This window comes from Gopherus flavomarginatus, chromosome 3 (genome assembly GCF_025201925.1).
Source record: "Gopherus flavomarginatus isolate rGopFla2 chromosome 3, rGopFla2.mat.asm, whole genome shotgun sequence".
Taxonomy (NCBI): Eukaryota; Metazoa; Chordata; order Testudines; family Testudinidae; genus Gopherus; species Gopherus flavomarginatus.
The window spans coordinates 102,912,007-102,984,095 of record NC_066619.1 but is presented as its reverse complement, the minus strand read 5'-3'; the positions used below and the strand labels follow the sequence as shown (position 1 = coordinate 102,984,095).

General features: G+C 41.3%; 1 long non-coding RNA gene across 1 annotated transcript; it reads right to left on the bottom strand.

The window, feature by feature from the left end:
• Nucleotides 1-24,383: 24,383 nt before the first annotated feature.
• LOC127046761 (uncharacterized) lies at nucleotides 24,384-42,716 on the bottom strand. The gene is made up of 3 exons (XR_007773188.1): nucleotides 41,306-42,716; nucleotides 31,044-31,149; nucleotides 24,384-24,484 (listed from the first exon to the last, which is right to left on the bottom strand). It is a non-coding gene; the product is annotated as an uncharacterized LOC127046761 (long non-coding RNA).
• Between the last annotated feature and the right edge of the window lie 29,373 nt (nucleotides 42,717-72,089).

Sequence of the window (72,089 nt, the reverse complement as noted above, 5' to 3'; positions counted from 1 at the left end):
AGGGTCCAGTCGTTGGTCTTCATTGCATCTCCAAGGTAGTGCTATTCACGTGCTGCAATTCTTGATAGGTCATTCATATGAACCCAGACATGTCTCCTTGGATCACATCCGGTCCATTTATCACTTATTCCCCTGCTCCCAGCAAGGGCTCTGGAAAGAACCAAGTAATAGTGGTACAAAAGTGAGTCACCCCTAATTCTCATAAAAAACACAGAAATTTCCCATGTTCACCACAGTTGGTGACAGCTTTGGGGCTCTAGCAACCTTAAACTGGTAACTTAAAGATTCCGTATGTCATTAGCAAATCAGTTATCTATTCTGCCAGAGTTATGCTACTGAATATATTATGACATGCAACTTTCTCTATGACTTACAGATAAATCTGAAGACCACGACTATGGGCTGTCGCCTTACATTAGCTGATACTGTGGTTAGTTCTGCTAAATCTCCAGGCTTCCTTAAAAGCTAGTTAGTCTTTAAAGAGAGCTCTTCTCCTTTCCACAACCTTTTCTCAAACCCACAAAGGCAGCGGATACTCTTACAGGGTTAATTTGCTTAGCTTTAGGTTTAGATTCATAGAGCACAGTGTGTCCAGCCTTAATATTTTACACTGTAAGCCATATCATCTTTTATCTTTTATTTATAATGATCCTCATATTAATTTCTCAATAGCAGCTGGCACAGCAGGAGGGACAAGGCATTGATCTTCCAATTTATCCGCTACTCTTACATGTCCTGAGGTCGAAGCAGCCTAGAGAGATCGATGGAGCTCTGGCATGAGTCCAGCCGCTGTGTGTTTCTCATGCATGAAAATCAACAACAGGAAACTGAAATTTGACAATTGCCAGTAATATCAGCCACCTCTGTAATAAATATAACAGGATGCTCTTCAATAATTTAATGGGGTATCTGGCTTTTCAGTAATGAAAAATCAGCCATGTGAGAGCGTGTGTGTAGCTGTTTTGTGTGTGTGTAAGTAATGAGAGCAGTAGCAAACATAGCTATGCTATTTGTTTCGTGTACAGAACAGAAAGTCATAAAAGCAAACTATATTGAGATTATATACATTATTTCTTTATCAATGCAGGGAAAACTACAGTAAAATAAGAAAAAGATTGCAGTCATGTTTTCAGATGCTAGGTAAGAATATATATTCCCTCTAACCTTACAAAATGAGTCACAGATGCTATATTCTAAGCTGTGACTAGTATCTTAGAATCATTTATAAAGCCTGCTAGGGACAGGCCTCTGAAGGATTACGCAAAGAGAAGACTTTCTTACTCTTAATCATTATATTGCTTGTAGTCGCACAACAGGGCTTGACAGCTCTTGCTGTTTCACTTCCATTTTATGTCTTTTTTTTTTTTTTAACAAAAAATAGTTGATCTGCATTGTTCACAGCTATGAACCACAGACCAATTCCACACACCCTCCAGCCTCCCTTTCCTGTGTGTGGTCAGATGCAGCAGGACAGTTTGATAATCACCATTATGTCTCTGCTCTTTATTTAACCTCCCAGCTCAAGTTCTGCTGTAGACAGTGGTCAATAATATACTACTGCACTCTTGCTACTAAGTACAGTACATCTCAACCCACAACTTCTATTGCAGCTAGAAGAAGGTAAAAAAAGTCACGTGTATGACTGAAGCTTGATTAGACATGCAAAAATTACACTAACCCACCACAACCATGAGGAACTTCATCTACAGGCCACACATACACATTCAAAATAAGCTATGATATGACAAAGTTTAGTTTTCACTGTTATGCATTCAAAAGCCAGGATATCACAAAGTTAATATTGCACATGTAACCTTATCTGCCCCCCTCCTAGGTGCACACTTTAGGCTACAGTATTTAGTTATATGTTCACATGCTCTTTCTCAAGTAATACAATAGAATATCAAATAATTTTTTGACAAACTCCTCTCCTGTGGATTGTAGCAGATCAGAAGGAGAGCAACAGTGGAGCTACACCCTACTTCTGCTATGGGCCTCAGGAGCTCTCCATTAGTGTCTGACAATGGTGAGCATGGACTGAGGCAAGGGCTGAGTTGCATTTTACCATTCTTGATAGAAAGGCATGGTATGACCAGTTGAGCTTTATGTGGTAATGGGGCTATTTGAGAAAGGCGGGTGCTGTAAATGAAATCTCTTACTTCAACTTTGCAGTAAAAGCTATGAAAGGTTCTAAAGTAGAGCAGCAAAATTGCAGGAAACCACTACAAGCTACTTTTCAGTTTTTCTGACTACAAAGCTCCTTTAGTCTCAGAAATTCAGAATCATTAAAAGAAGAAAAAAAAGAGCTAAGATTCAGGGAAGCTATGAAACTCAGCTTTAGCAATTTTCTAAAGTATTTAAATGTTTGTATGACTCTAGAAATTGAAATATAGGGCTATAGGAGGAAATGCAGTGACTAGGAATTCAGAGCCAACTTCCTTCCCCCAATCATCTATAGGTCAGAGGTTCATCCCACATCTCTACTCATTGAGTCCTTGTTCTCAAAGCTGAGATTCTTATGATTGGGGTTAATAAATAATGGCAATTAAGGGTGTGTGTGTGTGTGTGTACACTCATTCAACAGCCTTTCTTCCCTAGACCAGCATCTTTAAGGTTTAGTATCAGTTTTGTTTCTAGACTGTAGTCTGGGAAGATAAATGTTACCAGCTTAGTTGCAGCAAGACTAGGGGTATTTCCTAATTAATATCTTCCCCATTGTTTTCCTAAGGACCCCTGGCTGTACTCTATCTTTGCCATAGTTTCATTTCCTGTTGGTTCTTCCCTAACAGACAGTTTACAAAGTTGACGACTCTGATTGACAGCCCCACCTCAGAATACCCTATAGCCTAATAGTTAGGGCACTCAGCTGGAATGTGGGAAATTCTGATTTAAATCTGTGCTCCCAATCAGGCAGAGCAGGTATTGCCATTAAAACACTGGGCTATTGGCTATGATGAGAGGGCAAGAGGAGGGCCCTCTCTCTTCCCTCTTCTTCCAAGGAAGGTTGAATCAGGCTGACCTGGCTTAGGTGCCTAACTGAAGGAGAGGAATCATAACTGAAAATTCCAAGCAAAGACTGATGGGCCTGAGGGCAACACCTGTCAGATGCCTGAGACCCAGAACAATGGGAGCTAGGTGCCTAAATTCCTTTGAGAATCTGGGCCATACATCCTACCCTTTTCCTCTGTGTTTCGTTGCTGGCTAGCTTAGGCAGCGGCAAATCCCTTTCTTAGGCACCTAAGTGTCCCCATACAATTAACAGAGACCCTGGGCATGTAACTCAGGACTCTGAATTCTACCATGCAGGCAGTCATACTTGAGACCCATGAGGGAGATGGCTGCCTAGTCCCATACCTCCTCACCCCCATATATCAACTCATTTCTAATTACTTTCCTAGCAAATAAGCAATCAGTTTGTCAAAAAAAGTTTAAATGAATCCCCTGGATAAACTTAAAACTATGAATATGGATTCCAATGGAAAAATGAGAGAACAAATGACCTAAGACTGAATCACCTAAGTAGCTGAAGGGGAAGAACTTGAGGCCACAGTCAAACCTAGCCCAAGATATTGCAACAACTTCAAGAATTCCTCACAGACCAACTGGATTCAATCTCAAAAAATATTTATGGCTTCTCTAAAGATCTGTGTGATGTAAAATGCTGAATGGCTCACTTGGAAAATGAGCTACAAAAGATTGCAATTGAAACCAGTGACATTAAAGAGGAAACTGCCTCCTCACAGCTTACACTAGACAAACTGGAAGAAAAACAGGATGACTTAGAAAACAGATCTTGAAGACACAACCTTCGCCTCTTGGGCATTGCTGAGGGTCTAGAGAGGAAAGATATAATCAGCTTTCTTCAGAAGCTGTTCTCTGACATAGTTAAATTGGACTCACAGCTTCTCCCATTAGATACTGAAAGGAGTCACTGAATGCCTAAGTACTAGAAGGCAGGAGTCTGGGGAGCCCAGGCCCACCATCTTCAAGCTGCTGAAGTTCAATGATAAAGTAACATTAATGAATGCTGCCAGAGAAGCTGTACAAAGGCCACAAAATTTCTCTTTTCCTGACTTCTTAGCTGAGCTTAACAAAAAGAGACCTGCATTCAATGGCATAAAACAAATCTTGAGGGGGACCAATATCAGATACAGCATCAAGTACACATCTACTTGCACTATGGAATTATCAGGCTCCACAAAATTTTGCAAACTTCCAAGACTGAGACCAGATTTGACCAAAAATAGCAGAACGTTTTCATCATACAAAGCATACTTCAACAACTTTAAAAATCAGTTTGTTTTCCTATGTATCCTTGTAAATCTAATACTAGTCATTAATATAATCTTCCTGCTCCTAGCCGATGATTGAACTCTTCTCTTGTTCTCCTTTGGACAAGGAAATAGATGAGTTGCAGAGAACTCACAAGACTTACTCAAATTATGAAAAACACCTACATTCTCCAATCAAAACCAACATAAATATAATGAATGGTTATCCAGCCAAGTCAAATTTGCACTCAACAGGGTCAAACAACAATATTATGAATGGAGAGATAAAGGAGATAAACTATTTGCCAGAAGACTTACGATGGAACTAGCCAACAACAACAACGACTCTTCCTTATTACAAGACAATGGGAATGCCATCCTTGAACCAGTAGATATATAAAGCTTGATAGAATTGCTTAATTATTTATAAATCAGACATCCTATTTGACTCTAATAAATTTGATCATTTCATTGATGGCCTATCTTTTAATACTCTAACTTCAGAACAAGTGTTTATGCACAAAGCTATCATAACACAAGAGATCAAACAGGCTCTAAAAATCTGAATTCTGGCAAAGCAGCTGCGATGAATGACTTTCTAGCAGATTTCTGCAAAACATTTTTTAATCAGCTACCTTCTATTCTTTCAAAGGTCTTCACTGAAACATTCCAGGAAGACACCATGCCTTGTGACATGAGAACTGCTTTAATTACTTTTAATAGTAAAGAAGAACAAAAACAGTTGTAACTGTGGCAACTTCCACCCCATCTGTTTCTTGAACACAGTTTGCAAAATAATTGCAAAAATATTAGCGACACAACTGAACACCATCATCCCATCAATTATACATACCGATCAGGTTTGTTTCATTAAAGAAAGATTGGCTGCTGATAATACAAGGAAAGTTGCTTATTAGATCCAGCAAGCTCAGATGTCTGATGTTCTCTCCATAGCCTTATCTCTAGATGCAGAGGAAGCGTTTTATAGGGTTGAATGGCCCTATCTAATGCCTGTTCTTAAATAAATAAATAATTCAGATTTGGAACAATATCCGTGTACGGCGGTTGTGGTTCTCTCTAAAATTTCTTCTATTGAAGTCCCAAAGGCACCTAAATTTCAGTAGTCTTCCATGTTCCAGATGAGTGCCCTAATCACTGGGCCAAAGGTTACACAGGGGCTACCACCTCCTCTGTTTCTTGCACAAGACAGCAACTCCTCCCAAAAGTTAGGTGCTGCTATGCTGAATGTTGCAATGCCTAAGTCCCTTTGTGAATCTAGCCCCAGATTCCTTTTGCTGGGGCTAACCTTCCAATAAATTCTGGCCCAGCTTTGTGTTCAAATGTCTGATTAGCTGGCCTTTAGACCCTGTGGTGGACCAGGATTGGCAGGTGGGGCTGCACAACCTACCATTCATGAGGTAAGTCCAAGTGGAAGCACAGTCCCTTTCCCCTCCTCTATCCTAGTATACCTCTCCATCCACATGCTGGAGTAGAGGCACTGACTACTTCAGTCACTGGTGCATAAGACATTTTAAATTCTTGTGTTGTCTATTTTGTTTACTGATGTACCACATCTTTCCTTTTTGGTGCTGGACACTTGATAGGGCCATTGAGCAGGTTCTTACTGTCTACACTGATGATCCCAACTTTGGTTGTTTACAGGATCATTTTTCTACAGAACATTTGCAAAACAGCTGGCTATTCAATGTGAGGGAGTTAATGGTGTATCCCAATGTGGAGAATGGGAGACAGAGAACGTAAGGGTTCAGGGCAGTGAAACCACTGGCCTACATTGCTTGAAGCTGCCCTTGATCAGCTCAAGCCTGTTTTACAAATTAGAGAGTGTTTTACAGCATCAGGCCAGGCATAGGTAAGTCCTATGGCTGGGTCAGCCAAGGGAATGGCCAAAAGAGCAAGGGGTTGCTGAAGTCGCAGTAAGGACAAGAGGCAGCGCATGGTCAGTAGATTAGCTGCAGCCACCATTTACTGCAAGAAATATGTGTTTCTTGTCCCAGGGTTGATTATTATTGTTACAGTCTTTCCAGTCAGTGTGATCATCCTCAGTACAGTGCGTTTTGAAAAAAATCTGAATAGAGACTTTTCAGAGTCATATGTTACCTCTCTCTGATATATCAACACTGAGTGCAAAAAGTGATAGCTGAAGCTGGAATCTAAAAAATGCAAGGAGGTCTACCTGACCTTATAGGATGAGGGCTGCCACTGGGCATAAAGCACCATCAGAGTTAATGAAAGAAAACTTAATTAACAGAATAATGTTCTAGTACTTCATTTACTCATATTAAACAAATGGTATCAATGGAAGCTGCTGAACGCATGGCTCTTTTGGGGGGAAAAAAATCAAGCCACTTATTTAGATGCCTTAAAACAGATTTAGGGGGTTAATTTAAGGCAACCATTATTTTTTAAATCTTGGCCTCCAATTTAAAAAAAAACAAACAAAACAAAAAAACAGTAGTCACTGTTTCAATGAATATCACAAAATGCAATGTTTTGCACTGCCTCCTGCTGGTCCTTCATTAGCAGTTAACTAACTAGCAGTATTCCCTCAGTGGATATAATCTACCATACTGATGCATAAACCAAGATGCTTTTGTGTGAAAGTGTTACTCTAGAATAAGTTGAAGTTTATGTTATTACTGTTAAAACCAGTATCATCCAAAACCAGCTCTCATTCAAACGTTTGCTCAGGAAACTTTGATTCATTCTCCAAAGAAAGACAAACATGATATGGAAGTAACAAATAAAAGACTAACCTGAATAGAATATTGAAAACAATGTTGGGTAAAAAATAGAATATAAAATGGTATCTCTTCATCTTTCTCCACCTCCTTTTTACTTTCCAGGAAAAAAGCTAGGATCAATGCAGTGTTAAATAGGATTGTTTCAAATGGAAAATTTAGAAGTTAACATTTGAAGCTTGGAATTGTTTCAGAATCTGGCCCCTTCAACTTGAAATACTAAACTTAAACTGCTGAGTTAATTGTCTCCAAACTTAGCTTGTTTTGTAGATCTTACTGAGACTTAAAAATGAGAACATCTCTGATATTGGAATGTACCATATGCCAAGAAATGCCAGTTTGTATAGCATTATATGTTAAGTGAGACATAATTTTTGATATGCATATGTTGTGTTTTAAAACACAAAAAGGAGGGGGCAGGGTCGAGGTTTCAACCTTAACAACACTTGGTGTCCTGATTTCTGAGAAATTAAGTTCTCAATAGTAACACTGTGTGAGGCCAAAAACAAAATTTATGTTACAGTGACATCCTGTTACGTTTTGGAGGGAAATGGTTTTTAAAAAAAAAAAAGAAGAGTTTATCACTTTTGGAGATTAAAAATGGTCATATCCTCTATCAAAATAGGCAAAAATATATATGCCATCAAAAGATAAAGCAGGCAATGAACACAGAACCTAAGAGACCTGTTAATTATCCTCCCACCAATGTTGATGCTAACATTCGCCAATGTTTTGACAAGTCCATTTGAAATTACTCCCATGATGGATTTTTCCACCATTTTTTGTTCTACAGTCTAATGCAGTGCTTCTCAAAGCCGGTCCATCGCTTGTTCAGGGAAAGCTCCTTGAGGTCTGGGGCAGTTTGTTTACCTACTGCATCTGCAGGTTTGGCCGATCACAGCTCCCACTGGCCGCAGTTCGCCACTCCAGGCCAATGAGGGCTGCGGGAAATGTGGCCAACACTTCCCGCAGCCTCCATTGGCCTGGAGTGGCGAACCGCGGCCAGTGAGAGCTGCGATCAGCCGAACCTGTGGACACGGCAGGTAAACAAACTGGCCCGGACTGCCAGGGGCTTTCTGTGAACAACCGGCAGCCTGACTTTGAGAAGCACTGGTCTAATGTATCCCATGTTTAGAACACTGTTCCTAATGTTTGAGTGTACATTTTGTGTTACTTAATTTCATCCTATTACTAATAACGCTCCCTTATGCCACTCTAAACAGTTTTGCTTCCTTTTTTGTTGGTGGTGGAATTTTCATCCCGCAGGAAATTCAGATATATAGAAACTTGTTTTCTCACTGCATTGGGACAAAATATTGAAATAGCAACAAATTTTCACAGAATAGCAAGTTCTGAAAATTTTTGTTCTAAAATTCAAAAGATCTCATTTTGGCTTAGTTCAAAATTTATCTGTCCTCTCAAGGTGCTGCACTGTCTCATAGGAGTAGCAGTTCAGGCACCTCATGCCCCAATTCGTCTCTGTTGGTTTGGCTCCTCAGGGGGACTTCATGATGCACCATGGTCATGTGATTCCCATGATCCAGAGAGGAGGCCATGGTATGTCATGAGAGATTGAGTCAAGCTGTCATAAACAGATAGCTAAGGGTTAATGTCTCTTTCACCTGAAGCACCTGACCAGAGGACCAATCAGGAACCGGATTTTTTCAACTTTGGGTGGAGGGAATTTAGGGTCTGAGTCTTTTGTCTGCCTGCCTGCTTTCTCTGAGCTTTGGAGAAGTACTTTCTACTTTCTAGTCTTCTGTTTCTAAGTGTAAGGACAAAGAGATCAGATAGTAAGTTCTATGGTTTTCTTTTCTTTGGTATTTGCATGAATATAAGTGCTGGAGTGCTTTGATTTGTATTCTTTTTGAATAAGGCTGTTTATTCAATATTCTTTTAAGCAATTGACCCTGTGTTGTGTCATCTTAATACAGAGAGACCATTTGTATGTATTTTTCTTTCTTTTTATATAAAGCTTTCTTTTAAGACCTGTTGGAGTTTTTCTTTACTTCAGGGAAATTGAGTCTGTACTCACCAGGGAATTGGTGGGAGGAAGAAATCAAGGGGAGATCTGTGTGTTGGATTGCTAGCCTGATTTTGCATTCCCTCTGGGGGAATAGGAAAGTACTATTTGGTTCCAGGATTGGGAACAGAGAGGGGGAGTCACTCTGTGTAGTTTCACAGAGCTTGTGTCTGTGTATCTCTCCAGGAGCACCTGGAGGGGGGAAGGGAAAAAGGATTATTTCCCTTTGTTGTGAGACCCAAGGGATTTGGGTCTTGGAGTCCCCAGGGAAGGTTTTTCAGGGGGACCAGAGTGCCCCAAAACACTCTAATTTTTGGGTGGTGGCAGCACGTACCAGGTCCAAGCTGGTAACTAAGCTTGGAGGTTTTCATGCTAACCCCCATATTTTGGACGCTAAGGTCCAAATCTGGGACTAAGGTTATGATATGAGTAGCAGCGGTGGGATATAGACAGAATCCAGAAGCCAGTAGGAATATTATATTTTTCTTTTCTCTGCTAAGGGCTTTTTAGCAGAGAGAGAAGCAGTTGGTTTTAAAAGGGAACCAGAGAGAATTTTTTTTTTCTGCTCTCTCTGGCAGTTTGTGGCTTGCATGTTAAGCAAGAAGCCATTACCAGACCGTTAAGGGTCTTTTGTCATGCAATAGCCCTCCCATTAGGAGGCAAGTACCAGCACTTATATGCATGCAAATAAAGTGGTTTTTCTGGTTTCCTTTCATTGAACATTAGCTAGAGAGAGAAAAGGAAAAAAGCACTGTTGCTAGGCAGACTTCAGGAGGCAACAGAACCTGCAGTTCAGAAGATAAACACCGGAGGGCACCCCAACACAAGAAAACAGGAACCATGACTTCTAAGGCAAAAATTGAGGCCGAAGAACAAATCAAAGAAGCTGAACACAGGCGACAGATGGAGATGAAAGAAAAGGAAGAAAGCATGAAACTGGCAGCCTTCCAAAGAGAACAGGCAGCCCAAGAGGCAGCACACAAAAGAAAACTAGAAGAAGAAGAGGTGGCCTACCGAAGGAAACAAGCAGAAGAAGAGGCGGCCCACCGCCGAGACATGGAAAAACACCAAAAAGAAATGGAAAAACACCAAAAAGAATTGGAAAAACAACAAAAAGAGAATGAAGAGAAGGAAAAACAGAGGAAACATGAACTGGAGATGGCAAAAGCTGGGCTGCATGTGCCAGCCAACCCTAACAACCCGGCGCCAATTATTGCTCCACAGCACAGGAAATTTCCCACCTACAAGGCAGGTGATGACACCGAGGCCTTCTTGGAAAATTTTGAAAGAGCCTGTCTTGGGTACAGCATCCCGAAGACCAGTACATGGTAGAATTGAGGTCACAGCTCAGTGGACCTTTAGCAGAGGTGGCAGCTGAAATGCCTAAGCTGCAAATGAATGACTATAAACTTTTCAAACCAAGGCCAGATACCGAATGGGGATAACCCCAGATCATGCCCGTCGGCGTTTCAGAAACCCAAAAGTGGAAACCAGAGGTGTCATTTCCCAAACACGCCTACTACATTGCAAAAAACTATGAGGCCTGGATAACAGGAAACAACATTCAAACCTTGGAAGAACTGAACCTCCTCATACAAATGGAGCAGTTCTTGGATGGTGTTCCTGAAGACATCACACGGTACATACAAGATGGAAATCCCAAAGATATCGCTGAGGCGGGGGAGATTGGAGCCAAATGGATGGAACTGGCAGAAAGCAAGAAAGCTACTGTCAAGGGGAACGATTACCCCAGGGGGCACACAGACCATAAACCCTACAACCGAGGACAGCCAAAGACCCCACATACCACCCAAGTAAAGCCACAGATACCCTACCCTTCAACCTCACCAGTCTCCAGTAACTCACCTCGGCCCAGTGACCCATCAGATGGAAGATGCTTTAAGTGTAATGAACTGGGACATATCAAGGCCAAGTGTCCCAAGAACACCATGCGAGTGCAATTCATTACACCACCATCACACCAAAGATCCCCAGGCCCGGATGCCTCTCAAATACCCTTGGAGCGAAGGGAAAATTTGAGAGTGGGCGGAAAGAAGGTTACTGCGTGGAGAGACACGGGGGCACAAGTGTCAGCTATCCACCAATCCTTCGTTGACCCCAAATTCATCAACCCAAAGGCCAAAGTTACAATTTACCCCTTCATGTCACAAGCTGTAGACTTGCCTACAGCTCAACTGCCTGTCCAGTACAAAGGCTGGTCAGGAATGTGGACTTTTGCAGTCTATGACAATTATCCTATCCCCATGCTACTGGGGGAAGACTTGGCCAACCAGGTGAGGCGGGCCAAGAGAGTGGGAATGGTTACACGTAGCCAAACCAGGCAAGCTTCCAGACCCATTCCTGTTCCTGAGCCGTCCACAGAGGCCCCGTCTGTGTTACCAGAGACCCAGACAGAGGTAGTGGACCCGGATTCCATGCCTACCACTGAAACAGCCACAGCATCTCCAGTCCCAGGCCCGGAACTGGAACAGCAACCAGCACCAGCAAGTGCAACTACATCTTCAAACTCAACGCCAGTGGGCGCCAGCGAGCCAGAACTGGCAGAAGCACAAGACAGCCATACCCAAAAGGCTCAGCCAGAGCCTGAAATAACCTCAGGTGCACCAGCGGAGAGCGGTTCACCAGCAACGGAAACAACCCCATCACCTACATCGCTTCCAGAGGGACCAAGCCCAAGTCCACAGTCTGAGGAAGAACTGGTGACCCCAGCCTCAAGGGAACAGTTCCAAGCTGAGCAGGAAGCAGATGACAGCCTTCAGAAAGCTTGGGCGGCGGCACGGAGCACCCCACCGCCTCTCAGCTCTTCTAATCGATCCCGGTTTGTTATAGACCAAGGACTTTTATACAAGAAAATTCTTTCTGGTGGACACCGGGAAGAATGGCAGCCACAAAAACAGTTGGTGGTTCCAACTAAGTACCGGGGGAAGCTCTTAAGCTTAGCCCATGATCATCCCAGTGGCCATGCTGGGGTGAACAGAACCAAGGACCGGTTGGGGAAGTCCTTCCACTGGGAGGGGATGGGCAAGGACGTTGCCAAGTATGTCCGGTCTTGTGAGGTATGCCAAAGAGTGGGTAAGCCTCAAGACCAGGTCAAGGCCCCTCTCCAGCCACTCCCCATAATTGAGGTCCCATTTCAGCGAGTAGCTGTGGATATTCTGGGCCCTTTCCCAAAAAAAGACGCCCAGAGGAAAGCAGTACGTACTGACTTTAGTGGACTTTGCTACCCGATGGCCAGAAGCAGTCGCTCTAGGCAACACCAGGGCTAACACTGTGTGCCTGGCCCTAACAGACATCTTTGCCAGGGTAGGTTGGCCCTCTGACATCCTTACAGATTCAGGGTCTAATTTCCTGGCAGGGACCATGGGAAAACTGTGGGAAACTCATGGGGTGAATCACTTGGTTGCCACCCCGTACCACCATCAAACCAATGGCCTGGTGGAAAGGTTCAATGGAACTTTGGGGGCCATGATACGAAAATTCATCAACGAATTCTCCAATAATTGGGACCTAGTGTTGCAGCAGTTGCTGTTTGCCTACAGGGCTGTACCACATCCCAGTTTAGGGTTTTCACCATTTGAACTTGTGTATGGTCACGAGGTTAAGGGGCCATTACAGTTGGTGAAGCAGCAATGGGAGGGGTTTACGCCTTCTCCAGGAACTAACATTCTGGACTTTGTAAGCAACCTACAAAGCACCCTCCGACACTCTTTAGCCCTTGCTAGAGAGAACCTAAAGGATGCTCAAGAAGAGCAAAAGGCCTGGTATGACAGACATGCCAGAGATCGGTCCTTCAAGGTAGGAGACCAGGTTATGGTCTTGAAGGCGCAACAGGCCCATAAGATGGAAGCATCATGGGAAGGGCCATTCACGGTCCAAGAGCGCCTGGGAGCTGTAAACTACCTCATAGCATTTCCCAATTCCTCACTAAAGCCTAAAGTGTACCATGTTAATTCTCTCAAGCCTTTTTATTCCAGAGACTTACAGGTTTGTCAGTTTACAGTCCAGGGAGATGATGCTGAGTGGCCTGACGGTGTCTACTACGACGGGAAAAAAAGACGGTGGCGTGGAAGAAGTGAACCTCTCCACCACCCTGGAACGTCTGCAGCGGCAACAAATCAAGGAGCTGTGCACTAGCTTCGCCCCATTGTTCTCAGCCACCCCAGGACGGACTGAACGGGCATACCACTCCATTGATACAGGTAATGCTCACCCAATCAGAACCCCCACCCTACCGAGTGTCTCCTCATGCCCAAGCTGCTATAGAACGGGAGATCCAGAACATGCTACAGATGGGTATAATCCGCCCATCTACCAGTGCATGGGCATCTCCAGTGGTTCTGGTACCCAAACCAGATGGGGAAATACGCTTTTGCGTGGACTACCGTAAGCTAAATGCTGTAACTCGTCCGGACAACTATCCAATGCCACGTACCGATGAGCTATTGGAAAAGTTGGGACGTGCCCAGTTCATCTCTACAATAGACTTAACCAAGGGGTACTGGCAAGTACCGCTAGATGAACCTGCCAAGGAGAGGTCAGCATTCGTCACCCATGCGGGGGTGTATGAATTCAATGTCCTTCCTTTCAGCCTTCGAAATGCACCCGCCACCTTCCAGAGGCTGGTAGATGGTCTACTAGCTGGACTGGGAGAATTTGCAGTTGCCTACCTCGATGATGTGGCCATTTTTTCAGACTCCTGGCCCGAACACCTACTACACCTAGAAAAGGTCTTTGAGCGCGTCAGGCAGGCAGGACTAACTGTTAAGGCCAAAAAGTGTCAAATAGGCCAAAACAGAGTGACTTACCTGGGGCACCAGGTGGGTCGAGGAACCATAAACCCCCTACAGGCCAAGGTGGATGCTATCCAAAAGTGGCCTGTCCCAGGTCCAATCCTTCTTAGCCTTGGCCGGATACTACAGGCGATTTGTACCACACTACAGCCAAATCGCTGCCCCACTGACCGACCTAACCAAAAAGACCCAGCCAAATGCAGTTAAGTGGACTGATGAGTGTCAAAAGGCCTTTACCCAGCTTAAGGCGATGCTCATGTCTGACCCTGTGCTCAGGGCCCCCGGATTTTGACAAACCATTCCTAGTAACCACAGATGCATCTGAGCGTGGTATAGGAGCAGTGCTCATGCAGGAAGCAACAGATCACAACTTCCATCCTGTCGTGTTTCTCAGCAAGAAACTGTCTGAGAGGGAAAGTCACTGGTCAGTCAGTGAAAAGGAATGCTATGCCATTGTGTACGCCCTGGAAAAGCTACGCCCATATGTTTGGGGACGGCGGTTCCAACTACAAACTGACCATGCTGCACTAAAGTGGCTTCATACTGCCAAGGGGAACAACAAGAAACTTCTTCGTTGGAGTTTAGCTCTCCAAGATTTTGATTTTGAAATTCAACACATCACAGGAGCTTCTAACAAAGTAGCTGATGCACTCTCCCGTGAGAGTTTCCCAGAATTCAGTAGTTAAAAAGTGTTCTTAAAATGTAAAAGTCTGTTAGTTATATACTTAGGAGTATATGTAAAGGTGTATGTGTTGTATTAATCTGTTTTTTTTCAAGTTCTACAAGGAAATCGCCGCCAGTGAGCTTCCCCACTGTCTGCAATTTGGGGGGCGTGTCATAAACAGATAGCTAAGGGTTAATGTCTCTTTCACCTGAAGCACCTGACCAGAGGACCAATCAGGAAACCGGATTTTTTCAACTTTGGGTGGAGGGAATTTAGGGTCTGAGTCTTTTGTCTGCCTGCCTGCTTTCTCTGAGCTTTGGAGAAGTACTTTCTACTTTCTAGTCTTCTGTTTCTAAGTGTAAGGACAAAGAGATCAGATAGTAAGTTCTATGGTTTTCTTTTCTTTGGTATTTGCATGAATATAAGTGCTGGAGTGCTTTGATTTGTATTCTTTTTGAATAAGGCTGTTTATTCAATATTCTTTTAAGCAATTGACCCTGTGTTGTGTCATCTTAATACAGAGAGACCATTTGTATGTATTTTTCTTTCTTTTTATATAAAGCTTTCTTTTAAGACCTGTTGGAGTTTTTCTTTACTTCAGGGAAATTGAGTCTGTACTCACCAGGGAATTGGTGGGAGGAAGAAATCAAGGGGAGATCTGTGTGTTGGATTGCTAGCCTGATTTTGCATTCCCTCTGGGGGAATAGGAAAGTACTATTTGGTTCCAGGATTGGGAACAGAGAGGGGGAGTCACTCTGTGTAGTTTCACAGAGCTTGTGTCTGTGTATCTCTCCAGGAGCACCTGGAGGGGGGAAGGGAAAAAGGATTATTTCCCTTTGTTGTGAGACCCAAGGGATTTGGGTCTTGGAGTCCCCAGGGAAGGTTTTTCAGGGGACCAGAGTGCCCCAAAACACTCTAATTTTTGGGTGGTGGCAGCAGGTACCAGGTCCAAGCTGGTAACTAAGCTTGGAGGTTTTCATGCTAACCCCCATATTTTGGACGCTAAGGTCCAAATCTGGGACTAAGGTTATGATACAAGCACATAGAGAAGACTAGAGGCATGAGATACTCAAACTATAACTGCCATGAGCTACCATGGAAGCTCAGGCTGGCTGATTAATGTTAAAATGATTCCACATGAGATATTTCAGTTTGCTTCAGCAAACCATAATGTTTTGATTTCTGTCATACTGACCAAAAAACACAATATTTTTAGTTTTTCCTGTCCAAAAAATAAAAAATGTTTTCTGCAACATTGAAATTTTCCTGACACAAGATTCTGATTTTGTGGAAACTACTTTCTTTCAAAAGGATACTTAAGAAACTAAGTGATGCAATCTTGGAACCATTAGCAATTATCTTTGAGAACTCATGCAGGATGGGTGAGGTCCTAAAGAACTGGAGAAAGGGCAGACAGTTTTCCTATTAAAAAATAGGTACTAAGAGGACCCAGGGAATTACAGACCAGTCATCCTAACTTCATAGTTGGAAAGATACCGGAACAAACTATTAAACAATCAATTTGTAAGCACTAAGAGGATAATAGGATTGTAAGGAATAGCCAACATGGATTTGTCAAGAACAAAATCATGCCAAACCAACCTAATTTCCTTCTTCGACAGGATTACTGGCCTGGGGGAAGCAGTAGATGTATATCTTGATTTTAGTAAGGCTTTTGACACAGTCCCACATGACATTCTCATAATGAAACTAGATGAATACAGTTTAGATGAAATTACTATAAGGTGGGCAAACAAGTAGTTGAAAGGCCATACTCAAAGTACAGTTATCCAAAGGTTCATTGTTGGACTGAAAGGGCATACCTAGTGGGTCTGGCACGGGTCAGTCCTGAGTGTGGCACTAGTCAATATTTTCATGAATGACTTGGATAAGGGAGTGGAGAATAGACTGATAAAAATTTGCAAATGACACAAAACTGGGAGGGGTTGCAAGCACTTTGGGAGACAGGATCAGAATTCAAAGTGACCTTGGCAAAATAGAGAATTGGTCTAAAAATCAAGATACATTCATTAAAGACAGGTGTATACTTTGCACTTAGGAAGAAAAAAAAATCAAAATGTCCAACAACAGAATGGGGAATAACTGGCTAGGTAGTAGTACTGCTGAAAAGATCTGAAGGTTATAGTGCAGTGGTTCTCAACCGGGGGTACATCAATTCTTCTAGATATTTGCCTAGTTTTACAACAAGCTAGATAAAGAGCACTAGCGAAGTCAATGCAAACAAACATTTCATACAGACAAAATGAGAAAGTAAGCAATTTTTCAGTAATAGTGGGCTGTGACACTTCTGTGTTTTTATCTGATTTGTAAGCAAGTAGTTTTTAAGTGAGGTGAAACTTAGGGCTATGCAAGACAAAGCCAACTCCTGAAAGGGGTACAGTAGACTGGAAAGGTTGATAACCACTGTTACAGAGGATCACAAATTGAATATGAGTCAACAACATGATGCAGTTGCACAAAAAAAATAAAAAAAATAAAAGCAAATATCATTCCAGGGCAGGGTGTATTAACAAGAGTGTAATACGTAAGATACAGGAAGTAATTATTCCACTCTACTCAGCACTCATGAGGCCTCAGCTGGAGTACTGTGTCCATTTCTGAGTGTCATATTTTGAGAGAGTCCATAAAAGAGCAACTAAATGATATAAGGTTTAGAAAAACTGGGCATGTTTAGTCTTGATAAAAGATGACTGGGGATGGGGAGACAGACAACAGTTTTCAAATATGTTAAGGACTCTTACAAAAAGGATTGTGAGCAATTATTCTCCATGTCCCCTGAAGGTAGGACAAGAAGAAATAATGAGCTCAATATGCAGCAAGAGAGATTTAGGTTAGATATTGGGAAGCACTTTAACTATAAGAGTAGTTAAGCTCTGGAACAGGCTTCCAAGCAATACTGTGGAATTTCTGTCACTGGAGGCAGGTTAGATAAACACGTGTTGGGATGGCCTAGGAATACATGGTCTTTCAGTGCAGGTGACTGAACTAGACAACTTCTCAAGATTCCTTCCAGCCCTACTGTTGGTGTCACTAGGCATAACCCTAGGTAACTCGGGTAGGTGGAAGGTCACGAGTGTCGATGAAGCCCTCCTGTTCTAGGCCAAAGCGATCCAAAGCCCCTCCATGTTGTAGTCTACTCGACCTAGAAAGCTATCAGTTGCAGCACAGTTCATACCGGTCTAAAGCAGTAGTGATAAGGCCTCCGTGTTGAAGGACAAGATAACTGGCAGAAGGAAAACTTACTAACGAGCTGCCGAGGCCAAGATTACTTAATGCACCTGCACTTACGTAATTGCTACAGGGAAAGGAGGGGGGCAAAGGAAAAAGAATTTAAAAAGGGAAAAGCCACTTGTGTGTGTGTGCAGGATTTGAGATTGTATTCTCCCTTGCACCTTATTTGAGCTCAAATAAACTTGTGTTTTGCTTCTCCACCCTGGTGTGTTTATTCGAGCCGAGCACACCGGGCCATGAACCGCTGTTGCTTGGCCTCGGGCTCTATCTGTGCCAGCAATAGTTCTTGGCGTCCCTGGGTGGGCTCAAGGCTAAAATTAGCCTTGCCCAGATCCCTCCTGGTGGTCAACAGATCGCGGCGACGACCGACGCCCAGTGCACACCGGTGACTTCACTGGGGGCCTCGGCGGAGATGCAGTTTGACCTACCCCGGAGGGCACAATGGTGCAACGCGCTCAAGTAGTGGAGAAGCAGTTGAGGGCGACGGTGAGGAAACAGTCCCTTGGATAAGGTAGGAACAGTCCGGTTGTCTGGACTTTCTCTGTTAGGACCTGGGGACGCCCAGTGTCTTCCTGTGGAATGGGGCAGGGACAGAGCAAGGTGGGGAAGGCACGGTGTACCCCCCTAGAATGCATTCTAGAAAACTGGAAGGTGTTTGGATCGGATCCGATGACCAAAAGTAGGTTACAAAGGTTTTGTACAGTAGACTGGCCTCAGTACCAATTAGAGGGTCAGGAAAGGTGGCCACCTGAAGGATCAGTAAATTACAGTACGATCCTCCAATGACTCCTGTTTTGTCAGTGAATGGGTAGCTTCCGAAGCTGTTTGTATGAAGAGCTCTTGTAAAAAAAAAAAAAAAAAAAATCCCCCACCATAGTTCCTGTTCTTCCTCCTGTCTGGCGGAGTGCAAGGATTCAAAAGCAGGTTAGGGATAGTGCAGGGACAAAGGAGGGACCTGTCTAGAAAGGGGAGACCCTATGTCCTAGTGCACTTTCTCCCTGTTGTAGTTAAAAAGCAAGATCAGATGCAGATGGGTACTGGGGGCCAGTGTGAGTGACTGTTACCGGAAGACGCCCAGAGTACCCTGTGAAGCAAAAGCTCGTGACCAGGACTACTCTAACACAAGCCCGGTAACTAGTGGATCTTTAGGAGGTCCGACCCATGGTGGGCTGACTCGGCCTGGCATCATCCGGTGAGGAAGCTACCTGGGTCTAGGAGTGTGTGTACCCATCTTCCCGTCCCCTTTCCTTTCCGTGTGGGCTACTGATAGTCCGATCATCTCACTGGATGCAATCAGAGTAAGCGGCGCCGTCTCTCAGAGACTAGCTGACGCTCTTTGCTGAAGGGAGGTGTAGGAGGGTCGTGGCCATCCTTGTTAGCCTCTCCTGTGTGAGTAACCCGTAGGGAAAAATTCTTAGTTTATGAGCCGCTAGCGCGGACAGGGCACCCTCCCTGTGTGTGTAAGTGGAAAATGGGTGGGGGGCAGTCTAAACATTCCACCTCACCCCCTAAGGGTACCCCCCGCATATTACATTACACGCATGAAAATCCATCTAAACAATGCCCACTAGAAGGTACTTCAATCTAGATAAGATCATACATCTAAGAGGAGCGTTTAATCACCAAAAAGCCCTGACACAGCGTAAGCAAATTTGTCTATTGAGGAAAGGAATGGGTTAATTTGAAATTCAGCTTGGCCCGGTGATAAAAAGAAAGTTGCTCTGCGTTCAAGGTCAAGAATCAACGCAGACTATGCTAAGTACAAAGCTTTAGGCCCCAGCTGGCTGTGGAAAAAGGAAAATTGACAGAGGCGAACCAAAGGCAATACAAGTTACAGAACTGAGATTACATTTGCAAAGCTTAACTGTCCAGTAAGATCCAACAGTGTGCCTTTGTGACCCCGGAGCCGGTGTGGTTTGGTGACACCAAAGAAGCCAGAGGTAGCCGACCTGGACTGGAATCTCTGAAAGAGACGCTGCAGGAGATTCCAGGATGTAAAAGAACAGCCCTCCCAAGAGTGGAAGCATGTTGGAAATTCTAGACAAGCTGTATACAGGATAATCTCCCGTCCACCTCTCCCCCTTCTCTGAACATTATACACAGAAGTGGCCAGTCTGGACGTACGTGAGTATGAAAGGTGCTTAGTGACTGGGGCATTAATGTTTTTCCTGAATTAATGAAGCTTTAAAATTCAATTATATGGTGTGTTTTCTTTATCTTCCCCCAACGATCCTGTAGTGTCAGCCTGATCACCTGACACGAGGGATAGATTGGTAACAGAAATTTGTCACAGTTTGGTGAGCAATTAAAAAGGGGGGAGCCCTGCAGAATTTACACCATCTATTTGTTTTATCCTTGTTATTTTATGTTTGCTTTGCTTGGTACTGTTGGTGTTATATGTTGAGAACTGCATGAGTAAAAGTGAGCCCTAACAGGATAAGGAAACGCTATCTGGTTCTGTTCTGTTTAACTGGTTACTGTTGTTTTTCTGCTCTGTTCATTTGGGTGTTAGGAGTGTGGGTGGAACTGAACCTCTCGTTCGTAATTCCTCGGAGTGGAAGCCATGCGTGCGAGGAAGCTCTGAGGTCGAATTGAGGTCTTTCTGTCCCGTCCCCTGTAGCGGTCAGTGTATAGAAGTGGGAAAGCCTGGCTTAGACTGTAAGTTCCTCTGCTCTGTGTAATTCTCTTTTCTGTTTAAGTGTCAGCAGACAGATGGATGGGTCTCTGGGTAAACCCTCTAAAGGGGTTTGGATTATATGTTAAATAAATGGACTTTGCCATTTTTGTCCAGGTGGCAAGCCTCACGAGGAAGGACTTGGGTAGTCTTGTAAGTAAAAATGTTTAAGGGAAGAGACCAGGAGGGGTGGGGGCTAGTTGAGAAGCCCACCCTCCTAGCTAAACTGGTAGTGGAACAAGTTGGTGCCCATGGAAGGGACAGTTCAGCGAGAAAAGCAGGATCGGGCCCAGGCGGGCAGGCAACAGAAAGATTGGAAAACAGGTTGGAAAACTTTGAGGGTGTAGTGGAAGGAAGGAGTCAGTAAGTGTAAGCATGGGGATTTCAAATACCCAGGACATACTTGGAATGGTGAGTTAAGTTGATAAAAGTGGCTGTTGGGAGACAAACAAGTGATTTAAGGGAAGAGTGAGAAGTTAACTCTGTAGTTGCTGGAGGGAACAGCAGTTGAACTTTGTAAAATGCTAAAGAGGAAAGTCATTGGTGTCTTTGAAATGTTTGTAAATAAATTAAGGCAAAGAAATTATTGGATTGCGATCATTTGGCTATGAACAATGTAGTTGAATTAGCTGAAGAATGTATACAGTGCTATGTAATTAAAATTTTATTAGGCTCTAAGGGCACTGTAAGTGGTGATATTTTCTTTCAGTGTTCGAAAGCAGGAGTTAAAAGTAAAAAGTAATCAAAATTCTGGTAACGTTAATTATGTCCCTTTTAAGGTAAGAATCTTTAAGCTGTGGATAGCTTTGGATTCAAAAGGCAAGCCAGAAAGCATCTGTATTAATGCAAATTATCTAACTGATAAGGTAGGAGCCACTGAAAACCTGGGCTGCCTATGAAACAAATACAAGAAAATATGGGGTAATTCCTCTGTTTTGCCTGAGGACAACAAGGGTATTTGTATATTTTAAGCGATGATCGTCTGCCCAGAAGGGGTAGATCTCTGTTTTTTTGTCTTTCAGATAATCAGAGAAAACTGATGCCAGCTAAACAGCATTCAACGTACCATGCATTTGCTGGCACAATAGGAATTATGTTTTGTGTTCTATGTTCTGTCCTGTGGTGTTTGTCTTGTGGCCGGAATTGTTGTGTTTAAGATTTTCATAGAATAGTCTAGTTTAAAATCAAACAGAAAGGTTAAATTAAAATGCAGATACTTGTTTTATTCAATTTGCAATACAAGGTGTTTGAATAAATCTGGAAAATGTGATATACTAAAGTCTAGTACATTTCCTTAAGCAAAAAAAAGAAACTTCATTGGCGAAAGAAGTTGTATTAAGTAAACTCATCAAAGTGGGTATGCTTGTTCGAGCTTGTTGATTTAAAGTTCTGTAATAAAGTTATTGTAGTGGTAGGGTATATGTGGTATACATTGAATAATAAGACTAATGTAGTATATAATGGCAATGTTTGTGTGTTCATTGTAGGGAAAAAGGTGTATGAGTGAAAAGTGGAAGTTTCCTTTGTAGGTTAAAAAAAAGCCAAGAAGGGAAGAAGGACAAAGAACAGAATGAGCTAACTGAAAAATAAAATAAAATAGATAAGACACTGACTCCACTCAAGGACACTGCTCACAGTTAAGACTTGGCTGACAATCAGGAAAAGGAGGGCTTGAAATTGCCCACGCAGCTATAAGATCTGAAAAACACTGCCAGGCATTAATGAAATGTGTTAGGTTTCTTTTCTCACAGGTAAAGAAGCGCTACCCAAAGACCCTAGCAGCCCTGCCACTACTTGGAACCGGGAGACTGGATCAATGTAAAGGTCCACCAATGAAAGACTGCTCTGGCTCCACGCTGGAAAGGCCCTTATAAGTCCTGCTGACTACCAACACTGCTGTGAAGTGCCAAAGACTGACTGCCTGTACCCATGATTCTCACTGTAAAAAGACCCCTCCACCTCGGGAGAATTCTCCTATTGATGCTTAGCCTATTTCTCCTTCTAGCTCCACTGTGCCTTCTGGACAGTAGGGAAAACGCACAAGGTGAAGTGCTAGTAACCTCTCCCTTGTCCACTGACAGATCTACTGTGCCTTTGAATTTTTCTAGAAGAAACAAAACCATTACAGGGTGATGTGCTGGTAACCTCTCCCCTGTAGGATGCTGAACCACGACTGTTTCGGGAAAGAAGAAGGAACACTCACTGCACTGAAATTGCCAAAGTCCAGAAACTCCTGACTAGAAAGGACATTAAGAACTGACCCTGGTGAAGAAACAAAGAATTATACACTGGCAGGAGGACATTTGTGGGACCCATGCTTGGGAATGTGGTATTGATTGGAGTTTGGGGTTTATTTTACAGGCTGCGTCCTGTGTCCTGGAGAGTGACTGATAATGTAACCCCCTCCTATGCTCTTAATGTTAATGCCTTTTGAAAGTACCTGAGAATGGTTAAATAACAGATGTAATATAGTACTACACCAAGGAAAGATGGTATTGAATATCACTGAGGCTGGGAAGGCATTGCAGTGGGATCTAGTATGCGTAGGAATTCAGGATTTCCTGAATGACCAGCTAATGGCCATTCGGAGTGATCTTGAGTACCAGATGTGGCCCACTGCCCTTACAGACGCATCAGAAATACCATCTGATCTGTGATCATGGAGACATATGTGGACACTTCCTGGGTGGAAGTGTGGCTTCCCAGGGCGGGGTGTGCGCCCTTATAGGGGGTGAATGCTGTACTTATGTCCCAGAAAATGCACAGGATATTAACAAGCACATCCTGTCAGCCAAACAGGCTTTTGAACAGGGGAACCCACTATTTCTGATTCCCTTTGGGACTGGTTACCCAACCTGGGGGGATTAGGGGGAGGCATTGTTCGCCTCCTGCTCACTGGTGTGGTGTTGTGTATCATTACTCTCCTTTTGTTTGCTTGCAGTGAAGCACTTCTACATAGAATTTGTACCTCCTGTTCCCCAGGAAATCCCACTATACTCCCTCATTAATGACCCCAGCTCCCTAGAGCTTAATCGCTTTTTGTCCTCAAAGTATGAGAAAACTCAGCCAAAAGTTTGTTGAGTATTCTCAAAGGAGGGAGTTGTTGGTGTCACTAGGCATAACCCTAGGTAACTTGGGTGGGTAGAAGGCCACGAGTGTCAATTAAGCCCTCCTGTTCTAGGCCAAAGCTATCCAAAGCCCCTCCATGTTGAACTCTACTCGACCTAGAAAGCTATCAGTTGCAGCACAGTTCATACCAGTCTAAAGCAGTAGTGATAAGGCCTCCATGTTGAAGGACAAGATAACTGGCAGAAGGAAAACTTACTAACGAGCTGCCGCGGCCAAGATTACTTAATACACCTGCACTTACGTAATTGCTACAGGGAAAGGAGGGGGGGGAGAAAGGAAAAAGAATTTAAAAAGGGAAAAGCCGCTTACGTGTGTGTGCAGGATTAGAGATTGTATTCTCCCTTGCACCTTATTTGAGCTCAAATAAACTTGTGTTTTGCTTCTCTACCCTGGCGTGTTTATTCGAGCTGAGCACACCGGGCCACGAACCGCTGTTACTTGGCCTCGGGCACTATCTCTGCCGGCAACACTACTATTTCTATGATTATATAACAGTCATCCTATCCTCCCCTTCTCAACCAGAATGTGATTTGGCAAACTTCTCCCTTTCTGTTTCTAATGCTATGGAACAATCAGAAGTTTATAAACTAGATGCATCCACTTCCTCTCTTGACATTAAACCTCATTGGAATATCCTTTGCCTATTCTGCTATAGATGACCATGTCACATTCTAATATCTCTTCCTTCCCACACCACTCTAACCATTGCACCACCATTGCATAGTCTCTGTTAAACCATGACTGTGATACCACCTAATGGCTGACAAAATAGTAAGCATAAGACTAGGATCCCTTTTTTCAGTTTCCACAGCCTTTATTCCATCCTTGCATTTCATGCTTCCATCCATAAAAACTAGGCTCGTCATTTCCAGGGTCAGTAATAATGATTCATACAAAAGCACTGTGAGAAAAAGAAGAAAAGCTTAGAAGAAACTCAATAACCTCTTAAATTTGAATCTTAAAGCTAGCATTTCATGGGTTCCTAAGGTATTATACATTATAAGAAACACCTTAAGTCTGAAGTCAAACCACAGGCTTTCATCTATAGGTAATTAAATGACCCTATGTTTCAAGACATAAGTCAAGAAATTTCAGCAGTACAGTAATCCTTATAGACTAATCCTCAAGAATTTTTCTTCACAACATGAGAGAGGTACTGCAAAGAAGCTTATGGACCAATAAGAGAATTTAATGGGCTCTTAACCCCTTTTGATTGATGTACATGATGTGGGATTAGGAAATAGAGCAACTATGTAAGCGTCATTTCGTTTAGCAAGAAGTCCAGCAAGCGTAGTTGTTAAAATTGTATGTGCAGCTGTTCTTCTTGGCACTGAATCTTAGATCTTAAGAGAAAATGTGGGGGAAGCCTTGTTGTATTATAATTGTATCAGAATATCTCATTTTAATCAAATGTCATTTTCTTCTGGGATGATAGCACTCTAAAATTAAAAAGTCCATTTTAAATTAAAAAAGGTTAATTTGTTGACCTCAACTTTGTTTAATTGTTATTAATGCATTTTATGCTAATTAAACAAGGTTTCCCAATAATTATATGAGGAAACTGCAAAGCTTTTAAGGCTTCTGTTAATCCAACACCCTGAGGCTGCTTATTTCTAATTTGTTCATTTTAATACACCAATTATATGAATTAGATAAATAAATATGTCATAAAGAATCTTTCATTTCAGGAACCCTGACCTGCAAATGCTTTACATTTGACGAAAAATACAATGCTACATTATTTCTCAGCAATAATAATGAATTCAGTGAACAAAGGTTTGTTTGGTAGATTGAAACATCAGCATTGTCTAATTGTTAGATTTCACAGGCTCAAAGTTAGTTGACTATGTATAACATTCAAACTAATTTTAAAAAAATTGCACTATGTACCAATAAACTAATAGCTCTAGAAAGACTATATGATTTTAGATATCCTGCCCAAGCAACATTAATTCTGGCATTTTGTAACTGTTCATGCTTGACTTTATAGCCTTAATAATGGTCTTCAAATTTAGTTCATTTTGTACACAATGTTCTTAGGTTTTTTTCCTTAAGACTACATAAAAGCAAAACCAAATTCTATTATGTTCATTTGTACCAATCCTATCCCCATCATCCACATGGCTGGGGCTCTGAACCTTCAAGCACACACCTCTAGTACTTGAGCTACAGAAGCAACAACATTGCCTATTACTAGAAAGCTGCTCATTATTTGTTGACCAGCCATTAAAGGAGGATACTCAATATAGTCCATTATATATGGAAGTTTTGCAATGCTATACAGCATAACCAAGCACAAGGTTTTGGAAGAGTCCCTTCAAGACAGTGTCATCCACTTAGCCATACTAACACTTGTGTCTATACTGGGGGTGGCCAAACTTACTGACCCTTTGAGCCACATGTGACAATCTTCACAAGTTCGAGAGCTGGGGTGTGCCTGCTGGGAGGCATCTGCCCAGGCTCAGGGCTTCAGCCCTGTGAGAAGCAAGGTGGTGGGGGTAGGGGCTTCAGTCCCACTTCTGCTGAATCCCCAAGCCCTGGCAGGCATACCTCATGGGGCTGAAGCTGATGGGCTACTTTAGTCATAAAAAGGTTGGAAAAGACTTCCAGCTGCATAGCTCTGAACACTAGCAAAGCCTATTAGTAAAAGGTGTTATAACACTCTGAGTGGCCACCTCTGAAAAAGAGAGTATGTTAAATGGGTGAAATAGGAATATGGTTACTCAGCTCTTTCCCTCTTTGGAAAAGCCAAGAGCAAGTAAACTTTTCCATTTTATGACGAAGTCCCCCATCCTCAGTCAGATGGAGGAAAAAAGACTACATCTGATATATTCTGTACATAAACAGTAACATAATAGCAGTTTCAAATTTGTCAGGCAATTAAACTTTATGCCAAGCTAATTCAATTTTTCTGTGACTTTATTAAGTTCTATGAAAAAATGAAATCTGTTCTCTCTAGTAAATCACAAGTTTCACAAAGCATTTTCTAACACAGATTCCTTGCTCTGCTATTTTGATATATTAAATATCCAGCAAAGAATTTCCAGGGTCATAAATCTATAGTGATAAAATTAATCCTATTGCTGAAGAGAAATAAATATTTTATTGCAGTTTTATGAGCTTTTGTTCCCTTTTCACTTGCAAGTAGGTGTTGTTTAGCGGTACAAAGACATTTTGCTGCTGAAAAATGTATTAGACCCAATACTGAAGTAACAGAATTCCTATCTACAAAGTTGTTCACTTCTCATGATGAAGATTCGAGAGTATCCCAAAGAACTCTTACAAGGGACTGTTGCCAATACCACCACTCCAATGATTCTTCTCCCCATACTTCAGACTCTGGAATATATTCCACTGATATTAGTGATTATCATTATCATTTCAGTGCCATTTGAACATCTCAGTATTAAAGTCTACTGAGTACAAAAGAAAGAGGCAAACTTGGAGGCTACAAGCATTGATCTAATTAATCTTGGATTTTATTTTCTGCAACAATAACACCCTTGTTTTCCTTAGCAATGAAAGGAAACTTAAAGATGTCCTTTGCCTTGATCATAACTTGGTCTGAGGTGTCTGGTATAGTGACATTTCATAATAAAAAAACAAGTTTATTGAAAACGGAGATAGTATATAATACTTTTATAAGTTAGATCCTCAGCAGCAAAAGAACTTCATGTGACACAATTGAGAAAGGATCAGTGCAAAGATGGGAATTCCAGCTGAGTAGTTTAAGAAGTGAAATTGGGGGCAGGGGATAGGAACATGATCCGGTACTATATTACAGTATATATAAGTTGTGCCACTCTTTAATCAGAGTACAACAGATGAGCATAATAGGCCTGATTCTCCATGGCCTTGGCATCTTGTGCTGTCATTTACACCTGTGCAAAATGAGTCTAATTTCTACCATTCCAATTTGGTAGCCTATTACATCCACTTTGCACAGATGTACACGCCTAGCTATGTTGTGAGGCACGGGAGAATCAGACCAATGTGCCCAAAGGATTTCTATATAGCTTGACAATTCCTCAAGCACAGAAAATAAAAACAAATGGAATCCTGGGGCACTTGTGAGGAAAACTTGACTCACTAAGATATCATGATCTATTTAAAACAAAAACTTTCCACATGCACAATAGTGCATTTCCTTACACGAAAATATTACAAAACTCCAGAGAAGGCACAGGTCACTCAACAGGTTGGGCTTTTGTCAACTAGTAAATGATTTTGCCAAAACACTGTCTGTTTCCTTCAATTCCTTTGGCAAGTTTCTGTTTAGATTAGACACAATAAATGTTTGTGTTTTGGGATTAATTAATTAGCAGATCTATCTTTTGAGTTAGGCTACTCAAAGTAAGTAAAAAGGCAAGAGTTCTCCCTCTCCCTGAATTCTTCCCTTCCCCATTTCGGAGAATGGGATACACAGTATTTTCTAATGAGTCAATTAGTTGATGTGCCAAAATTGCTGCATATATTACTAAAGTAAACTCTGAGGATACCTAACAGACTGTATAATAAACAGCTTTCTCTGTATCTTGCTTCACTATAGTTCGTCTACACTTAAGGATATCTCCAAAGAAAAATTTTCCTTTTAAGATGTTATTTCTGTCTTTTAAATATTTCTCCACATTGCAAGTTTCTCTAAAAAAATACATATTTGTCTTTATGAAGTAGAAGAAAATAGGTGGATTCAAGATTTAAAATATATTCTCTTTGAATATAGATAGTGGAAAGAGGTCTTTGACTATATAAAGCAACTGTCTGTTAGTGCAATACAATTCTGGTTTCCGATTAGATTGGTGGCTCAGAAGCCTAGAAGCGGTTTTTGTCTTGACCTCGAAAATATTAACTTATCTGTATCAGAACCTGTCTGCCTTGATAACTCCTATTAAATCAATAGGATTCTTTCCACTGATTTCAATGAGAGCTATATTAGACCCTTATACTGATACTAAAGTGATGAGCATGATAAGGGCTGGGACAGGCACTATTCTAAGATCAGAAGCTTCTAATGCCAACAGACCCCGGTCACTGGTGGGCAGGAGTGAACCTGGGACCTCTGGAGCTTAGTGCATGAGCCTCTACCACCAACTGGCTGTTAGCTAAGGCTGTAGGGCACTCATTCTCTCTCTCTCCAAGTGGTCTCGATGCAACTAGATGGGACAGAACACCACACCCAGGAGGTGTATGGGTTACATACTTCCCCTAGCTGAGGAAGCATGTCCCAAATTTCAGAGATTTCCTAGCTGAAATCCCGGACAAACCCCCCACTTGTAATGCTGACAGACCCCAGTCAGCGGTGGGCAGGATTGAATTTAGGACCTCTGAAGCTTAGCGCATGAGCCTCTACCATATGAGCTAAAAGCCAACTGGCTATTAGCTAAGGCTGTACAGCAGAATTATTCATTCTCTCTCTCTCTCTTCCCCTCCCCCAGGAGGTGTGTGGGTTACACAGGCACTAGTCTAATATCGGAAGAATTTTACTACCTATCTTGCACCTTTTAATTAAGGCCTCTACTTGACTCCCAGCCACTGCTTCTCCCTGTTGCATTATTTTTCTTACACCCACCCATCTTAGATATTTACAAAGATCCTATCATAGAATCATAGACTTTAAGGTCAGAAGGGTCCATTATGGTCATCTAGACTGATTTCCTGCACAATGCAGGCCACAGAATCTCATTCACACACTCCTGTATCAAACCTGTGTCTGAGCCATTGAAGTCCTCAAATCATGGTTTAAAGACTTCAGGGTGCAGAGAACCTTCCAGCAAGTGACCAGTGCCCCATGCTGCAGAGGAAGGCGAAAACCCCCCAAGGCTTCTGCCAATCTGCCCTGGAGGAAAATTCCTTCCCGATCCCAAATATGGCAATCAGCTAAACACTGAGCATGTAGGCAAGACTCACCAGCTATATCTAAACACTAAGCAAGTTTTTTGATTCCCTGTCACCCTTTTCCCTGCTGAATCATCTAGATATCCATCCCACAAATAGGTCACGTAAACATCAAATTGACAAAGGGTTCACATTTTCCTTCAGATTAAAAAAAATGAAAGAACCCATAAATCACTTATTCAGCAGTAGAGACCGTCGAATTTCATCCTGGATATACAATAAGCTTTTCATTTTGGCCTAGGTGCCAAATGCAGTGAGCAATTACTAATTCATCACTGTAACCGACAAAGCTTTAGCTGATGAGGAAAGGAGAAACTGTACGAACATGAGTTGGAGTATAGCATAAAACAATAGTGTTAAATTTCCAGAATCTCAACAGAAATTTTAAAAATTAGCTAAATCTGCAGAGAGTTATGGAAAATTGTAGGAGCACAAATAATATCTGGATGACATGTGATTAAAATATTTAATTAAGCTAAATACAGACCAGTATCTTAATTCAGAATATATTCTGTGGAATAGCGTTCCATTGAAATGAAGATGAGACAGTTTAATACCTCCTTTTAGCTGATTTTATTTAATACTCATCTGCGTTCTGCTGCTACTTACTGTTGAATCTTACACTTCATCCAAGTCAAAGTCTTTGTTCCACCTTTCTACTGAAAAAGTGAACAAAACCCAAGGAAAAGAACTTCGCTAGTGATGAAATGAGCTGCAACCCACTGGGTCCAAGGGAAATACTCTCCAGCCCCGTACCAAGACTAGAGCAGCTGCATGGCTAACACTGCTGTGTATAGTGTCTGTGGAGAACAGAGGGGGGTGGGGGGGGCGAGGGAAGGACAGTGAGTGTAGCTTATTGTCCCCTCTTAACATTTAAGTCACATGGCTCAACGCTGTTAATGGATCCTCACAGCATTTGTGGCTAACACACCTTTTGCTCCGTTTTCCTCTGCGGACTTGCAGTGGATGTACATTACTGATACTTTCAATGAAGGGATTGTACTTATTACACTTGTCCATTGCATGCAATTTCCGAATAAGGATATTTTATCAATGATATAGAACATAGTCCCTAACTCCCACACATCAAATCCTGCCACCCTCTCTGTGGCTTCAGACAGAGCCCTGTACACAGCTGTAGAATACAAAGAGGCGCAGCAGGATTTAACAGAGTGGCAAGCCTGGATCCTGTGCAGACAGTTTGCTTTCCTGGTGTACAGCAGAGCACTATTTCCATGATGGTTCAATGCACCCCAGTATGGAGAAGTTTGGAGACCAGGCAGGCTAGGGAGGATGGGGGCTGCTGGATCTGCAGCTGGGAGACTCACTGTCGTTCTTCCCTCAATTTAGAGAAGATGCAAAACACATACAAGTGACTGAAGGCTCGAAGCAATTAAGCTGCAATAGTGACTTCATTCAGTTCTGCTTCTTGGGAAAGGAGGATTATTCCTTCTTTATTGAGAACTCCTTCAGCAAGCCCACATATGTCACACTGGAGCATGGTACAAGATTTGCCCTTAGTAGCACTAGGAGGGGGTAAGAATACAATGTAACCTAGTACACACCAACGAAACTGCTTCAAAGTCCACAGGAGTTAACAGGAGCTTTTCCACGGACTTCCATGGGCGTTGGATCAGGCCTAAAGTTTCCAGCAGAATTTGTAAATGGTTCCTGGAAAAAGAGAAGTGATACCACCAAGTAGTATAGCTTGAGGTTTAAACAAGAATAGAAAAGTAAATGAAAAGTGTTAACAGTGCCGTAGATAAGGACTTAAGTCATTTCACTTCCTAGGCAACCCTAAACAAGCTCGTGCTCTCTCTCGACTCTTTCTCCCCCTCCCTCAACAGACCTCTTTTTAGATTGAGTGAAAACGATAACCTGTTAAATTTTAAGCAAACATTCTAAACATGGAAGTAAAAATTGCACACATCCTAGAGAATCAGACCTCTGAATAGTCCCTCCACTGGACAAGGAGAGTCTTTTTTGGAACAGTGCAGAATTTGAACCCATAAGACAATATCTAACTCTGTGCTATATGGATCCATAGATCACTGAAGAGATTACTGCCACAATTTGAAGCAAGTACATTATAATCTCTAATACTGAGGCCAGGATGAGACCTAATGCAGGGGGAAGACTACCCCTCATCTGCAGGGTTCTTGCACCTTCTTCTGAAGCATCTGGTACTGGTCACTGTTAAAGATGTGCTACTGAACTAGATGAGCTTCAGCTTTGATCCAGTTTGGCAATTCCTATTACAATTTGGCCCTTAAAGTAGCATACTACTCTGTACCACATGGGTGCACTTTGAGGAAGTGATAAAAGGGAATCTCTTTCCCAGGCAAATGCAAGACCAGATTGCAACCTAGCACTCAAGAGAGTATTAAACTGTGGAACTGCCAACAGCCATGGTGACTAGACTATTCTAAAATGGCATATTCTGTCACATCATGCATGGCCAGGCCCACAGCTCTATTTGCATATGCCAATAAATCCAAAACACGCTCTACATATTGCCCCACTTGCATGGAACAGTAAGACACACCAATACACAATGTTTCCTGCTTGTTCTGAGCTATCCTGCTTTGACTTGTGTCAGATACAACTGGCTCCCTCTGTTCACCTTCCTGATCCACTGCAGCTCAAGGAAGAGCTTTGCTCAAAATGCGAAAAAATAAGCACTGTGTAGTAAAAAAAAAAAAAAAAAAAAAAAAAAAAGGACCCACAAATTGGAATTTAAACAAGAAAAAAATCTGAATGAGAATATGTCTTAGAAGAAATAAAGATCTTCCAGGCAAAAACCAAGTGTGGTGCTAACAAGATTCAGCACTGTCTGGCTCTCTTGTTTAGGTTAAAAACTCATTTATAGCTCTTCTGGGCTTTTTTAAAAACTGTGAGGGAATTAGCCCACAGTTTCATTCTATCAAAAGAGCTTATATGGGAAAACACAGTGGGGGAAATTGACTAAAATTATGAAAAAGTTCAAGGAAGTGGAAAAATTGTATTACTGGAAACAGGGTAGCAGTATGCAATAGCAGTAGCCTCAGAAGAGAATGGGCACAGATCTAACATACAATAGAGTTGTCTGCTTATGTATTGCACACAAATGCCATGAGAGCAACCAAAACTATGATACGTCCCACTATTTAAATATGGAAGACAAAACAAAATGATACAAGTGTTCATTTGTTGGCTGACTATCCAGATGTGAAATTGCATCTCACTTTCTTTTTTGTCAGGACAGCTTCAAATAGTTTAAACCTGAATGGGGAGATCTCTGAACTCTAAATCAGCAGAACATTTGAGAAACTTTGTTCTTTATGCTAGTGTTTTTTTTTCTACCTGCTCTTAAAAAGCTTGGACAGCAGAATGCACTCAATCTCAGGCACTAATTTTGAATTCCTCCAAACTCAGATTTTCTATTCTTCTTCCATGTGGTACAATACAGTTCATCCATTTTTTATTTACTAATTTATTAAAAAGAAACATGGGCAGGGGAGACCTTTTGCTGAATAAACATGAATTCCCTTCTGTTAAATATTTAATAGTCTTGCAATCATGACAGGGTTGGTTAAGTATTAATATTATTTAGCAGATCAGAGTGCAACTGTCCTGTGCTTTTTGTTAAAAGATAAAAGCAGTGCTTCTATTATCGATTGTCCTTTTTTGCCTAGATTGACAATACTGGGCATAGCAAGAATGAAGTTTGCTACAGTGTTTTCCAAGACTATATCAAACGCAGATGCAACCTAACACAACAGTAAGACTCCAACCAATGATGATGTAGTTTAGTTTCACCATTTCATGAAATAGATTATAAATCTGAAAAATTTGGTCATTTATCTTCCAAACATTCAACTGTGTTTGGATTTACTAAAACTGAGTTCTCAGCCTCTTTGTCCTCCTCCCCGCCCCATTTACTCTTTCAACAGCATCAGGGACAATGGCTGGTGCATCCTTTCCACCACAAATCCTGCTGGCCAGGAAATGATTTCACAGGGCAAACTAGGATGGGACTCCCACTTCTGCTCCTTTGAAAAGGAGTAGCATGCACCCCAACTTAGTCCATGCTGCAGACAGCAGCAAGAGTATTAGCCAGTTGAAGAGATAGTCCAAGTTCATACCATTACATCAGACAACACCCATTCTTTGAGGCATTAATGTATGGAAGCAGGATCTAATATTTCCAGGAACACTGGCTTGGAACCCTACCTGGGAAGAGTCTTTCTTGGCTTACTAGTATATCTACACAGAGCAAGACCTTAGAATTCTACAACAGTATTAGTTCTTTGTGAAAACAGAAATATGCAAGACCAGATGACTGCATAAACAAACAAACAGGATGAAAAGTAAAGATTGCAAATTTAGTCTGAAAGCTGAAATATTTTAAATGCTTTATTGTTTTGTGGCCTCTGAATTCATTATGTAGGGTTCTCTCTGAAAAACAGACTAATGTTCTTCAGTGCTGGAGGGAAGGAACGAACTTCCTAATTGTGAAACCCTGCCTTGCTCAGAAGATGGTCTAGTTGTTCATAGAGCAAACAGTACAGTTTTGTTTTAAATCTACTCGTTTTCAAAATGCATTTGCACTCTGATGAAAGGGTTATGCTGACCCTGCTATTTGTTTCTTGTACTTAGTGGAGTGGGGGGGGATAGCTCAGTGGTTTGAGCATTGGCCTGCTAAATCCAGGGTTGTAAACTCAATCCTTGAGGGGAACATTTAGGGATCTGGAGCAAAAAAAAAAAAGTTGGAGATTGGTCCTGCTTTGAACAGAGGGTTGGACTAGATGAACCTCCTGAGGTCCCTTCCAACCACAATATTCTATGACTGTAATATATATCATCAAATGCTAAAGTAAAGAATTGCCCTTCTGTAAATGGTCAGCAGATACACAGTAACAGTATGTACAGTTCTCCATCATGGGTGGATTTTTTTGTAGAAGACTGTTTTATAAGACAAGTCAGTAAGTTTTTCTTTTCATTGATAAAACAGTTAATGAATGGCTACAGGTAAACTGTATGTCTATATAAACCTGAGTATACAGATATTGTTAGCTCTTGGTAAGTCATGGAACAGAAAATGATTAAGAAAGTTTATGGCAACAAATCTTGCTGTAAAAAGTCATTTATTTGAAACAATTTTTGCCACAACAGCACATTTCAGCCCTTTAAGATATCTCTTTAAAAGATTTAGTGTGTCCAATATAAGTTCCTTAGCATCAGTGGTAAACTTCAAACTCTCAGCACCTGAGCTGAAACTGACTTTTAAATTTATTGCTACTGAACTTGTTTGTAACTAAACAAGCACTATTTTCTCACTTGTAAGAACAATACTTTGCAGATGCATATACACATGTATTTTTGCAGTTGTAATAGTTCTTAAAAATATTCCTTATTAAGAGAATCCAGAAAGATCAGAGTTCATTCTGTATTTTCATGCAATTTAAAATAGAGAAAGAATTATTTCTGAATTAGGATTTTGTTTTTATATACTTTTACCAGTGTTTTACCAGTTCATTACTGTTTAAAAATAAGGAAGTAGAAAGCAATGCATCAGAGATGAAATAAAGTGAGGGTTATATTAATTTTCATTTTGTGATACCTCAGTTGTTTTGTTTTGCTTCTGCATTGACTTCAATGGGAATTGGGCCCTAAATATGTCAGATTACAATTGTGGGGCCTCTATAGTTTAGAAAGCCATTGTCAATGAACTACTCTTGAAACACATCAATGGTACTTTACACACAAGACAGACAATGTAGGAATGAAGAAGACTACCATCTTCTTTCATCTTTTCTGAATTCATATATTCAATAGTCATAAAAAGTTCTCAATTTCCCCTCCAAAGTTTCACATGAAATTTTAGGGGAGGTTTTAATGAAAAACCAATGTATTTCAGGGTTTCAAAAACTATTTTTGATAAACATTTTTCATGTTTGACAACTGAAACTATTTACCCCAGAAAACTTTTGGTTTTCATTAAAAATAAATTCACTAAAATGAATTTTTCCAACAAATTTTCATTTTGGCTGAAAAGTAGTTTTTCTTTAAGGTGTCAAAAGAGAGAAAAAAACAAAACAAACAAACAAACAAAACAGAAAAGCCCACAGTCAGCTAAGTTCTATTCTCTAACTTTTCTGGTAAAGTTATTCCTTTGGGAATATATCTGGCACCTAATTGGCCATATCTGTGTACAAATTCCTAATACTTAGTGAGGTATTCATCAGCATAACTAGGCATGTGGAAGCATATGCATAGTTTGGCCTAAGTAAAGCACAGAACTGTAACCTAGTAGACGTACCTCTGCTCCAAGGTCCACCCCCCACCCCCACGAAAGAGGGCTAGTCTTTTTGGAAAATGCTTCTTTCTAGCCCTGATGTAAGGAAGATAGCTGTCTGAGACTGGGATGGGAGAAACCTAAACATTGAATTATGTGAATCAAATTTCAGTTAAAGAATTTATTGAAACTAAAAAACATGCATGAGGTGATTTGTCTTTGTATATGAAACACAGACTTGGTCAAAGTTCTACTTAAAATATTTAAGTAACAAGCCACTCATTCTTAAAAGTAATGAGATTACATGCTGAGTAAATGCCATGACTACAAGCAATAACTGCTACTGAGTAGTTTACAGGCCACTTTAAGTCATTCTCTGTTGATCTTTCAAATGAAATTTCATGTAGGGAATTTTGAAGACCACAAAGATATTGTTTCTTACAAGTTCAATCCCTGTTTTTGCCAGAAGAACTCTCAATCAAAATCAAACCTGATTGCAGTTTTTTAGAATGGCCAGTGCTGAACTCAAGTTATTTTTATTAATATAAATATATTTAAAATATCAATTACCAGAAGATCTGGAGACTCTCCATAGAATTTATCATGTACAAGGAAGAGAGGTGAATGGTTAAGGTTCTCCCTACTTTTTCATTTAATCTCTGAATTTACATTTATGTTCCTATTTTAGGGGAGTCAGTAGAGATCCCTCAACAAGTAATTGTTAGGACAATGCAATCCTGAGGAGATGCTATTGCACTGTGTTCAAAAGTGAAGAAGCGGGTTAGGCCTGATCTATGGCAGAGGCTAGTTTTAAAGTTTATGGGTCTTCAATTGAGAAAATTCTGTTAACTCAGCATTCCTTTTGATCACAGTGGGATTTGAAGTAGCTGTGCCCCTGGTCCTTCAGGGTTCGATATGGCCTATATCCAAATCCCATTGAAATCACTGGAAAGGCTCCCATTGACTTCACAGTCTCATAGACTCATAGGACTGGAAGGGACCTCGAGAGGTCATCGAGTCCAGTCCCCTGCCCTCATGGCAGGACCAAATACTGTCTAGACCATCCCAGAGAGATATTTATCTAACCTACTCTTAAATATCTCCAGAGATGGAGATTCCACAACTTCCCTAGGCAATCTATTCCAGTGTTTAACTTTTTCCTAATGTCCAACCTAAATCTCCCTTGCTGCAGTTTAAGCCCATTGCTTCTTGTTCTATCATTGGAGGCTAAGGTGAACAAGTTTTCTCCCTCCTCCTGATGACACCCTTTTAGATACCTGAAAACTGCTATCATGTCCCCTTTCAGTCTTCTCTTTTCCAAACTAAACAAACCCAATTCCTTCAGCCTTCCTTCATAGATCATGTTCTCAAGACCTTTAATCATTCTTGTTGCTCTTCTCTGGACCCTCTCCAATTTTTCCACAACTTTTTTGAAATGCGGTGCCCAGAACTGGACACAATACTCCAGCTGAGGCCTGACCAGCGTGGAGTAAAGCGGAAGAATGACTTCTCGTGTCTTGTTTACAAAACACCTGTTAATGCATCCCAGAATCACGTTTGCTTTTTTGCAACAGTATCACACTGTTGACTCATATTAAGCTTGTGGTCTACTATGACCCCTAGATCTCTTTCTGCCATACTCCTTCCTAGACAGTCTCTTCCCATTCTGTATGTGTGAAACTGATTGTTCCTTCCTAAGTGGAGCACTTTGCATTTATCTTTATTGAACTTCATCCTGTTTACCTCAGACCATTTCTCCAATTTGTCCAGATCATTTTGAATTTTGACCCTGTCCTCCAAAGCAGTTGCAATCCCTCCCAGTTTGGTATTGTCCGCAAACTTAATAAGTGTACTTTCTATGCCAACATCTAAATCATTGATGAAGATATTGAACAAAACCGGTCCTTTTATAGGATTTGATCCAAATCCCACTGAACTGGATTCTGTACTATATTTGTGCCAAATGCACCATACAGACCTCTGTGTTATGTTTTCATATAATCATAGAATATCAGGTTGGAAGAGACCTCAAGAGGTTATCTAGTCCAACCCCCTGCTCAAAGCAGGACCAATCCCCAACTAAATCATCCCAGCCAGGGCTTTGTCAAGCCTGACCTTAAAAAACTCTAAGGAAGGAGATTCCACCACCTCCCTAGGTAACCCATTCCAGTGCTTCACCAACCTCCTAGTGAAAAAGGTTTTTCTAATATCCAACCTAAACCTCCCTCACTGCAACTTGAGACTGTTACTTCTTTTCTGTCATCTGGTACCACTGAGAACAGTCTAGATCCATCCTCTTTGGAATCCCCTTTCAGTTAGTTGAAAGTAGCTATCAAGTCCCCCCTCATTCTTCTCTTCTGCAGACTAAACAATCCCAGTTCCCTCAGCCTCTTCTCCTAAGTCATGTGCTCCAGCCTCCTAATCATTTTTGTTGCCCTCCGCTGGACTCTTTCCAATTTTTCCACATCCTTCTTGTAGTGTGGGGCCCAAAACTGGACACAATACTCCAGATGAGGCCTCACCAATGTCTAATAGAGGGGAATGATCACGTCCCTCAATCTGCTGGCAATGCCCCCATTTATACACCCCAAAATGCCGTTAGCCTTCTTGGCAAACCACACTGTCATATCCAGCTTCTCGTCCACTGTAACCCATAGGTTCTTTTCTGCAGAAATGCTTCCTAGCCATTTGGTCCCTAGTCTGTAGCCCACAGTGCATGGTATTCTTCCATCCTAAGTTTATGACTCTGCACTTGTCCTTGTTGAACCTCATCAGGTTTCTTTTGGCCCAATCCTCTAATTTGTCTAGGTCCCTCTGTATCCTATTCCTACCCTCCAGTTTATCTACCACTCCTCCCAGTTTAGTGTCATCTGCACACTTGCTGAGAGTGCAATCCACGCAATCCTCCAGATCATTAATGAAGATATTGAATGAAATGGGCCCCAGGACTGACCCTTGGGGCACTTTGTTTGATACTGGCTGCCAATTAGACATGGAACCATCGATCATGGAGCCCGACGATCTAGCCAGCTTTCTATCCGCCTTATAGTCCATTCATCCAGCCCATACTTCTTTAACTTGCTGGCAAGAATACTGTGGGAGACCATATCAAAAGCTTTGCTAAAGTCAAGGAATAACACATTCACTGCTTTCCCCTTATCCACAGACCCAATTATCTCCTCATAGAAGGCAATTAGGTTAGTCAGGCATGACTTGCCCTCAGTGAATCTATGCTGACTGTTCCTGATCACTTTCCTCTCCTCTAAGTGCTTCGGAATTGATTTCTTGAGGACCTGCTCCATGATTTTTCCAGAGACTGAGGTGAGGCTGACTGGCCTGTAGTTCCCCGGATCCTCCTCCTTCCCTTTTTTAAAGATAGGCATACTAGCCTTTTCCCCGTCACCAGGGACCTCCCCCGATTGCCATGATTTTTCAAAGATAATGGTCAATGGCTCTGCAATCACATCCACCAACTCCTTTAGCACCTTCAGATGCAGTGCATCTGGCCCCATGGATTTGTGCTCATCCAGCTTTTCTAAATAGTCGCGAACCACTTCTTTCTCCACACAGAGCTGGTCATCTCCTCCCCATGATGTGTTGCCCAGTGCAGCAGTCTGGGAGCTGACCTTGTTCGTGAAGACAGAGGCAAAAAAAGCATTGAGTACACTAGCTTTTTCCACATCTTCTGTCACTAGGTTGCCTCCCTCATTCAGTAAGGTGCCCACACTTTCCTTGACTTTCTTTTTGTTGCTAACATACCTGAAGAAACCCTTCTTGTTACTCTTAACATCTCTTGATATCCGCAACTCCAAGTGTGATTTTGCCTTCCTTCAGCCTGTCCTGCCTATCAGATGGACTGCAGTGTGCTTTCAGGTGGTTACTTTACACTGAACTGAGGTTTTAGGGTCCTATGCCAGATATTTTTGCATCTGTAGTTTCCAGTGTGATTTCCTGTGATTCAATAAACATTAAATGAATGGGATTGTTCTGATGAGTTGTGTGGCAAGATCAGTGTCCTCAATGAACTTGGAAGTTAATAGTCTAAATGCACACCCTCTTGTGGCTTTGTTATTAGAGCATCATTCTTTAAAATACATAAAAATATAAAGCCCATTGTTAGGGACTACGGTTCTGCAACATTTGACCAGTCCGAATTATAAACATCTAACTTGCGTAATTACAAAGGCCAATGCATCCTCTACACTGTGCAATCTGGGCCAAGGAACCACAGTGTCCCTCTCTGTTGTTGAATCCAATTGCTGTGGGTCATGCAGGAGAGACAGGATAGGACCCAGTAATAATAAAACTCCTTAATTTGACCTGTGTATAAGGCCTCCAATGTGCTTTAATAGGCTAAGCAGCTTGGGATTCTCATGAAAAGTTTTGCAGGCACTAAAGTGGCAAAAACATATATATGAAGTCTGCTGTCTAGAACTGTGAAAAGAATAAACACTTTATAAAACCTCCTGCCACAGAACCAAACATATTGAAATGACTTTTTATGGAGATATTGAAACAACAAGGCTTGTTTCTCCTGAGGGTTCAATTATTTGGAGTGCTGGTAGCGAACTTTGATTGATAAATCTAACCTTTACTTTCCTGGCAATAGTTTGATCACAATGATGAGAGAGTTAGAGAATGGAAGAATAATATTTGGATTGCAACAAAATAATGAAAATGCAAAGACTGCCTTTGACTTTTACAAGGTGAGAAATGATTTCACATTTTGACTGTATGATGGCAGAAATCCCTTCTGTAAGAGGCAAGCCTGGACTTTGCATAAGGTTATTTTCCAAACTTTACAAGATTTTTTGATCTTTTCTAACAGAATTTTCATGACACATTCAAATGCAATTCAAGTTATAGTGGCAACACCTGTGTTGTTTTTTTTAAAGTAGTATTAATGACTGATAAAGCCAATGTCATGACAGCATTTTATATAGGACATTTGAGCTAAAAAGAAAAAAACTGGCCAACCCACAAGAAAACTTAAGTAGCCTTTCCAACCAGAAAGATTTGCAATGTTTGTCACCTCAGTTCATTCAAGCACACCCAACAAAGATGTCCACCTGGACTTATGGGATCTCTATAGGTCTCTTCAATTACCCCTTTAAGTCTTCATGTTTCACCCTTTACTGCCACTAAACTTCTCTGTCTAAAATCCTCTATTGTTTTCCTCGACCCTTTCTCTTCATGTAGAGAGAGCAGGGATGGTCAGTGACTTCAATCACACGTCTCACCTACAGATCACCTCTTGATGTCCAGATCTGACATTGCAGGGGTTCTCTCAATTCAGTGCCCCTTTTAATCATTCTGGTGTCACAATGGCCTGTCACTGTATATATCCCTCTTCCCCTTCCCGAGCTACTTCTACCTTCATCCTGCTTGTCTACATCTTCACTGGTCTCTGGCTAAGGAGAAGCTGTGAAGAAACACAGATCCGGGTGGGGATAGCAGAGTCCAGACAAGGAGGTGTGTTCTCAAAGAAACATTCACCTCACTACTTTGCAGCACCTGGGCTATACTGTGAGCAATCCCTCGGTCTCTCACCTTTAGAGTAGTCGATTTCTCCCTCCTCCAGACAGGAGTTCCCCCTCATATCTCTCTTAGAAGGTCTCTCAAGCATCTTCCATTAAGCTAGTCTATTCTTCTCTGCTTTATGCAAGAGTTCCCTCTCAGCCTTCTTCCTGGAGCTAGGGCATGTGTCTCAGGCCACTTGTCATGGAATAGTCAGCTGCAAGACTTGTGCCAGCTCCCTTCAGCTGAATATCCTCTCCAATTAGCCTTCCAATCTGGAGGGCTCAGCAGGCCAGCCTTCTCCTGTCAGTGGTGTCTGCCTGCTGTGCTGGAAGGAGACATCCTTTATGCTGATCCCCTTTTCCCAGCTCCTGTGACACACTGTCAATATCCCGAGACAACCCTTGTGGAAATGAGACAATTCAAAAAGTTTAAGTTAAACTTTATCAAATTAAGGTTAATACACTGCAGTTGTATATGTGCTGTAGTGGAGTTGCATGAACTTTTTCTAATAGGGAGAAGGGGATGCTACTGTTCTTCCTCCTCTATCAACCCCTTTGAAGCTACCACCCTGGAGAGGTGTGTGTATATATTAGTTCAAAATGGATTCTTCAAGTACTGGGAGACAAAGAAAGCATTTGTGGATAAATAGTCTGGTTTTAAATTGGCTCAGGACCTTCTTCCTGAGCCAGCAAGTGGACAGAACCTCTGATCCACAGATGGCCCTAATGCCTCGGGTAGAGTTGGAAGGACTGGGTGCTTGTTCTGAGTCGAAGCGGTGATGAACTGGTAACCACAAGAAATCTCCTCTGGGTAGGGACTTGAAGGACATTTCCTGTCAAAGCCCATGTTAGGGTTGCGGTTAACTCTGGTAAGCTCATTAGCACATGTTGAGGTTCATTGATTCTTTTACACGTTTCCTTTGTAGTGCTTTTAACTTGAAGAATAACGCAGGCTTGCATAGGAAGTTGTGTGTGGTACTTTATGACTATAGCAGTTACACCAGTTATCTGACTCTGAAGAGAAAGCAAGCAGGTATCCACAGGTGCTAAGACAGACATAGTGAAGACAGGAAATGGTTCAGCCTGGAAATACCCAGTTCATAAGAGAGAGGGACATGGGTCTCCAACAAAGAGAGGCAAGAGCTGGGGAGCCAGAAGCCTTACACTGGGTGCTCACACTGGGCCACTAAGGGGAAATACAAGTTCAATTGTCTTGACATGTGACAATTGCTTCCCAGTTGATTGGTGGGAAGGGAGATTTACCCTGTCTTCTCTACACCATTCATTCCCAGGACCCTTAAGTCTATCTATTGGACCTTCCAAACACTTAAACGGCTAGGTGGGCTGACCATAGGTGATACTGCCCTCTATGGCAACCTATACCACCACAGTGGCATCAAATGAAAGATCTATCATTTGATTCCCAAAAGTTTCCATCTGCACAATTTCCATTCACTAAGAGTCAGATTTTTCCACCCTTACTGACATGGAGATGTACCATACAACACAAGTAGGTCCACTGAAAAGATCAAGAAATCTTGCAAGTCCAAAGGATACACGAGGAACCAGTTATTACCCTGGGTGGCCCTAAAAAGTGAATCTGACCATCTTGATTTATTCTGACAGTCAAACAAACATTCTAGACTTTTTTCAAATTGAATTTTCTTTAAACAGGGCTTTCCATCTTTCTCACAAGAAGCATCGTGTAGCTGCATGCTAGAGTTTGGAGAAAAAGCATTTCTTCTGAGGCTGAGCCATACTGGGAGAGTAGGAAGATGGATGGCTCATGTCTGGAGGCATTACGGCTACTGGCAATTGGGGTTTAGCTTGAGGAGAAAGACACCCCCTACTTCAGCTTGAAAAAGGTTCAGAGTGCCTCTTACAGTGCAGCACTCTCAATATGGGAGGGCATGGCCACAGCTATACTCAGTCAGAAGCAGCCCTCTTGGCATCTTGCCATCTTCTATGCTTAGTGCATCAGAATGCTGAGAGACACATTAAAGCTGCCTCCAGCAAAGGTGTGCTATTGGGAGCGAAGTCTCCCTGCCAGCTCTCAACCATGCAGGGCAAGTGTAATTTAGCCCTAAATGGTTTAGTTAGTGAAATCACTGCTAGAGACTATAGTTAATCACAACAAATTGGATCCGTATAAAGTAGTCCTCTGCTTACAGGCAAACGTGGGCAGTGGATCACCTTTCTACCTGCTTCCCCAGACTACAGACTGTCTATTTGTCTGATGTCAATCTAGATGTCTGAAGCTTAGGATGCAAGCACAAATTTTAAAAGTAGCAATTCTGCCTAGAGATTTACAAATCAGTGCAGCTCTGAACGATTTTTTTGTAACACCGCCTCCCCCCCCCCACAGGCAACTGTCAAAGTTCTAGGATTCAATTTTATCTTTACCAAATTCCAGCTTCTTATTTCTATGTACTGACAAGAGATAACCTCATACATACACACATCCCATGTGTAATGGTGAAATTTATATGGTAAATTGCATAACTATGTGATAAATTTATCAGGCACTGTTGAGAACATTGTCTTCTGCCTGCTAATCCATCTCAGAAAGTCTACTAACAATCCTAACCTCTAAACAACTGCTTCCCCTACCCCTCTTTAAGTCAACCTGCCAGAGACTGCTGAAAAATAGGAAACAATTGTGGAATTTTCCCCTCAGAATTACTCATTACTTGTAAAATTAGGCTTCTTGGATCAGCCTCAATGAGTGAATTTCAAGCCACTTGGAACTCCTCTTGCAATGTGATTCATGTGTTAACAAAACCGAAGCTACAGTTGTGAGTGCATGTGCGCGCACACACCCCCACCCAAGGAAAATAAAAGTAAAGGTCACTTTTGAAAATAAGGCTTTAATTCTCAACAAATGTCTAGTACAAAGGGAATGGAGCAGAATTGCACATGGACAATGATTTAAAACTGACAAGAAAGTTACATTGAAAATGCCTATGTAACCCACACACCTCTGGGTGTGGTGATCTGGCCCTCTAGTGGCACCGAGACCACTTAGAGATTAATGAGACTGTTATACCCTAAGCTAAGCACTAGTTGGCTTTTAGCTCAGCAGTAGAGGCTCAGGCATTTAGCTTCCCAGGTTCTATACCACTCACCGATCACTCGGGTCCATCAGTATTACACCTATACATGTGCCACTCAGAAGGCTACATTTTCTAAATGGCGTCTCAACCTGCACATGCATAATTTGTGTACATGTCTTTGTATCTGCAAAATCTGCATTTGTCCTATACAAACCTCTGGAAACTGTATAACTAATGATCTTTTTTCCTGCACACATGCAAACCCCATTTGTAAAATGCATGATCAAGTTTAGGGAGTGAACTCCCCCTCCCGTCAATATGGGATTAAGAATTGGCCAGAACCTTCTCTGGAGATTGCTGGAGTTAGTGATCCTTTTCTGTACTGTGGATTGTCTCCTCTCAGGTCAGCCATGAATTTTCAGAAAATGCTCCATATTTCACATACACATCAGTTTTGCCTAAGTAAAGCTCTCCAGAATGATTCAACTAGGATTGATGCTTATTTCCCTATGTTTCCTATAATGTATGATGCCTCCATCCTGCAGTCACTCAACAATGTTCACAAGCAAGCTGGCCCTCTGTGCCTTCAATGGAGATACGACTATAGCTGTGCCAAGAATTGTGTGTGTTTGGTTCACTGGATCAAAAAAAAAATTGTTTCTGGTTGAACCAACACAACTTTTGTTTTATTTTGTTTTCGTTCTCAGCAAAAAATAATTAAAAAAATGAAAATTTGGGGTTAAACAAAACACTTCATTTGAGTTGAAAAGTTTTGTTTTGATTTCAAGCATTTGTATCTGCTTTTTAATGAATTAAAAGAAAAAAGAGGATATTTGGAAATGCCATTCACGCCATCACATGAGGAAGGGTGATGCGTCCTCTACACGTACACGCCTCTGGTTAGGACACACTCCTAGGATGCAAGAGATCTGGATTCAAGTCCCTACTCTCCCTGATTCAGAGCAGTGGGTTGAACTGCTGTCTCATGCTATTGTCCAGTGGTTAGGGTGGACGCTGGGGTGGGTTTCATCTCTTCTGGTGAAGCTATTCCACTTTGCATAATAATTAAAATTTTAATAGGAATAAGGACTGGAAGCCGGACCTCTTCCCAGATGAGTGCTCTAAGCACCAGGCCACAGAATCACTCACTCACACTCTCTGCTGTCCAAAGTGGCACACCTTCCACAGAAGAGCAAGAGATCCCAGTGGTTAGGGCACTCAGGTTATGGGAAATGAAAGTTCAGGTCCCTGCTCTGCATCCTGCAGGTCTCCCACACCCCAGGAGAGTCCCCTAAGGACAGGCTTATCAGGTCATCTCCTGTGGTTTTGTGAATGGCATCAAAAGTCCCCCTGTCAATGGAGCCTGAAATTTTTTTGTTTTGGCCAAAACTATTCAGCAAATCAGAGTTGAATTCAAATAGTTTCAGTATATTCAAAATTGCATCTTTTTGGAGAGGAAAAAAAAATCCAGCTCTAGTTACAAGTGTTAGGTTTGTCCCCTGGCCCTCGTGTTTAGGACCATGGAGGTGACAGAGTATAGCTTAGTTGGAAAAGTTCTTTTTAAATGTGTTTAGATTCTGTATTACTCTCCCTAGCTCCCCCGAAAACAAGAACTGCTTTTAAAACCCTAATTGCGTTTTTGCAAATTAGAGAGAGCAAGGTGTAGTTGATTAGCCAGTTTGACAGCAGTAGCATAAAATATGTTCCATTTCCAACTTTTTCAGGGCCAAGTCTCTATTTCTGATGCAATGTCTACACCGCACCTAGCACCGAGCTCTACTTTCACTAGTTTTGTCCCCTGCCATCTGATCAGATCCTGTTTTAACCATCCAATAAGAGCAGCTGAGATTAATTGTTTAGTTCAATGGCTCTGTCAAATGCCTTAAAAATAAAATCAGTTTGCATACTTCCTTCCAGTTCCCTCAGTGAAACCAAGGCTGCAAGTGATGACATTGTTGTGCCATAAAAATTGACAAGCCATCAAAACAGAAGCCATATTAAGGTCAGTAAAAGTTAACAGCATGTAATGATCCTGGTTTAAATGAAAGAGGCAACTGTGACTAAACATTATAGATCACTAACGGTAGTGGGGGAGTCTCTAACCCACACACACACACACACACACACACACACACACACACACACACACACACACCTCTACATTGCAACAACAACCAACATGTTCTTAACTTGGGGTAACTAGTCCATGTTAACTCACTCATGTTAAAATAGCATCCTTATGAAAGTTTGCCTTTCGAAAAAAAAAATCGTAGTCCACATATGCTCAGAGACCTACTAGAACTGTGCAGCTCAATTTTTAGCCCAATGTCACACAAGTGACTATGAAGTACTGCACTGTACTCCAGGTGAGTGTTAAAGCACATAACTGGAAAGTCAAGGATTCTCTCACATCTAGATAATAATTTACACCTAAAAAAGTACAGATAATTTTAAAGTATGATTAAAAACAGTTACCTTTTACTAATAACTTTATAGACTTCATACAGTGTAGGAGTGTGGACACCTGACTGCTAGCACTTGCTAAAGGTATACATCTCTTCCCCCTGCCCCTCCATTTTTGTAGGGCATTTTGATCCTCTCCATACTGTGCGAAGAAACTTTGTAATGTCCATTTCTAAACACAGTAAACCTAGACTAAGGCCATTTCTTTTTGCAGGCCTTTTTGCTGCACCTTATAATTCAAGAAATACAGTGGACCTAAGATCACATTTTTATAATCATAGACCTGAGATTACAAAGAATATGGAAAGAAGCAGCTAACAATTTCTGTATATTCTCTTCGTCGATGGTAAAAAAGGTCAGCAAGAATGGTATATGAAGTATGGGAGAGAGGAGTTAAGGAAGAGCCAGTATAGCATTATATGAAATTTCTACTCCAGACAAACAAGAGCTGTGTGCTAAACATTTCAGATGTGGCCCTAATATGTTTTATTTTCTCCCTTCTGGCTGATTCTTACTTTTCTGTGATGACTGACAGCTGTGTTGATTTTCTATAATGAACTGAAATTTTAAAAATTAACTTGAAAAGAATGGGATGCAGGGGGTAGTTAGCACAATAATATCTATCATTTGCTTTTTGCCCTCCATTTAATGAGATGCTTTTGCAACTAAGGTTTGCTTTCCTGTTCAGATTAACGGTAATGTAGATGTTCATTCAAATGCATCTTTAAACTTTGTGTTGCAGCAAGTAGGCAGTCACCGAAGAAGTGTTTATCCACCGTATTCACTTGAGAGCAAAATAAACATATTGACCTTCAATTCTTCTCCTTTTTAGCTTTTTCTTATCACAGAATGTCAGCATTTAGTGCAAGGACAAATGCCTACATTTTTGTGAGGAATGTAGACAATGCTGTCATGAAACAAATAGCCTCTAGGAGGAAAAAAATGGAAGCCTTTCAAAAAGGTTTAATGTATGAAGGAGGCAGTTTCAGTGAACCCATCATTGTATGTCAAATGCCTAAATAAGGAAGGGGGGGAGCCCTTTGGAGAAAGATTTCCCTCCCCAAAACTGCTACATTTTAGTGAAGCATTTATACATGCAACAATGATAAAATCTTAAAATATTCCATCTAACCTAATGCAATATGCATTCCCCTTTTTAGGCTTATTCTACCACTTATTTTCTTAGTTATTCATGATGTTTTGGCACATAATATGGTACAGTGACTGAAAACAGAAGCCAGCTTTCTCAGGAGCATGTGAGCTGAATATCAGATATGTTTTTTTCCCCACTATAGCACATTTCTGATTAACAGTTTTAGGTTAATGAATATTTGTTTCTTTTCCCCCCCTCTGTTAGAGAAAAGGTACATTATCTATAGTACCTTTGGAATGGATTCAGTTGCAAAGGTAACATGCAATATAATGCATTTGTTGGTGGAAAAGGGTATTTCCCAGCTATGATTTTAAAGTCACTTTAGATCTGGAGACAAAAGTAAAGTTTTAGTTTTATGTTTAAACACGTATACAGGGTTCTCTCCTGCTCTGTCCCTTCATGGAACAGAGTTCATGAGCCTCTGTTGAAATAATTAAGAAAAAAAAGAGTGTAAAGCCCAAACCCTTGAAGAAAAAGAAATGTGTCTTTAATACAGAACTTCCATTAGAAATACTGGAAAAATCTTACATCTGTTTCTATGCCTTGGTTTGTTGCAGGATAACAGTTATCGCTTTAGCAGCTTCTATCACCATATGGGTACAATAAGTAAATGAACATAAAACTGAATGAACACATAAAAGGAGGATAAACCCACCCAGACTAACAAATCCACTCTCCCACCTGCTGTGTGCTGGAACGTGAACAGAACGTCATATGGATCATGAGGATTAGTAAAACAGTCCTAGTTAACATGGTCCTGTGGATGAAATTATTATTTTTCAAAGTCAGTGTGCGATATCTGGGATCCCAATGATTGTAATTAATTCATTATGCTGAGCCAAGGACAAGTGAAGATGTATATTTCAATTAGATAGACCTGCATGTACACAAAGTTGAGAATCATCAATCCAAATTAGAGTTGGAAAAAATTTGTGGACTAATTTATTTGACCAAAACATATGCAGTTTTGGTGGTCCCAAAGCTATTCACGAATTTGAATGAATTCTCTGAATTGTTTCAGCTAATTTTTCTCCCATTTAAAGATGCAATTCTCAGAGTAGTTGCTCTCCTTATGACCTTTAGCACAGCGATTAGGGCACTCACCCAGGACGTAGGAGATACTGGTTCAATTCTCCCTTCCACAGAGAAGGGATTTGAAGTTGGGTCTCCTACATTGCAAGAGAGTACCCTACCTATTGGGATATTCATAGATCTCTCTGTGTCTCTCCTGCTGAAGCTGTTCTGCCTTTTAATAGTTATTGGAGCAGGGACTTGAACTCAGGTCTCCCACCGACCTGATGAGCATACTCTTTCCATAGCCCATAGCTACTCATAGTCATTATGAACAACTATGAATTGCCACTTCAAAAACCCCTGAACCAAACTCCTTGTCCTATGAGAAATAACCAACTAAAAGGCAGTGAAACTACAGACCAATTTGAGGAGGAAAGAATCTTCCCCCATCCCTTATGCAGGAGATGAGGCACTGAACTTCCACATCATAACTGTTTCATGGTCAAACAAGGAAGCTCCCCCTGGGTTTGAGGCCAGTGAATCTCTGATCTAAACAGACCACTGCCACGCAATTTCCATGGCTCTTTCTTGTTCATTCCCCCTTGTGCTGTGCAAGCTTAAGCATTGTTTCACGCCTTTTCCTTAGTATCCACATTTTAAACATGGGGGAAATAATTACCTACTGCACAGACTGAGGTGATGGTTAATTAGTGAAGCTGTAAAGGACTAAGTATAATATTCCTGTATAAAACATTGCTTCTTGTGCTCAAAGACTTCAGTTCTCAAGAGCTCAAGATCAGTTCTTTTTAACATGTCTTTTACCACACACTTGGCAATGACTAGTTCATTCTTCCTTAACATTCCTCCCATCCGACATCATTTATCTTTGGCCTAGATCCTGAGTCCTCATGCAGTACACATGAGAAGATTCTATGTGGGGGCAAAAGTTAGATTAGATCTTGTTCTGTCACTATGACTTGTTCTTGCTATATAGCAAGCTAACATCTCTAGTTAGGTTCTTGGCCCCTAGCCAGGGGCGGCTCCAGGCCCCAGCATACAGGGGATGCTCTGCCGGTTGCCAGGAGGGCAGCAGGCGGCTCCGGTGGATCTCCCGTAGGTGTGCCTGCAGAGGTTCCGCTGGTCCCGCGGCTTCGGTGGAGCATCCGCAGGCACGCCTGCGGGAGGTCCTCCGGAGCCACGGGACCGGCGACCAGCAGAGCGCCCCCCGTGGCGTGCCGCTGTGCTTGGGGCGGCAAAATGGCTAGAGCCGCCCCTGCCCCAGCACAGAAGTTTCTGACAGCCTCACAAACACTGACACGTATGCATGTTTTACATTTTTTCCTTGCTCACTTATCTCTTTGCACTCAAGTGAGGCCTGGGTGGAGTCAGGCTCAGATGAACCCACGCATTGATACAGTTATCACACTACACTGGTGCTTAACTATATTCCTCACGCATCTTTGGCCTTACTCTTGTGCAAGGCAGAAGTAATGTGGCAGGTGTGCAAACGTGCCCTTTCATGCGTACACGTTCTTCTGTGCTCTCTGTCCTATTCATTGCTTTTTAAAATTTTCACTCATGTGCAACGCTCTGCATCAGATCTGTGATGTATCCAGCCCCTTGAATGCACCAGGGCCAGCATCCCAGTATGATTTTAAGTCAGTGTAGCTAGGAGGGTAATCAGTCTTACTACTATAGTACAGGTTGCATGGCAGTACAGGAGAGGACGCAGACTCTGCAGAGATACTACGAACCACCCAGGTGGAACATATGCTCTGCCAGGAATAGACCCAGTGCAGCTTACCTCCTCCCCAGAGGAGCACAGGAGCCATTGTGACTCAGTCACAATATCTCCCATGCACATCACCACATGGCTGAGCTACAACTGAGCTCTGTGTTGTCAATGTTTCATGTTTTTCTGTCTCTGAGTTCGTTTGATCTGCTCATGAAATCAACAATTGCCTGTATTTTGTGTAATATGCTCCTCCCCCTACCCTTTGACATCATTGTCTCATTCATGTACACTCTCTGAAGCATGTGCACTTCATACATTTCTTTGCCTGGTTTGTTCTGTCTGTTCTTGTAAGGCAAAAGAGGGGTAATGTCACTATCCATCTCTGCATTCAGGACACAGAAACAGATCACAAACTACTGGTGCCAATCTCAGATCTTTTTTCATTAAGAAAACTTGGGGCTTGCTGTAAGCCAAATACAACAGTATATACAACCGTAAATAGTTCTGTATTTATTATAACTTACTCAGTCCTGTGTTAAAGCTTTTGGTGCATAGGCAACTACTGCGTTTTCTGCATCAGCAGCATTATTTCTGACCCTGAGTTGCCACGTATTTTAGTGACGTTCCATCTACCTCTGTGTGTTCATTCTACTTGCTTGCATTGCATTCACATGCTCTCTTCTCTTCTCTTTCCCCCCCACCACCTCAACCATGCAATTTACTTCTTGAGCAGCTCTGAGGAGGGCATGCATTCTGATAACACAGAGGTGGTATATTATGATAGGTTTTCCTGTGGGGTGATTATGCCCATAGGAATCTCTTTCCCAATCCTCTTTTTCTCAGCACATCCATTCTGCAGTGGCTTGAGCTATCTGACATCAAGGTACATTTCAGGTCTTAGCAATCAGAGACATCCCAAAATACAAAGAACTTTATTGCTTCGATTTTGATCTCTGTGTGTTTTGAAATCTAGTTCTCTTATCTTACTCTGTATAGATGAGCAGACTCACTGCTGGCACCCATCTACAAGCAGGTGCATGATGTTCTGTCTCTTCTTGAGGCTCAGCTCTCTGGCTATGTTCTGTTTAAATCCACTTCTTCCAGAGTAAGAGTCCAACAAAACAAAAGTCCAGCAAGTAATTCCAAGATCATGTGTCAGGTCTCTAGCCCCTGACTCTGGGCCCAGTGGTCTGTACACTCCTCACTCTGGGCTCTGAATTGTCCTTAACTCCCTTACCTCAGGGGGGCCACTTTCCCAGCAGCTGGTAGAGGAACCCAGGTCCACCCTCTACACTGGGTTCAATATCCAATAATGCCACACCCCTCTCCAGGTGCCATTCAGTGACCTAATGGGGATAGGCTCCTGTTAATGAGTGGGATTTATACAGCCCATCACACTCTCCCAATGAATTGTTTCAGTCTGTGACTATGTTCACTTTTACCTCTGCAAATAGGAGGAGATAAGTGTACCTGAGTTCTTAAGAGAGTGGTTGGAGCACTTGTAAAATATTGTTCCTTCCCGTACAAGAGTTAACACATATATCCCAAACGAAACACCACTTCATGTTCTACAAAAAAAAGTTGTTCCTAATATGCATCTTCAGTTTCCTTGGGTCAAGACATTCTTTGTTATGCAGTGCTCTAAAGAATGGCAGATTAACAGTACTGACTCAGACAAACTCCACAGATGTAGTGCCAACATTCTTCATTCCTGACCTGAACCATTCCTGATCTTCGTTCAGCAAACACTGACAGCATATGGTTGTGTAGTTTTTTTTTTTTTTTTTTGTGGTGTGCTCAATAAGGAACTAGTATGAAACCACCAAACTGGTTTCACATGCAACTGAAACTAAAGATTTGAATTTTAAATCTACAGAAGTGAAAAGTCTTCTACTGAAACCAGGGCACCCCCAGAATCAACACAGGCCCTTTGGCTATCATATTATCTCCCCCTACCCCATCTGCTAACAGTAGTCCCTTAGTAATTATTCCCTATCTTTTCCAAAGACTTTCAGCTTGCCTTCTAATATCATTGGTATTTTTCTCAGAGCTTGTCCAACCCATCACATCAAATCTAACCTCAACATCAGAGACTTCTGAGGAATACAGTTACCGTGAACAACACTTTGTGTACTTAAGAAAGACCAATCCAGTTCAGATAGGATAGGAATGCTTCAAAACGTTTGCTGAGAATTCAAACCAAACACATAGTAAACATCAAGACTCAGCATTTTTCATTGTTTTTACTTCTGCAAGACTCTGTGCTGCCTGAGACTGAAAACGGAAGTGTCAAACTATCAAGAGAGTTGGTTTCTTGGTATTTCTATTTCAAAAGGAAGATGGGGATATTGCTCCGAGGGCTGGTTCTCACAAGATTTCTAATCCAAATTTATTGATCTGATCAGATGCATATCTCAGCCGAACATCTGGATTCTTTACAGGCTTTTCCCATCAGTAGCATTAATATTTTCATCATCGTGAATGCTTCTCACTGGTCTACTCTACAACTGTAACGTATTTCTAGCCTTTGCAACAACCACGCTCAATCCATGATGTACAGTTCTTTAGGGTGCTGCTTACAGCTACCATGTGTGTCAGAGTCCTTCTTACACTGCTGTCTCACATGTGAGACAAAGACAATGCTGACCAAATGGATGAAATTAGCAAATACACCCCCACAAGACTAAAAATGGAAAAGGAGAGTGTAAACAGTATTAGATGGAGTCACTAAAAGCCACCACATTATAGAGCATAGATTATAGCAATTAAAAGTGTAAAAACTCTGTCTTGTCACTGTGTAGTTGAGCAATCTCTTAACATTGCATAGCAATATTCGTGTTATGGCATTGAATCAATAAATGATAAAGAGTTATGATGATACAACATCACATTCATCACAATTCAATGTGAAGTGTGTCAGTGTCTTTCTCCCCAGTTTTATTAATTGGCAACGAAGTTCTGTTGCTTCTCAAGGTTAAGTTACACTGCTCTACAAGACCTTCATATATACTAAAATACTTTTGGAGAGTATTTGAAGATCTATTGCCATGTGTTCAAAAGTTTCATCTACTTTTGTTTGTGGATTGTGAAAAGAAAATGAATTGAAAAGAAGAGAGACATCTGTTTTGGGTCAAACGAAGCTCATTGTTTGCCCTGAAATATGCTGTTTTGTGAAATTTAAAGAGGCTAGATTCACAAAACAGCCAGGAGGAGGAGGACTGTTCCAGAGCCATTGTTATGAACTTCAGCTCAATAGTTAGGGCACTCACCTGGGTTCTATTCCTCTGTCTGCTTGATATTCAGAAGGGATTTGAACTTGGGGCTGCCATATTGCAGGACAGTGCCCTAGCCCATGGTGGAGGTCTCTCTCACTCCCTCCTGAGGAAGCTGCTCCACTTTTATATTAAAAAGTGGTCACAGAAGCAGGGACTTGTGTCTCCCACATAATAGATAAGCATCCCAACGAACAATCTATATAGTCCCTTTCCCTGGTCCAATGACTAGTCATAGTCACTCATGGTAGCTATTCATAATCATATAAAAATGTAAAGCAGATTCAACAGGAGAGATTGTGCTATGAAATATTCTGGTATGTGTGTGTCTCAGTGTGGGAAACCCGAGTTCAAATCTCTTTTACATCAGGCAGAGCAGGGAATTGGACCAAGAGCTCTCACGTTCCAGGGGAACGGAACCGAACCACTGGGCTAAAAGTTATAAAGAAACTGTCACTGCCACTAACCCCGTTGGGCATTTTGTGAATAGGATCCAAAAACAGCCAAATATTTGGCAGATTCATGACAGATTGTAAATCGTTTTGGGTCATCCAAAACTGCATTTCAGCAAATAAGAAATGTTGCATATAGTTTAGGTACCTCTAAAATCTGTATTATCTATACTTGGGATGGGTAGGGCCTGTTGCTTTCTTTGAGAGGCCTCACAAGGTTGTACTGGATAGTTTATAAGCTGTATCAAACACCCATTCATGCAGGACCTCACAGATTTCTGCAAGACAGCAGACCTTACTGTGGCCCCTGGGCCAGTAATTACAGCCCGTCAGTGGCTCCTCAGTTGTCCAGGAGGAAGCAAAAATAGCCTCCACTCTCCAGTGAGGTGAAAGAAAAGACCAACTCCTATGGTAGCAACTCCCACTTTTCAAGAATATCTTTAGTCTACTCAAAGAAGAGGAGGGAAGGGAACATGAGCTCATACATATTGCATTAGCCAGAGGAAAGCAACACCTGCCCTTTGCTCCTTGTTATGCTTATGAAGAGATCACATTTTTCTCCTCATCTTCTCATTTCCCCCATACTATTTAGTGTGGGGCAAAATGTTATGTTCTCCTTTCAATTTCCAGGCTCTTCTTTCTCACCGAAAGGGGACTGACACATTCTTCACTGAGTCCAACGACTCCACCTTTACCTCACTTTAACCCACCTCATCCTTAAGGCCTTGTCCTGCTACAGAGGACTGACGGAACTCCACGATAGAACCAGTCAATGTCACTGTCTAAATCAACATAAGGATCACTACTATGTCCCATAAAACATGTTCCTACTGCTCCCTACAATTACCAGGACTGAACATGCTGATTGCACAGTACTCCCAGCGCCTCTCTGCCTCAAGGAGTTAGAGAGACTGGAGCAGAAAAGTCAAACCAACATCTCTGATGTGACAGTGCGCTATGCATGGCCATCAAGCCAGCACGATTTATTAGCAATTTTAATTCATTTTCGAAGCCATTTCCCGAGGGCTCAATTTTGTAATCTTATTACTATGGGCTTAACATCCTATGGTAAAAGTTTGCTTTCTAACCTGTCTTTTGTTGTTAAATACAATTTCTTCTCTCATTAGAGAAAGTCTTGAGATGAAATAGTTTGCTATCTTTCATCCACAGTCAAAATATTTTCATGGGTATTTATTAAAAAAGTTAAGATAAATACAGAACTGGCTACCAACATATTTTACATGCTTATGCTTTTGTTAGATATGTGCTAGAAGTGAGAGAGTTTACTATTTTCAGATAAGGAAGCCATGCCTCTAAGTTTTATATATGAAATAATCTAAAATAGCCTTACATTAGTTAATACAGATCGGGACAACTCTTAAGCCCATTTAATTCAGTGGGAACCAGATTTTTCCCATTTTAAATATTGTAAAATTTTACAATTACATGTAAAGATTGTGTCCTGCAATTTAATGTACGTTTACTGCTTGTTTTTTAGCCTCTGTTCATTGTAAACCAGAGTCCTGAAAGAAGATTTAGCAAACCTGCCTCTAAATAAAGACAGTCTAGCTTTTTGATTATTTATATTCCTTTCCCAGGGCTTTGACAGCTTTGCAATTCTCTGGATGATGTTTTTATTGGCTCTGGCAGTTAATGAGGAAGTACCGTTTTTAGGCCACTGCATTAGTCCTGAGAAGTTTTTGGTTCAGCCATAGATATTTAACAATGTAATTTTTAACATGACAAATAGATATGTACAAAGCTGCATTACTTTAAAAATCAACAAGAAACTTATAATACAAGTGCACAATTGTTGCTTTGGAATTGCATCTGTAAATATTTTATATTTGCTATTATAAAATAAATTCTTACAACAGTGTCAAGGACAACCATTGTAGAAGTGGAACATAACTTTTAGAGTATGAAATTGTACATGGGCAAATACTCTGGTGAACAGAATTTTGTCATGGAAGACTAAGGGAAGAGCATAAAGGATGAGGTTCTCATCCAAAAAAGAAAATGCTTACACTAAAAAATGGTGATTGCACGTTTATTTGCAGACTGTAAACTGCACAGTACCAGAGCCTCAGATATAAAAATGGAAATATACATTGCTATGAGTGAGTTAGCTGTGCAACATGAATATATTATTAACAGTAATACTTAGCATCAGAAATGACTACATTTGCACCCTTGATAGGAATACATTGAGAGGGAAGTGAGCCTAGCACTTAGAAGTAATAACTAGAGAACCCAGCACTGAGCAGTCACAAAAGACAGTGTCTTCAGAGTAAGGTGGGAACAGCAGAGACAATTGGATGGGCGAGCAGCAGAGTACATCTTAACACAACATTCATTCTCCTTTGCAGGAGCTACTCCAAAGCTCCTGGAAATCAAAGGGAATTTTTCCATTGACTTTGATGGGCTTTTGCAGCCCGCTTATATTGCAAGAAAGTGTGTGACTTGTGAACACCTCCTTTTCTTATTATAGTGTCATCTTCACATACAAATATGCTATAGAATGATTTTCATACATCAGAAACTGTCTAAAACGGCAGTTGGCGCTTGTGATTTGTATTTAAATAAATATACTTAATCCCTGTAGTCATTCCTCCTGCAAGTATTTCATATAATCAGTGATGATGCTTCATTCAAGGCGTTCCCCCTAACAATGTCTACTTCCCCATCTTTATTTAGCATAGGGCAAAATTCACTTCACCTACATAAAACCAAAGTATTTGGGTGAGGTAAAGATGGTGCCATTCCTTACCCTCAAACCCAGGCTAGATCCTGGTGATCTAGCACAGCCTCTCTGGTCCCCATATAAGTAGAAGAAGTAGGGATGGGAATCTGAAGTCTCTAGAGAAATTGTGGTGAGGGTACAATGCACCTGAATTAAAGGACAGAGAGAGTAGTATTGCAAGAAAAGGAAAGCTAAAAAATTTTACCCATTAAAGCAGAATTGACCTATATCTGTGCTAGGCTCTTTGCGAGCAGAAACTCTAAGTCTTACACATCATGCAAGGGACAGAGAGGCCGTGATGTCTGGCAGGGTCAGCTAGGTATAGGAACATTTTACCTTAATAAGGGCAAGCTCACAGAACTTTTTTCCATAAGGAATGTGCAGTGTATTCAAAAAGCCACTCTGCTTCTATTTCCCGTGTTTCTCTACTCCAGTTTATTTCATATTAAAAGTCTATTATGTTAAGGTTATCAAAATGATTGCAACAGTTGGTTTGTTTAGTTGTTTTTTTTTTTTAAAGAGTATTGTCTGACATCTTTTAGGGAAACACTACTATTGTCTCCTTTCTTGAGGCTGGTAAAAAGTAGTGAGAGTGGGGTGCCAGGAGAGAGACTGCAGATTCTGCTAAGAAAGCCGAGGGTACAGAGTGTATATAATGACTGCCAGGATCAATCACACATAATATCACTGTCACTGTGAGGATGACTATGGGCCAGATTCAGAGGTGATTCTAAGCGAACCTAATTTCCTAGTTCTGCCAGCTCTCCTGCTGAAGTTCAATTTGCTTACGCTTGGCTAGTCTCTCACACACTTACTGACATGGAATATACACTCACGGGAAAGAGTTACAAAACATGGGCTTAAAATCAATAGAGTGCAAGAGGCAGGCTACATTTTGCAGGTACAAACAGCACTCACAAAAAAGTTGGCTACACTTGTGAAAGTGGGGCTCTCTGAGTCAATTAAGGCTTTCAGTCACACCCTCCAATCAGCATAGCCGTTTCATTGCTAGACTGCTAATTTGAGCGCGGATAGAGCCTCATAGTATCTCAGAGAAAGAAGTTTCTCCTATCACTTGGGCCCAGATATAGCCTGTCCAGCACTCCCTTCCCCCGGTGAAATGGAGCAGTAAAGATATTATCTATGTGCTTCAATTCAGTAAATTATAGTGTAGACTAACATTTATTTTAGGGAGTGAATCAGTTCGTAAGTAACTAATGAAAGAGCGAAGACATGCACTGAAAGGGAGATTGTATATCATGTGAAAGCAAACAGGTATTTATCCTAATGGGGAAAAAGCTATATAATTGTACCACAATAAGAAGTTACACTTATCTTTTCCTATGGCCAAGGTGAGTGATATCCTCTTCAGGATTTCCCTCCGGGAGTACCACAGGATGGAGGAACATGGAGAGAGAGAGAGAGAGAGAGAGAGAGAGAGAGTTTTAAGAGCTACATCAAATTATAATCTAGTCACTTACAGCACATGTGACATAAAGAGTTTCAGGTACCACAGCTGTCCCTGAATCGCCGTACCATTTTTTGTCACTTTCAATTTATCTGTCATTTTTCTCTCTCTTCCACATAGCAAAGAGAGGGATAACTAACTGACCATTCAGGAGAAACAGTGAAACTGACTCTATATAGAATGCAATCTGTGTGGGCCTTCAACCAGAAAACCCCAATCTTTCCCCTTTATTCCATGTATTTTCAGTGCAACCACAGCATAATAAAGTATCCTCTCAGAAACATCACCATCCGAGAGCCATGTAGAGGTTTCCAGTGCCTCTGCAACACAGTTTCACCACACTGAAGGACCTTCCAACACACAAGTGCTAAGAAGCCTCCAAGCACCCACCAATGTTGCTAATGCTCACAATTTTATTGCAAATCTCCATTATTATTTGTTTTTTCTCAAAGTCCCAGCTCCTGGACTCAAGTGAATACATCAGAATCTCAGATTTTTTTTTAAAGTTCAATTGTTAGCACTGCCCCATATGCATAGTAATTTACACCAGTGCAAAGTGTAACATGTGCTGATGTGAATGACTACACCAGAGCTCTCCACCTTCAAAATTGCCATGTGACAAATGACCCAAACATGGAACATCTTTATTTTATTATGTGTTGTATCATAATTGACAGGTGGTTTTCTAACTACGAAACTTGTTTTAAATAAGGTTCTCATGGTATGAATTAAACCATTTTTTAAAACACTGGAAATCGGCTTGTCACATACAATAAAAGTCCCTCTTCTCTCCTCTCCCATTTTCTTCCCCCACAGGGGAATATGAACATGTTCAGATCCCCTGCACAGACCAATTCCACTTGAGTTACAGGAGTAATCACTAAAGGGAGGCTTAACATACATACAACTAGTGGGCTACATAACTGATTTGCTAGGGATCTGAAAATCAGGATCCTGAGTTCTGCCTCTGGATCTAGCTGTGGAGTGTTGTCTACTGGTAAGACATAGGCAACCAAAGCACATAGAGTTGGCACAGTTGGTCTGAAAGGCTGTGTGGCTAAACAGATCTGATCAGAGTGTGCCATATTAGAGACTTAAGTTTGTTCCTAACTGTGCCTGAAGTAACCTTGTACAACCACTCTGCTTATCTGTAAAATGGGGAGGGTAGCACTAATACTGAACTGACATCTAAAGCTGGAGTATGAGACCTTAGTTATCAATAAGGACCATGATGAGCACAGAAATATAAATGGCATTCAGAAATTAGACTAGTCTTTATGATTGTTACTTCCAAGTTAGTGTACCTTCTGTCTAGGCTGCAGAGCATTCTGGGGCAGTTTGTCTCTTATACAAGGACTGCTGCACAATGTGGCAGCACAGCAGGACAGGCAGCCTGATTCAGTTTCAAAGCAAAACATGTTGCAAAACCTAGCACACTTACAAGTTCTGGACAACAGAAAAGTCACAAGTCTCATGATATTTGGTGCTTTTATTAAAGCCTCAGCTTCTAATTGCATATGGGGCAGTGATCATCTTTTTGTTCCGTGTTTGCACAGCGCCTAGCACTCTAGAGTTTTGGTCCATGACTAGGGCAGTAGCACTAATAATAATAAATAAGGATGAAATGAGAATCTCAGCTCAATTTAAAAAAAAAATTAAATTAAAAAAAAGCACACATACTAGTTTTCCGGTTTGCCCAGAAATGAGTGAAAATATGAGCCGAGTCTAAGAGGCTCAGAAACCAGAAGGCAAAGAAAAAACTTCAATTTATTGATTTTTAAAACATTTTTGTTAAATGTTGATTGTTAAACCAATTATGTTCCAGGCAGAAAAATACATTCTTTTATTCGAAAAGGCTGGTCTTGATGGATGCACAAGGCGGCTCACGAGCATGCGGTGTATGCAGTGATAAGTATGCCACTGAACATCTCACATTACAGCCTCATTACCAAAGCTAATGGCATGTCATCCTCCAATCCCACCCCCACATTGATTCACCTACACAACCCTGCTTGTTCACCAGACAGCACTGTCCATCAGTGGCTCAAAGATCCAACAGCTTTAATATCTAATGGACTCATTTTCTATTCATTAGAATGTGTGACTATAATGAATAAGGCATAAAAGCTTGGTTAATCACTAATTCATCGTAATTAAAAAGCTATTGATTTTTTAAAAAACAGTTGAAGTGCTGGCTCCAAGGATCCACACTTTAGTGAAGCTTTTGTATGTGGTCCAGGCTCTATCACCCAAACTAAGCTCCTAAAGCAAACTTCCATTTTAGATCTACATCGCACTAAAATATAGTACATTAATGCTGACTGTTGTATGTAGAAACCACTCCCATTGCTAGTGGATAGGGCCTGAGTCTTCTCTCATGCTAATAGTAGTGGGGAAGAACTCCATTGAAGTGAATGGAGTCTCACCAGTGCCAAACTAGTGTGAAAGAGGAAAATCAGGCCCATATCTTTCATTTTGCCAACCGATTTGGCATTTGCTTGTTGATATTTCTTAGTTACTGGTAATTCCAGAAAAAGAATTTCCTTATTAGTTTTCATTGTCGCAATAACAGGCAGTGAAGTGCACTCAGTGAAAACAATAAGCAGGTGCAGAGAGGTTGCCTGTTCTTATACAGACTAAGCAGAGCCCACTCTGGATATTCCCATAACAACAGCAGGGGAAAATGTGTTTGCTTCTGCAAAGAGAAGCAAAGCTGGGGTAAGAAACAACTGAATTGTGATTATAAAACAAGCTATTGATTAGTTATTCTCTTGATACAGAAAAGTTTAGAAAACTGCCTAGAGAAACATAAGTAACAATTCCCCCCGATGGAAAAAAATGGGAATTGTTGTTCACCACGTAAAAAGATTGTTTTGCATCTTGAGTTCAAATGCTATATTCATAGGATAGAATATATCCAGACAGACTATGGAAAAAAAGTCTTTATAAACCTTGCAAAGATCTCAGCCTGTTCTTTGAGAGCCAACATACCTTGTCATTAATTTTGAGTACTATTTTGTTTTTCAAGGGAGAGAGGAGGCAGCTGTTCCTGGTGAATGGCTGTCTAAATTGGATTAATGGCTCTACATAACCAGCATGAATTTACTACATAACCAGCATGAATTTACTACATTAACTAGCAGTTATATTTCCCACACCTTCAATTAACACTGGTTTTGCTTAATCTAATATCTGTGAAGGCATGATATGATCAGAAAACATCATTGCCAGCCAAGCATTCCTCAACTGAAACGCTGCTGATTTATCTCTTTGGCACCTCATTAAAATGCAAAATATATTGAAAGAGATTTTCAGCACTTTCAGGCAGCAATATTTGTAATAATGTTAATTTGTGAATTTCCTCTTTTTTATATTCTGTAAGCTGCAGTTGCCATGTTCAGCCTAAGGCTATTTGTATTGTGAAGACAGAAAATGAACAGCGAACATTTATTTCTCATATCTTTCTGAGGAACCTGAGGCGCATGAAGATATTTGTGCTGTAACAGGCATAGTCAATCTCCTTCATTCCCTTTAGTCACTATATATCAACAGCAAACTCCCAGCTACTCTTGCTGCAGCAATTAACCTGCCAGGGCTCTCTGCTGTCAGGCTCAGTAATAATAAACTTCCCCCAGTGAGAGACAGAGCTATAGATTCTTGCCCTGCAACTTCCATAGTGGCTGAATTATTCAGAATCAGCATGATTAAAGAGATGACATGGTATTAGTTAAAAAGACATGCTTTTTTTTTCCCCCCGTACTGACGTTTAAACCTATTAAGGAATAGGCTGAAGCCAGTGAGCCTTTCCCATCGGTCCACAGGTCTTTAAAAAAAAGGGGGGGGGGGAATTATAGAAAAACTATTTACAATGCCCTGTCATTTTAAAAGTTTAAGGATAAAAATGTAAATATCAAGAAGGAACTGGGATAGTTAAATCGTACAGCATGTGTAAATCCAAGAACCAGCTAAAGAGGATAATTTCATCCAAGGGACACAAAGGAGAAAATATTAATGTTGATGTAATTAGTAATATTTAAATTATTGTTCTTAAGAGAAGATAAATCATTAAGCTTACTTTATTATAATTAAGAGTAATCCTCATGTACAATCTATATAATAATCAAGAATAATTCACGATATAATCGGTCAGATAATTTGGGGGGAACTCTAGGAATAGCACATATTTCACAATAAACCTGGTCTTGAAAGGGTGGCAATATTGTTATAAATGCCATAATGGATTGCAAATGAACCAGTTGTTTACATTCTCCAGTGCTAGCTGAGTGAGGTAATGGTAAACTTGGGCAAAGACTGAAGCAAATTTATTAAAACAAAGGCATGGAAAAATAAACAATTTTTATGCACTCACGGTTCCATTAAAACACACTTCCTTCTGCCAAGCCTACCAGCGATAACGCACTTAGGGGCCTGATAATGCATTCTTAACCAAATGCTCCTATTGACTCCCAGGGGAGTGTTATCTGTGCAAAGAATGCAGGATTTGGCCTGTAAGTGCTGCTACATATCTATTAAAAAATGCAGCACTCTGCAATTGCTAGGGTAATTTGTACCTATCTTGTTTGGCCTACTCATTTAGAGCTAGACTGTGATTTGAATTACATATTTGTACAGGGCAGTAAAGAGGAGTAAAAACCACTAGATGGGCTACCCAGTCCTTGGATACAGGCACAATGGAGAATGCCCACTTAGTCCCCGCACTCCATATCAGGTAAATGAAGAGTGAGCGGGAAGAAGCCAGAAATAGGAAGCTCTAAGACTCTGTCCTTCTATGCCAGTCAATGCAGCTGAGCAACTGAGTGGTTATGCAATTTCCTGCTTGTATAGACAGTAAATTATTTTCCCTTCCCCTAAAACCCACCACCTCCACTGAAAAGAGAAAGCAGGGAAAGATTTGTGCTTTAGAGGGGTCTCAAAAAGCACAAATTGAGCCCTTATATTTTAAGTTCAGTATATCAGGAACCAAATGTTCCTGTGTGTTTTATACAGCATGGGGCACACTGTTGGAAGTTAACTAATAATGAAAGATAAATGAATTATCCAGTTAATTCCTTTGCAGAAGCAATCTCTGAATCCAATCAGATCAGTCTCCTGTAACATGTCTTATACTATATTTGAAAAAACTGCTAAAATACATGCCTTCTTTTCAGTCTCAGGCTGCCTGTAGGATACAAGGACTTGGAGTACTGTTGTTTGACCAGAGGCATATACAGTAAGCTTCACTGTATTTTGGAGACTGAAAACAGAAGTCTCAAGGTGTTGGCGTGGGGTAATAACAAAAATCCACTGGGTTTTTTTTGTTTATTTGTTTTTAAATCAAGTGTCATGCCAAACATCAGTTTTGTCATCATAACCAAGATAAAATTTGTATGGCATGGTATAACATTATCAATTTAGTACATCAAAAATCTCGTTTTTCCCTTGTTATTTAAAAGTGGTGTGTGTGTGTGTGTGTGTCTCCTCAAATACATTTATATATGGAAACAAATGGATTTCCCATACCATGCAGAAGTAAGGATGTGTTCCCCTATGAACATTCTACACACTGTGGAGCATAGCTAACAGGAGGCACAGGGGTGCCCAGAGGATTCGGAGGGCCTGGGGCAAAGCAATTTCAAGGGCCCCTTCCATGAAAAAAAAGTTGCAATATTATAGAATACTATATTCTCGTGGGGGCCCCTGCAGGGCCCGGGGCTAATTGCCCCACTTGCCCTCCCTCCCACCTCTGGGCGGGCCTGAGGAGGATATTTCAAGTTCTATGCATAAATTATGTATGTTCACTAATGGAATTAACATGTATTGCAAGTTACAGTAAGCATTGTTTACTATGTAATGCAACTGGTTCTATTCAAATTCTAATCAAAATTCAGTATTACTGTTCTGTAGTCATTCTTCCATTTCATTACACTTTATGATTACACTGTATATTATCCTTAGCTATATTTTGGGATGAGACTTCAAAATCCAGAGTCTTGTCCACTCTTGCAGATATTAAAAGTATTCCACAGCACTTTTTATATGAGTAGAAATTTACTGTCTCCTCCTATGTTGCTGTGCACTGAGCTGTAGACCAGTTTGTTACTGGCATCCACTCCCATGTCATAAACAGATAGCTAAGGGTTAATGTCTCTTTCACCTGAAGCACCTGACCAGAGGACCAATCAGGAAACCGGATTTTTTCAACTTTGGGTGGAGGGAATTGTGTGTCTGAGTCTTTTGTCTGTCTGCCTGCTTTCTCTGAGCTTTGGAGAAGTACTTTCTACTTTCTAGTCTTCTGTTTCTAAGTGTAAGGACAAAGAGATCAGATAGTAAGTTCTATGGTTTCTTTTCTTTGGTATTTGCATAAATATAAGTGCTGGAGTGCTTTGATTTGTATTCTTTTTGAATAAGGCTGTTTATTCAATATTCTTTTAAGCAATTGACCCTGTGTTGTATCATCGTAATACAGAGAGAACAGTTGTATGTATTTTTCTTTCTTTTTATATAAAGCTTTCTTTTAAGACCTGTTGAAGTTTTTCTTTACTTCAGGGAAATTGAGTCTGTACTCACCAGGGAATTGGTGGGAGGAAGAAATCAAGGGGAGATCTGTGTGTTGGATTGCTAGCCTGATTTTGTATTCCCTCTGGGGGAATAGGAAAGTACTTTTTGTTTCCAGGATTGGGAACAGAGAGGGAGATTCACTCTGTTTGGATTCACAGAGCTTGTGTCTGTGTATCTCTCCAGGAGCACCTGGAGGGGGGAAGGGAAAAAGGATTATTTCCCTTTGTTGTGAGACTCAAGGGATTTGGGTCTTGGGGTCCCCAGGGAAGGTTTTTCAGAGGGACCAGAGTGCCCCAAAACACTCTAATTTTTTGGGTGGTGGCAGCAGGTACCAGGTCCAAGCTGGTAACTAAGCTTGGAGGTTTTCATGCTAAACCCCCATATTTTGGACGCTAAGGTCCAAATCTGGGACTAAGGTTATAACAACTCCCATGGTGTCTGTATTCCTCTGGTTCTGTAAAATACTTTGGGGGCTTCCAAGATAACAAAAGCAAACAAAAATTCCAACAAACATCCTGGAATGAATTAGATACATACGAAGCTTTTCCACTCAGTCACACTCATATCTCATAGCGCAGAGCTCCATTGATTTTAGTGAAGCTCCATATGGGCTCATTGTAGGATCAAGGCCTTAGAGAGTTAACTGTTTAGGAAAAAGATCAAAGCCCAGATCCACAAAGGTACTTAGGATCCTAACTCCCACTGAAATCAATGCCATATTGTGTATCTGGGTCTTTTTAGTCTCCTAAATAAATGGCCTTATTTCAGACATGCTTAGCACTTAGCAGCTGTCACTGAAGTAAATTGCATCACTTTTGAAAAATCAGATCATTTATATAGACATGCTTAAATATGGATTTAGGAGCTTAACTATAAGAATATCTTGGCCTTTACAATGGTCTGTAAAACCCTAGCACACTGTGGCTGCCATACTAATAACGAAGTGGGAAGGTGTATCTAGTGCGGTCCTAGGGGTCAGTTCTGGGTCCTGTACTATTCAATATTTTTATTAATGACTTGGCTAGTGAAGTGTAGTGTATGCTTATAAAATCTGCAGATGATACAAAGCTGGGAGACATTGCAAGCACTTTAAGAGGACAGGTATAGAATTAAAAAATGACCTGAAAAATTGGAGAGTTGGTCTGAATTCACAAGATGAAATTCAATGAAGATAAGTGCAAAGTACTTCACTTAGGAAGAAGAGATGAAATGTACAACTACAACATAAGGGATAACTGGCTAGGTGGTAGTACCACTGAAAAAGGTCTGGGGTTACAGTGGATCACAAATTGCATATGAGTTAATAATGTCATGCAGCTGTGATGAAAGTGAATATAATTCTGGGGTGTATTAATTGCAGTGTCTGATTTCGACACAAGAGGTAATTGTCCTGCTGTACTCAGGTGTCCAATTGCTGGCGCCATACTTTAGGACAGATGTGGACAAACTGAGGAGAGTCCAGAGTAGAACAAAAATGATAAAGGGTTTAGAAAATCTGACCCATGAGGAAAGATTAAAAAAAAAAATCTGGCCATGCTTAGTCCTGAGAAAAGAAGACTGAAGGAGAATCTGATAAAAGTCTTCAAATATGTTAAGGGCTGCTATCAAGAGGACTGTGATCAATTGTTCTCATGTCCACTAAAAGTAGGACAAGTAGTAATGGACTTAATCTTCAGCAAGAGAGATTTAGGTTAAATATTAGGAAAGCTTTCTAACTGTAAGGGTAGTTAAGCTCTGAAGTAGACTTCCAAGGGAAGTTGTAGAATCCCCATCACTGCAGGTTTTTAAAAATAGTTTGGACAAACACCTGTCAAGTTTATTTGGTCCTTCCATAGTGCAAGTCTCTGGACTTGATGACTTTTCAAGGTCTCTTCTAGGCCTAAATTTCTATGATTCTATAAGACTATTTCCTGTTGAAAGGTCTAATCTTTACCACTCATACTGCATTATGGGCCCTGTCCTGCCATCTTTACTCATGCTGAACGGTACCACATTTGTGAACACTCGTTTTAATGAGACTACCCCACAAAGTAAGTTCCTACTTGCCATAGATAATGATGGCAGAACTCAAGGCCTGCATCTTTCTGCCATGTCAATGGAGCCGTGCTCCCCTTTACAAAATACCATCTATCCCATTATTTTTTCAAGAGTTGCTATTTGTAATAATAATGGTTAATGTGCAGAGGACCAAAACCAGAATTAATGTTATCACCATGGGGATTGAAATCAGAATTCTCTAGCTTTTCCCACTTTGTGCCAAACCAACATTCCTAGAGTAAAACTACTAACACACTGGTTGTATTCTTGTTTACTGAACATGAATCAATACTACTATACAATAAAATTTCTATTCAATTTATAACATCCCTAAGAAAGCCATAATTTACTGTTGCTTCATGAAAGCAAAAAATAAATTAACTGTTAATCTTTTTTCATTTCTGTTTAGGTCCAGATTCAGCAAAGTACTTACACATATGAAATAGAATGTTCAGCAATGTCTAAGTGACTTAGGAGCACAAATGAGACTCATGCTGCCAAGTAACTTAAACACTTCTGAAAATTGCACTTGTGCATGAACTCCATGTATGTCAATGCTATTTAAGCTTAACATTAAACATGAGCTGACATCTCACTATTCCTTCCTCACAAGTGACTATACTTTATAAATGGCCAACTGATGAAGCAACTGTGATGGAAGATGCACTGCAAATCCAATTATTTGTGTCATGTAGAGTTTTAGTATTATGCCACTACTATGAAGAAGATAAGGGTTCATCTACGTGGCAGGTTCCTGCATGGAAAGCCCAGGTGTGAATCTGCAGCACACCAGTTTGCTGTTCAGTACTAGCTTGCGCGCACTCTACTACAGTGCACTAAAAGTCCCTGTCTGCAGCTTGGCTTAATGCAATGTAGATTCACATCCTGGCTTGCTGAGTAGCAGCTTGTTGACTAGACAAGCCCTAAAAAATTATTTTCTTCCATCACAGTCCAAGGAATTTCAAGTTTAATTCTTCAGAGCGCTGGGCAGGCTGGTGAATCTAAAATACCTCCACTCTTCCAGACTGAATTTTACTTTCAGTGAACAGCTTAGCACCTTCTTTATGGGAAACAAAGTATATCCTGAGCTTTTTGGCTGCTGCTGTACCATTGGTAAATGTCTCTTATGTCATTCAGTGAGACAGATGATTGAGAGCTTCATCTAACCACCTGCAAGTAGGATTGCCAACTTTCTAATCACACAAAACACCCCGCCCCACCCATTCTGAGGCCCTGCTTGTTCCATTCACCCTCCCTCTGTCATTCACTCTTCCCCACCCTCACTTACTTTCACTGGGCTGGGGCAGGGAGTTGAGGTGTGCGAAGGGGTATGGGCTCTGGGCTGGGGGTGCAGGCTCTGGAGTGGGGCCAGGGATGAAGGGTTTGGGATGCAGGAGCGGGCTCTGGGCTGGGGCAGAGGAGTTTAGAGTGCAGGAGGGGGTGTGGGCTCTGGCTGGGGCCAGGGATGAAGAGCTTGGGGTACAGGAGTGGGCTCCAGGCTAGGGCATGGGGTCAGAGCTCCAGCTGGGGGGCAGTGGGCTCTGGGGGAGGGCAGGGGAAGAGGGATTTGGCGTATGGGAGGGGATTCGAGACTGAGGGCAGGGAGTTGGGGTGCGGGAGGGCATGCAGGGTCCCAGCTGTACTTACCACGGCTCAGAGGAAACGGCTGTCAAGTCCTTGCGGCCTGTAGGTGCACGGGCTCCCTTTGGTCACAGTTCCCGGCTAATGGGAGCTGCAGAGCTGGGTTCTTGGGCAGGGGGAGTGCATGGAGCCTCCCAGTCCCTGGCCATCCCAGCACCTAGGGGCTAGAGGGACCTGGCAGCTGCTTCTGGGAGCTGTGCAGAGCTTGGGCAGGCAGGGAGCCTGCCTTAGCCCCAGGTCCCCACTTGCGCCGCCAACCAGACTTTTAATGGCCCGGTTGGTAGTGCTGACTGAAGCCACTGGGTCCCTTTTCGACCAGGCGTTCTGGTCGAAAACCGGATGCTTGTCAACTCTATCTGCAAGTTCAGTCTTCATCCTTGTTGACCGGTAAAAACCATGGAGGGCAGCTCTGGGCCCACTATTGCCTTCCCTTTGGGAGAGCAGGACACAATCACTTCCTGACCAAGGGCAGCTTACGGCTGTCATAAACAGATAGTTAAGGGTTAATGTCTCTTTTACCTGTAAAGGGTTAAGAAGCTCAGTAAACCTGGCTGACACCTGACCAGAGGAACAATAGGGGGACAAGATACTTTCAAATCTTGGTGGAGGGAAGTCTTTGTTTGTGTTTTTTGTTTGTTGTTGTTCGCTCTTGGGACTAAGAGGGACCAGACATACATTCAGGCTCTCCAAATCTTTCTGAATCAGTCTTTCACGTTTCAAAATTGTAACAGCCAGGCAAGGTGGATTAGTCTTATGTTTGTTTTCTCAACTTGTGAATGTTTCTTTTTGCTGGAAGGATTTTACCTCTGTTTGCTGTAACTTTGAATCTAAGGCTAGGGGGGGTGCCTCTAGTCTATATGAAACTGAGTACCCTATAAAGCATTTTCCATCCTGATTTTACAGAGATAATTTTTACCTTTTCTTTCTTTAATTAAAAGCTTTCTTTTTAAGAATCTGATTGATTTTCCTTGTTTTAAGATCCATGGGGATTGGGTCTGAACTCACCAGGGATTGGTGGGGGGAAAAGAGGGGGGATGGTTAATTCCTCCTTGTTTTAAGATCCAAGGAGTTTAAATCTGTGTTCACTGGGGAATTGGTGAAGCCTCTCAAGGCAGCCCAGGAAGGGGAAAGTCGGGGGCGGGGGACAGAGTGTGTGCCAGACACTGAATTTCTGGCTGGTGGCAGCGTACCAGATCTAAGCTAGTAATTAAGCTTAGAAGTGTTCGTGCAGGTCCCCACATTTTCACTCTAAAGTTCAAAGTGGGGAAAGAAACCTTGATAAAAGCCCTGAACAAAAAAAGACAACTCTTGACATTAGCAGTCACAAATTATTACCTGGCTGCTTTGCTGAACAGGGATGGGCTTAACGGTTTTGATGATTTGCGCGTCCATGAGTAAAATGCATCTCTTTCCAATATATTGGATGCTATGTACCTGAATGCATTCACTCTACAATGCCTGAAATAAAATTAAATTTAATATTAATTCTTATTCCTTTCTTCTTTGCCCTGAAGTTTCCTCATGGAGGTGTGATGTATTCCTTGTAAGTCTGATAAATGAATGCACCACTATTTTAAAATGTTAACTATTTTTACTGCATTTTAAATGTGAAGATGATTTTCTAGGGTCTTTTGTTTCTTCCTTTACTGCATATTTCTAAATTCACTGGTATCACTTATAAAAATGTTATTCTCTTAACAATTTTTAAATTAATTTGTCATTGTGTTTTTAAGTAGCCTGGCATTTATTTAGCAACTGTTACCTCACTTTCCTTTCAAGCTTATCATCACGCCTGTGTCTATTAAACATCATCCCAGTCATCACAATCCTCCTTGAATCAAAGGCAACTTGTTTCTTTTGGTGGAAGCTTTGAATGAATAATTCATTTGGAAGCATATTCTGTGTTGTACATTTTCAGAAGATAGAACCATTCTCATGTCAGTCACCCAAGCTCTATCAGAACAAAGTATCATACCATATATGCTCCAACAGTACAGTGGATGGCAAGCAGCTAAGATAACCAGCTGTGTTAATCCTGGCCACCCTCTTTACATTGTATTGCAGAAAATTCAAATTCAAGTCTTACTTTCATATGGCATTGAAGAAAAGAGAGTTATATTTCACCGTTAGCCAATATAGTTTGGTTTAGGGGTTGTAATATAATGAAACCTAAAAATTCACCTCAGTCCAACCACTATTATTTTATTTGGGGAGAGGTACAGTTCGTTCCTAACTCCCCATTCAGTACTTTCAGAGTTCCATTCCTAAATATACTGAGCACTGTCTGAACTTGTCCACCTGTAATGTTAGTCTTGAAACTACAAAGTTCTCCATGCAGGCAGACCACTGTGCCCCTGCAAAGTCCCATGGGCACAGAGCTCCTTGGAAGCTGCTCACAGGACTGGGGCCTTTTCTACTCCTCAGGGGTATTGCAGAGATTAGTATTAATTAATCAGTTGCACAGTGCACCAGGAAGGAAAGGCAATTTGTACATATGCTCCCAAGATCATATAGTCCAAGCTAGACATTGCTTAGGAAAAGACAATATAAGGCAGTTAAAGGACTGATGAGATCTGTACAAAATAAGACTACAAACAAGGAATTTGAAGACAATGGCATCATCTTTGTTCTGCTGTTTTGTGTATGAGAGAGATTTTTCAAAAATATTCAATTTATTTTTAAACTGCATTTAGATAAATTTGACAGAGGAGTGTGGGTCAGCACTGCAGAGTGCATCAAAACAAACAGGGCTTGTTAACATCAGTATTTAATGGTCCTGATTCTCTGCTGGCTTGCACTCTGTGTAGCCGTTTAGACCAGGATAAAGTACAGGTAAAAGGGTATCAATTGGGATCTGATCGCATTTTAAACACCTTTTGCACAGCTGTAAAGGACCAAAGTAGGTGGAAGGCAGTGGAGAATCAGGCCCAGGGCCTGTAAAGCTTAATGAAGATGAAAACTGCCATGCGTTATTATATATGAACTGGGACTGTTACTATTGTCATCTACAGAATCCTCTGTAACAATGAAATGTGTGTTATAGAATCCTCATATGCCTGAATGTGGCTAAGTATATTTTGTTCTGTAGCTTAATTTCCAGCATAAATTTTGCGAAATTTTTAAAGTTATTGTAAATGGTTAATATTGAGACAGTGTATTTATCCTGACATTTCAACTTGTCTTTCTCTGAGTAGAATGAGGATTAGAAATGGCTTATACTGTAAGA